The 72089-nt window shown below is 41.0% G+C and overlaps 3 protein-coding genes across 6 annotated transcripts; all 3 read left to right on the top strand.

Moving 5' to 3' along the window:
- The first annotated feature begins 34110 nt into the window (after nt 1–34110).
- Nucleotides 34111–55058, top strand: LOC147862183 (mediator of RNA polymerase II transcription subunit). 2 transcript variants are annotated; one of them, XM_087322107.1, is made up of 22 exons: nt 34111–34184; nt 34856–34995; nt 35782–35825; nt 36975–37062; nt 38076–39002; nt 39494–39764; nt 41519–41766; nt 43268–43493; nt 44025–44281; nt 44525–44608; nt 44690–44784; nt 46110–46272; nt 50221–50469; nt 50549–50722; nt 50811–50921; nt 51000–51125; nt 51369–51520; nt 51602–51842; nt 52009–52750; nt 53109–53290; nt 53379–53482; nt 54171–55058. In XM_087322107.1, the coding sequence occupies exons 2-22, from the start codon at nt 34915–34917 to the stop codon at nt 54376–54378; spliced, it is 4773 nt and encodes a 1590-aa protein (XP_087178233.1). In that variant the 5' UTR covers nt 34111–34184; nt 34856–34914; the 3' UTR covers nt 54379–55058. The 2 variants fall into 2 exon arrangements, with proteins under 2 accessions (XP_087178233.1, XP_087178232.1); XM_087322106.1 differs by having other exon boundaries at nt 36963–37062.
- Nucleotides 55059–62794: 7736 nt separating this feature from the next.
- Nucleotides 62795–66767, top strand: LOC147862182 (uncharacterized). Of its 2 annotated transcripts, none has more exons than XM_087322242.1 (6): nt 62795–62859; nt 63697–64681; nt 65057–65177; nt 65364–65483; nt 65667–65897; nt 65981–66767. In XM_087322242.1, exons 2-6 carry the CDS (start codon nt 63804–63806, stop codon nt 66290–66292), a joined length of 1662 nt encoding a protein of 553 aa, XP_087178368.1. In that variant the 5' UTR covers nt 62795–62859; nt 63697–63803; the 3' UTR covers nt 66293–66767. The 2 variants fall into 2 exon arrangements, with proteins under 2 accessions (XP_087178368.1, XP_087178367.1); XM_087322241.1 differs by lacking the exon at nt 62795–62859 and adding an exon at nt 62920–62992.
- A 1106-nt stretch (nt 66768–67873) lies between these two features.
- SDG40 (SET domain group 40) lies at nt 67874–70970 on the top strand. Of its 2 annotated transcripts, none has more exons than XM_087322245.1 (6): nt 67874–68042; nt 68149–68296; nt 68953–69084; nt 69157–69297; nt 69602–69910; nt 70583–70970. In XM_087322245.1, exons 1-6 carry the CDS (start codon nt 67921–67923, stop codon nt 70841–70843), a joined length of 1113 nt encoding a protein of 370 aa, XP_087178371.1. In that variant the 5' UTR covers nt 67874–67920; the 3' UTR covers nt 70844–70970. The 2 variants fall into 2 exon arrangements, with proteins under 2 accessions (XP_087178371.1, XP_087178369.1); XM_087322243.1 differs by having other exon boundaries at nt 67875–68042; nt 70097–70970.
- Nucleotides 70971–72089: the final 1119 nt, after the last annotated feature.

Below are 72089 nucleotides of genomic sequence, written 5' to 3'. Positions count from 1 at the left end.
GCTCTAAAGGGCCATTGTTGGCTACTTTTTGCTACTCCACGCAACAGTCGCACTACCAAGGGAAAACATATAGCCGGAGGTGGATTGGCGATCCGATGCATCGCCGGCCCAGTCGACATCGGTGTAGCCAACAAGCTCTTCGGTTATACTACGCCGGTATAACAATCCCCGGTCCTTCGTGCCGCTCAAATATCGCAAAATTCGATGCGCGCACAGAAGGTGCTCCACGGTCGGCTTCTGCATATATTGGTTGATCATGCCGACCAGATAACTGATGTCGGGTTAGGTGATTGTCAAATATATAAGGCTTCCGACAATTTGTTGGAACCGCTTCTCATCGCAGGCCGGTCCGGAGTTGGGACGGAGCTTCTGGTTCCGGTCCAAGGGTATGGAGATCAGTCGGCATTCCGTCATGCCGAACTTGTACAACATATTCAACACATAGTGTCTTTGTGAGAGCAATATGCCGTCGGGGGTTCGAATCACCTCGATCCCAAGGAAATAGTGAAGGTCCCCCAGGTCCTTCATCTCAAATGCATCCAATAGTTGGGACTTGACCCGGCTGATTTCATCGAGTCTGGGTCCGGTGATGACTAGATCATCAACATACATCAAGATGCAAACCGGACCATCCGGACCTTGTTGGATGAACAACGAAGAGTCAGACTTGGAGGCCACAAACCCCATCTTACGCAATTGGTGCGTGATCTTCGCATTCCAAGCTTGGGGGGCTTGCTTCAGGCCATAAAGTGACTTCTTCAGCCAACATACCGCCGACTTGTTCATCTCCGACTGGAATCCGGGGGGTTGGGTCATAAAGAACTCTTCTTGAAGAAATGCATTCTTCACGTCCATTTGGTGAAGATGCCACCCCCTTGCTGCAACAACCGCCAGCACCACACGAACTGTCGTCCTCTTCGCTACCGGAGCAAAGGTCTCGTTGTAGTCGATTCTATGGGTTTGCGTGTATCCCTTCGCCACTAACTAGGCCTTATAATGGTTAACCGAACCGTCGGCATTGTATTTTACCTTGTACGCCCACTTACATCCGATCGGTTTATAGTGTCGAGGAGGGTCAACTAGGTCCCATGTGTCGTTGGCATCAAGTGGCCGCATTTCTTCCTCCATGGCGGCATGCCAATTTGCGTCCTTTGCTGCTTCTGCGTAGCTCTCTGGCTCACGCACTGCCGCCACCTTTGTCATGTACGCATAGTAATGCACCATGTACTCATTGTACCCGTACCGCTTCACGGGGTTCTTTTGGCGGGAAGACCGACGTAACTTATCGTTACTCAGTTTGAGACCCTTCTTGGCCACATCGGACTTTGTTCCCGAAGATTTGCCTTCATCCTTTCCGGGGTCGGATTCGCTCCAATTCCGACTCAACGTTGCCAGTGTCGTATTCCGGCATCTTCTTCTTCTTCCCCTTCTCTTTGCACGTGAACCGTCTCCTCGGTTCCTTGCGTAGGGGGAACACGGCAGAGTCTCCACTACTCACCGGTTCATCTTTCGACTGGTCTATCTGACCCAATCGCTCGTTCGGCCCGCTCAACCGAAACGATTCCGGACTAACATCTAGAGTCTCGAACCCTTCATCTTCTAATTGGACCGGTTCAGGCTCACTAGCCTCATCCTTCGGTATCAGGTTGGGGTCGGAAGTGGGAGCCGGTGAGGCATACCATGATGCCGTCTCATCAAACTCAACATCCCAGCTAACTCGGACCTGCTTCGTCCGGGCGTTATAACACTTATACCCCTTTGGCTCATGGGAGTAACCGACCAGGATGCATTTCTTCGATTTTGCATCCAACTTCCTCCGTTTCTCATCTGGCACATGCACATATGCAATGCTACCGAATATCCGAAGGTGTCTCAAATTCAGCTTGCGCCCAAAATATAGCTCATGCGCGGACACCTTGTCATTGATCCGGTTTTGGATATAGACGGTTGTCCAGACCGCCTCAACCCAATAGAAATGGGGCATGCTCTTCTCCTCCAGCATTGGCCTTGCCGTGTCGATAATCGGCCAGTTCTTCCTCTCGGCCACACCGTTTTGCTCCGGTGTGTATCTGCAGCTAAACTCTCTCCGAATTCCTTTTTGCTGCAGATAACTGTTAAATTGGCCGGAAAAATATTCTTTTCCACCATCCGACCGCAGGCACTTGATCTTCCTCTCTGTTTCCCGTTAAACCAGGCTTTGCAGGTTCCAGAAACACTCGAAGACTTCGCTCTTCCGCTCAATGAGGTAGATCCATGTGTGCCGGCTGTAGTCGTCAATGAAGGAGACGAAATACTGACTCCCGCCAAGACTAACGTTTTGTGCCGGTCCCCATACATCCGAATGGATTAAATCGAGCTTGTTATGGCTCCAGTTTCAATCGGTGGGGAGTGGAAGCCGGTGTTGCTTCCCGAGTTGGCAAGCTTCACATATTTGGACCTTCTGGCCACTGAACTTCGGCAAACCGAAAACAACTTGTTTCGTTTGCAAGTCTTGAAGCCTCCGGTAATTGATGTGGCTGATCCGCTTGTGCCAAAGATCAATATCCGATTCAATCTTCTGTCCTTTGGCAAACAAAGCGGTGCCGATGTCATTGGTGTCGAGGATGAACATCCTCCCATCTCTGCGCCCTTGCGCAATAATCTGGCCCTCTTCCTCGATGAAGCACCCAAGGTGCGTAAATCGTACCTGCATCCCCTGGTCAACAATCTGACCGACTAACACCAGGTTCTTCGTGATGGTCGGAACATGTAATACATTCATTAGCTTCCCACTCTGTCTGACATGGCTCAAAGGGAGTTCTCCGACATGCATGATTGGGTGAGGAGTGTCATCTCCGGTTTCAACGAATCCCGATTGTTCTGGCTTCTCCAAGAAAGAGAACCACTCTCTGTGGCTCGTCATGTGATTCGACGCACCGAAATCAACGTACCACACTTCCTTTGATTTGGAAGTGGTCTTCTTCATCGAGTTAGGCTCGTGTTTCATCACCAAGGCTAACCCTTTACCGGTTTTTCCAGTTTTGGATCCTCTCAATCCTTCTGCGTAGTGCGAGTATTGTCAGTTCTCTCTGTCGGCCTTGCCGGATCCGGATTTGTCCGAGTCGGCACGCTTCTTCCATCACTCGCTTTCTCTGTGACCCTTTTTACCACAGTACCAACATTCCATGTCGGCCTTTGCTTGCCGGCCTCTGGCGCTGCCTTGACTCCCCCTGCTTGTGGAGGGTCCTGAACTGCTGTCGGTACGTTCTTTGTGCCTTTGGTCCTGCTCTTGCCAGCCGCTACCATTGCGAGCCGACCCGCCTCGTCCGCCACGCACACGGGGCCGATCCGCCTCCATGTACAGCATCCAGCTATCGGTGGGTGCACTTGTTGACGCACCGACGTGGTTCTCCTCTACAAGGAGCATCGACTGTAAGTCGAAAAATGACGGTGTATTCTCCCTTGTACATACCGCTGTTCGGATCACTCTGAACTTAAACGTTAGGCCCCCAAGACAGATCTGCACCATCTCATCTTCCTCTACAGTGACATTGATAGAGTCAAGTGAGTCACAGATCTCTTTGATTCGGGCCGTGTAATCGGCTACCGACATGTCCTTCTATCGGACATTGCTCAACTCTTGTCGAAGTTGCAGCTTCCGGGCCGTAGTGCTTGTCAGAGTCGGCACTTCGTTTCACAGGTGGCGATGGTAGCGCCCTGATACTCGGCCTTAGTGCTTGAAAGAGCCACTGTTGGCTACTTTTTGCTGCTCCACACAATAGTCGCACTCCCGAGAGAGAACATATAACCGAAAGTGGACCGACAATCTGACGCGTCACCGGCCCAATCACCATCTGTATAACTGACTAGCGTTTCAGTTATACCGTGTCGGTATAATAGTCCTCGATCCTTAGTGCCACTCACATACTTCAATAGTCGATGTGCACACTGAAGGTGCTCAGGGATCAACCTCTGCATAAATTGGTTGATCGCTCCGACGGGATAGCTGATGTCGGGTCAGGTGATTGTTAAGTAAATGAGGCTTCCGACAAATTGTCGGTACCGTCTCTCGTTGCAGGCCGGTCCAGAGTCGAGACGAAGCTTCAAGTTCCTGTCCAAGGGTGTGGAGATTGGTCAGCAATACATCATGTTGAACTTGTACAACATATTCAACACATAATGTTGTTGTGAGAGCAATATGTCATCGGGGGTGTGGATCACTTCGATCCCAAGGAAATAATGAAGGTCCCCCAGGTCCTTCATTTCGAATGAGGCCGACAGTTGGGACTTTAATTGGTCGATTTCAGCGAGGGCAGGTCCGATGATGACCAAGTCGTCAACGTATAGCAGAATGCATACCGGATCGTTCGAGTTTTGTGGTTGTCTGGATGCTTCAAGCATTGCAAGTTAAGCGTGCTTGAGCCAGAACAGTACTGGGATGGGTGACCCCCCGGGAAGTCCTGGTTACATCTACGATAGTAATGGGTTCGGGGGGGGCCCATTGCTATCAAGAGTGAACACGCTCCGTATTCGAGCGGTATACCGGCCCGCACTCCTTGCAAAGCCGTAAGGCAAACCCCTAATGAACAATGAAGAGTCGGACTTAGAGGCCGCAAACCCCATCTTACGCAACAGGTGCATGATTTTCAAATTCCAAGCACGAGGAGCCTTCTTCTGGCCATAACACGACTTCTTGAGTCAGCAGACTGCTGACTTGTTTATCTCCGACTGAAAACCAGGGGGTTGGATCATGTAGACCTGTTCTTCAAGGTCACCTTGGAGAAACGCATTCTTCACGTCCATTTGGTGAAGTTCCCACCCCCTTGTTGTAACCACTGCCAGCACCCCACATGAACCGTTGTCATCTTTGCTACCGGAGCGAAGGTCTCGTCCTAATGGATTATGTGGGTCTGCGCGTATCCTTTGGCTATTAATCGAGCATTGTATCGGCTGACCAAACCGTCAACATTATACTTTACCTTGTACACCCACTTGCAACCGATCGGTTTGCAATGTCGAGGAGGGTCAACCAGATCCCATGCGCCGTTGGCATCGAGTGCCCGCATTTCTTCCTCCATGGCGGCATGCCAATTCACGTCCGTTGTCGCTTCTGCATAGCCGTCCGGCTCACGCACTTCCACCACTTTTGTCATGTACGCATAGTGATGCGCCATGTACTCATTATTGCTGTACCGTTTTACGGGGTTCTTCTGGTGGGTCGATCGGCGTAATTTCTCAATAGCCGATTTCAAGGCCCTCTTGGCCGACTCGGACTTCGTTCCCGAAGGTTCTTCTAATTCGCTCTGATCCAACTTGTCTTTGTCGATGTCATATTCCGGCATCTTCTTCTTCCCCTTCTCTTTGCGTGTGAAACGTCTCCTCAATTCCTTGCGTGGGGAAAGCACGGTTGAGTCTCCGCTACTCGTTGGCTCTTGATCTGATTGGTCATTCCGACTTAGTCGCTTGTTCGGCCCGCTCAGCCGAAATGAAATCGGACTCTCATCTAGAGTACCTAACTCTTCTTCCTCTTCTACCCAGATTGTTTCAGGCTCACTGGCCTCATCTTTCGGAATCGGGTTGTCAGAGTGGTTGGGGATCGGAGTCGGAGTCGGAGTCGGAGTCGGTAAAGAGTACCATGATGCTAACTCGTCAAATTTGACATCTCGGCTTACTCGAATTGTCTTTGTCCGGGGGTTATAACACTTATACCCCTTTTGCTCATGTGAGTAGATGACTAGTATGCACTTCTCCGACTTCGGATCTAGCTTTCTCCACTTCTCATCCTGTACATGCACAAAGGTTATGCTATTGAATACCCTAAGGTGTCTTAAATTCGACTTCCGTCCGAAATACAACTCACGTGCTAACACCTCCGCGATCCGATTTTGGATGTAGACGACCGTCTGAACAACTTTGGTTCAGTAGAACTTGGGCATGCTCTTCTCTTCCAACATTGCTTGTGTTGCCTCGACGATCGATCGATTCTTCCTCTCGGTAACGCCATTTTGTTACGTCGTGTATCGGCAACGGAATTCCCTACAAATTCCTTTTTGTTACAAGTAACTGTTGAATTGGCCAAAAAAGTATTCTTTTCCTCCATCCGACCATAGGCATTTGATCTTCCTCTCCGTTTCTCGTTCGACTAAATTCTGTAAGTTTCAGAAATAGTCGAAAACTTCGCTTTTCTTTTCGATTAGGTAGATCCATGTGTGTTGGTTGTAGTCATCAATGAATGAGACAAAATATCGACTCCCGCCAAGACTAATGTTCTGTGCCGGTCCCCATACGTCCAAATGTATTAAGTCAAGCTTGTTATGGCTCCGATTTCTTTCGGTGGGAAATGGAAGCCGGTGTTCCTTCCCGAGTTGGCAAGCTTCACAAATTTGGGCCTTCCGGCCACTGAATTTCAACAATCCAAACACGACATGTTTTGATTGCAGGTCCTGAAGCCTTCGATAATTGATGTGGTTGATCCGCATGTATCACAAGTTGATATCCAACTCGACTTTCTGTCCTTTTGCGAACAAAGTGGTGCCTATGTCGTCGGTGTCGAGGATGAACATCCTCCCTTCTCGATGCGCTTGCGTGATGATTTGGCTATCTTCCTCAATGAAGCACCCGAGGTGTGTAAACCACACTTGCATCCCCTAGTCAACGATATGTCCGACTGACACCAGGTTGTTTGTGATTGTCAAAACATGTAAAACATTCATCAAGTTTCCCTTTTGTCCAACATGACTCAAAGGGACTTCTCTGACATGCTCAATCGGGTGAGCAGTGTCGTTTCCGGTTTCGACAACTCACGGTTGCTCCAACTTTTCCATCTATACGAGAACCACTCTTTGTGGCTCGTCATGTGGTTCGATGCACCGTAGTCAATGTACCACACTTCCTCCGATTTGGAAGTGATCTTCTTCATCGAGTTCGCCTTGTGCTTCATCACGAAGGCTATTAAGATGGTAAACCAATAGCATTTGAGAGTAAGAAACTTGATTTTGCTCAATGTTGGTATACCATGCAAGAAAAGGAATTATTTGCAGTTATCCATGCGCTAAACTCATGGCACCATTATCTTTATGGAAATCGCTTTGTGGTAACGACGAACCACGAGTCCTTGAAATATTTTTGTGACCAACAAGACTTTAAGGGTCGTAAGGCACGATGGGCAGATCTCATCTAGGACATTGATTTTTCCATATAATATCTTAAAAGTTTCGTGAACACGGTCTCACATCCGTGAAGTTAACATGCCTAGCTTCACTGAAATAACATCGGATCATTATGATCACCTTCGAGGAAATTATCCGGATGACAGTTATTTTAGAAAATATTGGGCAAGAGTTGAGTCAGGAACAAACATCACCACAACCTTGAAGGAATCCTTCCACATTGCTAATGGTCTGCTCTATCGTAATGGGAAGGTTTGTGTTCCAGATTTTCCTGAGATAAAAAACAGAATTCTTTTTTAATGCCATGATGCGCCCTGGGTAGGGCACCCTGGAATACATCACACACTCATTCTCATTCTCATCATGAATTTTATTGTTAGCCTTCCTCACACCCAAAAAGGCCATGATGTCATCTAGTTTGTGGTTGATAAACCATAGTAACAACTCTAGAATTGGCTTACCAATTCGTTGATGAGTTATTTCGTTTTTTATGGGTTATCGATGGATATCATGAGTGATTGAGATCTAAAGTTTACTAACGACTTTTGGATGCAAGTCTTTAAGAAGTTAGAAACTACGAGGAAACTACATTCAACATGAGTTCCATGAATCACCCTCAATCCGATGGATAGACAAAACAAGTAAATCAAATTTTGAGGACATGCTTCGAGCATACGTTGGTGCAAAGCCAACAAAATGGGAACGTTATCTCCCAATTTTGGAGTTTGCTTATAACAACTCCAAGAATACATCGCCGGGATATAGTCTTTTTATGTTGATTTATGGTTTTCAGCCACGAGCCCGATTGATGTTAGTATACATCATGATGAGTTACGAAGTACACAAAACTTTCTTCGGGATATGCAAGATATGTTGCATATTGCACGAGATAATATAAAAACAACTCAAGATAGAGTGCGTTTTTATGTCGTTCATAATAGGCAACCTCGCTTATTCAACCCTAGATAGAGGGTATTTTTACGTGTACCACACAATTATTCTAAGACATTGTCGACGAGTAAGTGTGCTAAGTTAGCCCCACAATTTTGTGGACCTTTTACAATCCTCAAATGCATTGGTTCATCAGCCTATCGTCTCGCTCTTCTTGATGGCGTCGAAATACATCCCCTTTTTCATGTAAGTCATCTAAAAGAACTTCTTGGTTCTTGCAGCAATATAGTTACAACTGAAACTCTGGTTACTTTTGAAGAATTATCTTCTAAACCACATGTACCAAAGAGAATTCTCGATGTTAATATGAAACATTTGATTTCTAAAATAATCCGAGAATTTAAATTTAAATGGATGGATAAGTCTATAAGAGATGCCACATGGGAATGAGAAAATACTCTTAGAACTAACTTCCCAAACTTTTCATTGCAAGAGTGCAATGTTTTAAAGAGGGGGGCATGTGAGGGCTAATCAAGAGTGTAAAGAAGGGAGAATTACTTTTAATCCTAGGGATTGAGACAACCCATGTGAACTGGCCTGGGGGCCTTAGGTCTAGCTATAAGTATGAGGCCTAGCTACCCTCATTTGAGATTTGTGGACTATGATGAGACTCTGACCTCGTGGCGATGAACGCTTGTAGCAAGCTCGCGAGCACCAAGTACAACTCGATGTCACGACGGTGGTATGGGACGCCAATCGAGGCTTGAGTCTGTCTCGATCCCTTCACTCGGGTGGATCGGCACCCTTGTTTCTCTCTCTTCTCTATTTATATTTACTTATGTTTCCTTATCTCATGCTTACATTAGGATTTAGCTCTAACACATTGATTCAACAAAAATCACTGACTACGACCATGGAAGATCAAGGAAGGGGATTGGGTGATAGTCTACGACAACAATTTGGATCATCAACACAACGAAATATAGAAATTTGCTCAAAGATGGTTCAAACCACACAAGGTTCAAAAAGTATTCAACAACGGAACTTACCAACTATGCGAGCTGGATGGAATAGTACTGTGGGTGCCTATAACAGGGAAACGGGTGAAGATTTTCAAGAAGCGAAGTGGCGTGAAGCTCTATGTAACTTTAGACAACACCGACACACAAGAACAAGCGGACATGGGTCACGGAGATGTGAGAAGTGAAGAAAGCGGGCTGGAATTAACTATCAACATAGTGGGAGAAATGGAGGGTACTACGGATGAAGGAGAATAACAAGCACCAACAACTTTGGCACATACCGAAGGATGTGCAGATTCGGAGGGGGCAATTGTCGTATCTTACTTCATACACATCATCAAAAACGTACGGAGTACTCAAATAAATATGTATGAATTAATAGAAGTGTTGAGAGTCGAACTCAACTTCCCATAGTAATAGGTTTCACACTAGCTCATGGTCATATCAGGCTAGTTTTGTAAATAGTTGAAAGGGCACTTGCCCTAGTTTAGTTGGTATTTAAACCAACCCCTTGTAAATTAGTTACTGTTGGAAGTATTTTGGTTAATGTAATATACTGTCTTTTATCTTTGGCTTAAGCTCTCTCTCTCAATTTGTCTTACGTGCACACACACACACACAGTCCTTCCGCTGCATCTCAACCACTTTTGCTCCTCATTTTATTTACATGGTATCAGAGCGTGTGGTTGCTTAATCGAATCTATTCAATTGTGTTGTAGTACACACCAATGATCAACAGAGAAGAAATTGACATAATCAACACTCAGATGGGAAGCGCTCTTTCTACCGAGAAGCTTGACAGAACGAATTTCGCATCTTGGGAATACAAGATGCACCAATACCTTGTCGGACAAGGTTACTGGAGCTACATTGAAGGAGCTCACGAAACTCAACCCAACCCAACACATGCCGACTATCCCGCTTGGGAGCAGGCCACAAGCCGTGTGTTGTATTGCCTGCATCACGCGTTCATGATCATATGCTTGACTATATTTGAGATTCGAAAACATTGAAAGAAGATTTTTGCGGCTAACATGGCTGCACGAAACCTCCAACTTCAACAGGAACTAAACAACATGCAACAAAAGGACATGTCGATCATAGGTTATACCTTAAAGATCAAGGAGTTGTGTGATGTCCTCGGTTCGATTAATGTTGTAATCGACGATGACAAGATGGTGCAAATATGCCTCGGCAGCTTAGCACCTCAATTTGGCTCGATTAGATCGGTCATCCTTGCAAGGGAGAACCCTCCTTCATTTTTCGATCTCCAATCAATATTGTTGGTTGAGGAAAATCACGCCCGACAAAGGAGCAACGCACCAGAGGGTCATATGCTCTACTCCCAGTCGAATGATAGAAGAAATTTCGGCCGTGGAAGTAGAGGTCGATTTGAACAAGGCCGCAATGGTCGACAGACTCAAGAGCATAACCCCCACCAATGGCAAGCGGACAGGAACGGTCCCAGAGAGTCATCACGTTGGACCGAGCAATCGTAACAACCCGATTGAATGCGGGTACTGTGGAAAACACGTCCACTATGAAGAGGAGTGCCGGAAAAAGGTACAAGACTCGGCTTCAACTAGCCGGCAGCTCATGAACTACGCATCGAATTCCGACTACCACGATCATAGCGGAATGTTTACAGATTACGTCGCGAATTCCGACTATGACGACCATGGCAAAATGTTCGTAATGAGACACGAAGCACACTCGATGTCAGCACAGGATTCAACTAGTGCCTCCAACTCAAATAACGTATGGTTTGTCAATTCAGGAGCATCCAATCACATGACGTCTCATGAAGATTGGTTTCGGGAACTACGGAAGCCCGAACATCCCCGATATGTCGAAACAGGAGATGATGAGAGTCATCCAATACAACATATTGGGAACGTCCCATTCGGAAACGACGGAAAACAAACCTACCTCAAGAATGTATTGCATGTCCCCACCATCATGAAAAACCTAGTCTCAGTCGACCAAATTGGCGAACAAGGAATGCAAGTACAATTCAACAACGACGGGTGCTTCATCAAAAGGGGCGGTCAAGTCGTACCTCACGGTCGACGAGAAGGCCGTATGTTTATCCTCGAATCGAACGAGGTATGGTCAGCCGAAATCATACTGGGCAGAAGCGGCGAACATGGTCATATACCTCATGAATAGGTGCACAACCTCGGGAGTACACGACGTAACTCTTCATGAGAAGTTCTTTGGAAAGAAGCCGAACTTATCACATGTCCGCATTTTCGGCTCTATCGCCTACGTACATATTCCCGACAATACATGACAAAAGCTCGACCCAAAGTCAGAGAAATGTATCTGTCGGGAACTCCTAGCTCCTTATGCGCAACGCTCGGCCACAACCGAGATTCTTTTCATACACAGAAAAAACGGGAAATAGAACACGACACAAAGGAGAGGAAGATACACAGGAGGTTTACGTGGAAAACCCAAAGAGGGAAAAACCACGGCAACCCAAAGGCTGCAAACTGTCACTATGTGAGAATGTACAACAGTGAGTTCACTGAGGCAACGACCTCGTGCTCACAGATCTTCGCCACACGCGGCGGTTACAACAGAGGCAACGACCTCTTTCTCTCTCTCTCTCTATACACTATTACGTGCTCTCTCTCTTCTTCTTGCACCAACAAGAAAAGTAACAACAACCTGATATTAGTTTGCCCTAAGTCATATTTATACTAATATGACTTTTTGGCTATTTACAACTATAGCCACAATGGGCTCTCAGAAACATATTTACGAATATGTCTCTTCCTCCGGTTCATACCGGGTCTGCACCATCCGGCTCTCCGTAGCCGGGTACTCCTCATCCGGTTCATACCGGGCCTGCACCATCCGGCTCTCCGTAGCCGGGTACTCCTCATCCGGTTCATATCGGGCCTGCACCATCCGGCTCTCCGTAGCCGGGTACTCCTCATCCGATTCATACCGGGCCTGCACCATCCGACTCTCCGTAGCCGGGTACTCCTCATCCGGTTCATACCGGGCCTGCACCATCCGGCTCTCCGTAGCCGGGGTCCTCCTCATACGGTTTCGGCCGAGGATCCAGAGGGACCTATCTCCCAACAGTATCCTCGTAGGATACTCACTCGAACAGAAGGGGTACAAATGCTACAACCCATCTACCTGAAAAGCTCGAACAAGTCAGACGTAGACTTCGACGAGTCTGTATCCTAGTACTCACCAGAAACAACTTCGACTCTGACTCCACTTGACCCGGAATCCGCCGAAATGGAGATAGAAGATGAATATCGGCTCACACGCATGTTTGAAGAAAGCCCGATTACGACACGGCTTAGTGGACCACAGGAGACCCCAAGTGACCAAAGCACATTTCGACCAAGTCTGAAACTCGACAAATGGAAGGCCAAGATGTCTGAATACGAAGATCCAATCGACAACGCGTTGACTCACTCCCTCGACAGTGAATTCGAAGGCTTGGACATCCCATCATCCGAACAGATGGAGCGAAGAAAGCCCTAGTATCCGCAAACGAGAAACTTTGTCGATCGACCTGTGAAAAGAACCTTGTAAGCCGTTTCAGCTACAACGATTATATGGCGTACCATTATGCCTTCATGATGAAGGTAGCGTCAGTACGGGAGCCGGAGACGCTTTCTGTTGTTGGGGTGGGGGGTGAAGCCTAGAATGCCTTCACTGTTGAAGACAAGGCCGTCAATGCGGAAGATCAAGTAGCATTCGATTGGGGTTGAGTACCTGCGTATGACAGTTTCCAAGATCGTGCACAGAGATTGAGAGAGAGAGAGAGAGGAGGCACACAAGAATCTTTCTATTCAATAGAAACAATAATACAACCAACCTTACAAAAAGGTTACTAGGTCACTTTATATAGTGACCGACTTAGGGCAACTACCATTTATGCTAATTACACAAATGGCCCAAACTTGAGCTATACAAAGGGATAGTGTGAATACGTCCATTATACACTTGTATTCGACACTCCCCCGTAATGGGCGTATACATGGGTTATCTAAGATTACAGGTATAAACCTAGGTTCTCGGACATATCAGTTTTTGTTCGAGTCGGCAGGGTCCGAAGGCAGAAGACCGAACTGGTCGGGTCGGAAGAGTTGAAGCCGATCATTAAGGAATTGATGTCGGTTGTCCGAAACCATCCTGCGCTGTGTCCGGCTCTAACCGGACTGGTTTGTCGTTACGCCCATCTGATGCTGAAGGGACCGAAAGCGGTCTGCCGAAAGACACTTGGTCATTCCATCTGCAACATTGTCGGTTGTAGATATTTTCTCTAGACCGATTTTCCCTGAAATGACGCAGTCCCAAACGAAGTGATATCGAACGTCGATATGTTTGGAGGCGTTGTGGTGAACCGGATTTTTCGACAAGGCAACAGCACCTTGACTGTCGCTATAGACAACTGGGGCCGAGTCATGGTCGACTTGTCGAAACGTGTGCGCCAGCCGGCCGAGCCACAAAGCTTCTTTTGCAACGTCGGACGCAGCTACATATTCTGCTTCGGTCGTTGAGGTCGCTGTGCACTCCTGAAGTTTCGACTTCCACGAAATTGCTCCATTGCCGAATTTGAAGCAGTATCCAGTTGTTGATTTCCGACTGTCTATACAGCCGGCGAAGTCCGAGTTGGTGTAACCGACTACGCCTGAGGTTGAGTTCGGACCGAAAAGAATGCCATGGTCTTTTGTGCCAGCCAGATATTTGAACACATGCTTGACTGCGTTCCAATGCGATCGGCCAGGATTGTGCATAAATCTGCTAACGACTCCTACGGCATGAGAAATATCAGGCCGTGTCGCGACCATCAGGTACATGAGGGAGCCGACTGCCGGTGCATACGGTACCGACTTCATATCTTCCCCCTCCGGACCGGATGTCGGGCAGTCCCGCTGAGAGAGCCGAAGATTCATGGGGAGCGGGGTTGAAGCAGATTTGGCTGATTGCATGTTGAAGCGTTCCAAGACACGTCCGATATAGTCGGTCTGAGACAAAAAAAGATGTCGTTTATCGCGATGCCGACTAATCTTCATGCCAAGTATGTGTCGTGCCGGACTGAGGTCCTTCATGGCAAACTTCAACCGCAATTGCCGAATCAGATCGGCAAGTTCGCCCGCGTGGCGTCCAGAAATTAGCATGTCGTCCACGTAAATGATGAGGAAGATGGGTGATCCATCTTGAGCTGTGTTGGTAAAAAGACAATGGTCCTCATCGCTTTTTGAGAAGCCGATCGATTGGATGAAGTCGTCGAACTTCTTGTACCATTGTCGCGGTGCCTGTTTGAGGCCGTATAGACTCTTCCTGAGTCGGCAGACTAGATGTTCTTGGCCAGTTGCCACGAAGCCTTTTGGCTGCTCCATATAAATTTCCTCTTCAAGATCACCATGGAGGAAGGCTGTTTTGACATCTAGCTGAATCAGCTCCAAGTTGTCGGCTGCCACTACGCCGAGTAGAAAACGAAGGGTTGTCATTTTCACCACTGGTGAAAAAATCTCGTCGAAGTCGACGCCATATTCTTGTCGGAAGCCCTTCGCAACTAATCTGGCCTTGTACTTTGGGGTGGTCGAATCAGACGTCTCTTTTAGTCGATAGACCCACTTGCAAGGAAGAGCACGTCGATTCTTAGGTAATTCGACCAGATCCCAAGTCTTGTTTGCCCGAATGGAGTGCATTTCCGACTCCATCGCCAGATGCCAGGTGGCTGAATCGACAGATGTCGATGCTTCTTCGTAAGACGTCGGTTCGCCGGCGTCGGTGAAGAAAATGCCAGGAGAATACCTCGCCGGAGGTTGCGACAGTCTTTCGGATCGTCGAGGTATGATTGGACTGGTCGTATCGGGTATCGAGGTCGGATGGTCCGAAAGCGAGTTATTCTGCTGTGCCGAGTCAGAGTTGTCCGAGTCGGTAGTGTAAGGTTCAGCTACCCGGGAAGTTGACCGTGTGTTGAGAGCGGGGCTTTCTTGAAGGGTCGGCACATCGGAAAATGTTACCCTTCGGACTTCGATCGGTGTTTCGACTGATGGATTCATAGCCGACTCGTTGAACACAACGTCCGAACTTCGAACGATTTGTCTGCGTTCGGGGTCCCAGAGTCGGTATCCCATTTCGCCGTCTGATCCATATCCAAGGAAGATGCATTTCCTGGACCGAGGTGCAAGTTTTCGGCGATCATCTTTCGGAATAAGGGCGAACGCCTCGCATCCGAAGATCCTCAGCTTGTCGTAATTCGGCTTACTGCCGATCCATAGTTCCTGAGGAATTTGAAGTCTTAGAGGTCTGCTTGGCGACATATTGATTATGTGTACTGCCGTGAGTAGAGCCTCTGCCCAGAAGCCATCCGACAGTCCGGAATGTTGGAGCATGGAAACTAACCGTTCTTGGATTGTCCGATTCATGCGTTCTGCAATCCCGTTTTGCTCCGGACTGTGTGGTGCCGTAAATTCACGTCGGATGCCGCGTTGTCGGCAGAATTTGACGAATTCTTCTGATTTGAACTCTCCCCCATTGTCGGTCCGAAAGCATTTCAGTTTTCGGTTAGTTTGATTTTCTACCATAGCGAGCCAATCGGAGAAGATCGAGAAGACACGATCTTTGGTGCGAATTGGATAAGCCCACACCTTTCGAGTCGAATCGTCAATAAAACTGACAAAGTAAGAGGCACCACCGAGAGACTGATGCGGCATTGGGCCACAGACGTCCGAGTGGACTAAATCGAGAGGTCTCGTTTCTCTTGGTGCTGATGTCGGGTGTGATGCGGCTGCTTGTTTGCCATACTGGCAATGTTCGCAGAATTGATGGTCCGAGAAGGAGAGTTTAGGGATGTATCCGGCTCTAGATAGGTGCGTAATGCCGGCCTTGCTGAGGTGTCCTAATCTTCTGTGCCATAGTGATGACACAGGAATATCCACCAAAAACAGGTTACCCTCTCTGAGCGTAACATGTAACGGATACAGTGAGTGTATCTTGGGTCCTCTAGCAAGCAGGAGGTTCCCCCTGTGGAGTGTCCACCCTCCCGAAGAAAAACCGGCACGAATGCCGTCTTCATCTAGTTGTCCGACTAAGATCAATGGCCTTGAGAGCTCGGGTACATGTCGGACATTGTGAAGTACAAGTGTAGAGCCACCTGCAAGGTTGAGCTCTACTGTGCCGATTCCAATGATGTCACAGTGTTGCGAGTTGCCGACTCGAACTGAGTCGGAGTGACGGATCGTATATTGCCGAAATTGGGATCGATGAGGAGTCACGTGAAATGACGCGCCCGAATCTAAGAGCCATGTGCTCGATTCTTCAGTCGTGAGCAGAGCTTCTGATCCGACTGGATTTTCGATTGATAGTATATTCGGGTCGTTTGGTAGCACATCAGCTGAGAAGCTGACGTAATTGATCTCCTCATGCCGGCCACTCTTCTTGTTTGATTTCTGAGACTTGTCGTTCTTGTTCTTGAGTGCGCGGCAGTCGGCTTTGATGTGTCCGGGTTTCTTGCAATAGTTGCAGATTCGATTATCCCGTGACTGGCTCCGTCTTCGCTGATTGTTCGGCTGCCGTGAGGAATCTCTTCCTCGTATGTTCGATCGGTCTGTCGAACCTTGTACTACATAAGCGTCGTCTGTTGAGTCTTTGGCGAAAGACTTTCTCCGAGCTGCTTCGGTCAGAATTGCGCTCGTGACTTCGGAGTATTTAACAGCCGTGGTTGACGCGTTGCACACGGTTGTGACGAAAGTTTCCCATGATGAGGGAAGGCTGCTCATGAGTATCATTGCTCTGAGTTCATCCTCGATTGCCGTCCCCTGAGATGAGATTTGGGAGCTTATGCTTTCGTACTCATTGAGATGTGCTTGAACCGAATCTGATTCTTTCATCCTCAAGTTGTAGAGGCGCCGGATCAGGAACATCTTCGTTGCAACGACCTTCTTTTCGTAGGTGTCCGACAGTGTTTTCCACAGTTCGAATGCTATCGTACACGATTGCACCGTAAAGTATACCGATTCCGATAGGTGCATCCGAATCGTGGCGCGGACGATTCTGTCCAGCTTCTGCCACTCAATTGGTTTGTATTCTTCTGGAGGTGCTTCACTTTCTATGGGATCGATTTGCCCCTTGACTATGAGATAGTCCTGCATTTGCTCCTTCCAGAAGTTGAAGTTCGATCCATCGAACTTTCGTAGACTCATTTCTGACGAGCCGGATGTTGATGTCATGACTCTGCCCTAAGTCGGCTACGAACTTTGGTGAAGTGCAGCGGTTTGGCCCACTCAGTGTCGTTCTAGCCGAAGTTGGACACAAGTGATGTTGATTACGGAGAATTGGGGATTTGGTTCGGATTGACTACCGACAACTGTCTTAGTCGAGTTGAACCTAGATTTAGCGATCCGACAGTACTTCAAGCCGATTCGGTTTCGGTTGACTGCAACGGTGAGAGCAATGGAACCGACTGGTCCTTCCGATTATTGTCCAATCGAATGAAACGCGAACTGGGGTTGTCCTTGAAGTCGTCGTTGTGCAGGAAGCCCACCTCAAGCAGTTACGATCAAGGAAGTAGAGTACAGCCGACTGGCTTACTCCGAGTGATGATCTAACGCAGCGAGATTCAAGCTTGTGTTTGCCTACTTTCTTCTCTGTTTCTTCGAATGACGCGAGAAGCCGAATGCTTTGCAGACCAGGATGAAGCGAAAGGTCGAATACTGTGCAGGCTGTGATGACGGCCGACAGCGGGTTGAGGGACCAGGCTCTGATACCAGATGTTGAAGACAAGGCCGTCAATGCGGAAGATCAAGTAGCATTCGATTGGGGTTGAGTACCTGCGTATGACAGTTTCCAAGATCGTGCACAGAGATTGAGAGAGAGAGAGAGAGGAGGCACACAAGAATCTTTCTATTCAATAGAAACAATAATACAACCAACCTTACAAAAAGGTTACTAGGTCACTTTATATAGTGACCGACTTAGGGCAACTACCATTTATGCTAATTACACAAATGGCCCAAACTTGAGCTATACAAAGGGATAGTGTGAATACGTCCATTATACACTTGTATTCGACATTCACCCCCCCTCCCAAGGGGATTACAATAGAGAGAGCTAAGGAGAGAGAGAATACAAGATGACACCAAAAATGAGGGGAAAAAACTATCTTCATTACATGCCCCATAAGGGGTTTATTTAATACAAAATGTAACGGTAAATAATAACCATTACAAAAGAGACAACCGTTACACTCTTGTGCATGTGCTCACACATACTCATCCTCACACACTCATATACATATTACACATACCGAACAACCCCTTCAACGTGTTTTACCCTTATGCCGCCCCGTACAACTCCTACGGGTAACACTTTCTGAAGCCGTAAAGGATCCACAATGGGTCGATGCGATGAATGAGGAAATGGAAGCGTTATGCAAAAACGAGACATGGAATCTCGTCCCTCACACACCGTAGAAGAAAGTGATTGGTTGTCGATGGATTTATAAAGTGAAACACAATGTCTGTCATGATAACAATCACATCATGCATCGAAAGGATCATGACACTCACATTATGACTCAAAAGGATTTGAACCCACAACCTTGTTGTACACATGTCAAATCTTTAACCATTGTATTAATATTCTTATATATATAACCTTCAGAATATGAAATCTAATATCATAGAAATATTCTATATTACTCTACATTCTAGAATGACCTAGAATATTCTAGAGTGTTCTATACCACTAGAACCTTCTAGAATACTCTAGAGATCTTCTAGATTACTCTACATTCTAGGATAACCTAGAATATTCTAGAGTGTTCTCTATTACTTATAAATAGGGATCTACCACCCATCCCAAACCTAAATTGGTTCAACGCCATTTTGTAGCCTACTCTTTGTAATCCATTTTACGCTTCAATATAATAATTCTCTTTCAATTATCTCTCTATCTCTTTTTCTCTCTCTTTCTCTCTCTCAGTCTTGACAGTTCGAACCAATTTTTTTCCTTTCATCTCTTCGTCTTCCATAAACCCTAACAAGTTCTCTTCTTCCTTCTCCTCTCCCCTCATAAGCTATGGAGTCCATGAGCAAACAAGAATACATGTGTGTTCTTTCTGAGCTCGACATGCTCACGAATAAATTTGTGGCATTAGAGCATGAGAATCAAAGGCTACTTGGAGATCTACAACACGTGAGGGCCGAAAAAGCTCAACAATATGAAGAGTTATCACAGCGGGTTCATCAACTTGAGGCGACTATATTGTCATTACGAGAGCAAGCGTCAGGGTCTCAGAACTCCCCTAGAGAGCCAAAGATCAACCTCCCTGCCAAGTTTGATGGTACGAGGTCTTTATTTCGAGGCTTTTTGAATCAAGTTCATCTAGTTATTCAGCTACATCCCAATCGGTATCCAACTGATGCTGCTCGTGTGGGATTAGTGGGAACTTTGCTATGCGGTACGACATTAGCATGGTTCGCACCACTTCTTGAGTAGAAATCGCTATTGTTGGAGGATTTCGAGGCATTTGTTAAAGAGTTTCAAGCTAGTTTCGGAGACACCGACAGCACTAAGACAGCGATAAACAAGATTTGAAGGCTCCGACAAGGAGATCGTCTCGCGTCGTCTTATGCAGCCGAGTTCCGTCTCTTGGCATGTGATATCCCTTGGGATGAGGCAGCTTTAATGGATCAATTCCGTCAAGGTTTGAGAAATGATGTCAAAGATCTTCTTCTTACTTTCCCTGAAGATCCGAAGTCACTTACAGAAGCCATTAGTCGAGCTGTGCGATGTGATAATCGTCTATTTGAGCGACGTTTTGAGCGCCAATAAATGTTACGCCGCCAACCTGAGCAGACTTACGCTTTCGTAGTCGCAACGCCTCCACAAGTTTCTAGACCCATTACAAGGGATGGCCCAACTCCGATGGAAATAGAGTCAACACAACGTCGTGGGCCGTTATTAGATGCTGAGAAGCAACGACGTCGAGCGCATCGCCTCTGCCTGTATTGTGGCGGTCCAGGACATATAGTTGTAAATTGTCCACATAAACCTAGGCGTCAAGTATACCAAGTAAGTGCCCATGAAAACCCTACATCGAGTTCTATTGTTACTTCTAATAACATAAATAAGCCTCATAGTCCATGTCATGAGAATAGATTCGATGTCTTAAGTCAATTAGAGGATGTGTTAAACGAGTAAGTCCGGCCAAAATAGGAACCATTTGGCTGGACCATCCTAGCTATGTAGAGTTAGTTCCTAGTCGTGGTTCCATTTCATCAAATCAAGTGAGTCGAGTTTTTTCAGCACAAGTCGAGCTTACCACATCTACATGTCATCGAGTCCTAGCCTCTGCCCTTCTAGATTCTGGAGCCAACTCTTGTTTCATGGATTGTGAATTTGCCTTGTCACAAAACATCCTCTTGAATAAGCTTCCCAGCCCAGTAGCCGTAGGAGTCATTGATGGACGTCCCATAGCATCAGGAGATATAGTCGAGGAGTCCGAGCCAATTAGGATAGTTCTTGGCAATTTGGCAAGCATAATCTCTTTTAATATTATTCGTAGTCCGGACCACCCAATAGTTCTAGGTCTCCCTTGGTTTGAACTCCATAACCCGAAGATTGATTGGATGAAAAGAACAATTGAGGAGACCCGGGAAAAAAGCACAAATCCCGCATCCCTCTCTCCTACATGTGCTAATAGATCCCCAGAGTTATCGCCCATCTCTTTACAACAGTTGCGGGAGGAAGGGGGGAACGAGGCCATGTTCATCTTCGCAATAATAGCAACTCCATCATCCACTTCACGTGAAGCGGATATTAAACTACCAGAGAAATACAAGGAGTTTTCAGATGTCTTTGATAAGGTGAAGGCCAATACATTGCCGGAGCATCGGCCATACGACTGCCCTATTGACTTACAACCAGGGAAAGAACCTCCATGGGGCCCAATTTATAATCTCTCCCCTGTAGAGCTAGAGACTTTGCGGGAATATATTGATGAGAATCTGGCAAACGGATTCATTCGGCATTCTAGACCCCCTGCTGGTGCACCTATCTTCTTCGTTAAGAAGAAGAATGGGACTCTTCGGTTGGTCGTGGATTATCGAGGGCTAAACAAAGTGACTATCCGAAATAGATATGCTCTACCATTAATCGCGAATCTTTTGGAACGTCTCAGTGGTGCAAAATATTTCACGAAGTTGGACCTTCGCGGAGCATATAATCTAGTTCGGATTCGCCTGGGGGATGAATGGAAGACAGCTTTCCGCACTCGCTATGGACATTTTGAGTATATAGTGATGCCATTTGGTCTCACGAATGCACCTGTTGTTTTCCAACATATGGCGAATGATATTTTTCGAGATTTTCTTGATATCTTCACTATAGTTTACCTAGATGATATTTTAATCTACTCAAAGACCCAAGAGGAGCACGATGAACATGTTCGTCAAGTACTGTGCCGACTCCGAGAATATGGTCTCTACGCAAAATTAGAAAAGTGTAGTTTCGGCCAGAATCAAGTGGAATTTTTGGGGTATGTTGTATCGTCAAATGGTATTGCTATGGACCCCACGAAGGTACAAGCAATTTTAGAGTGGCAAACGCCCCTTTCAGTGCGTGATGTGCAATGTTTTCTCGAGTTTGCAAATTTTTATCGAAAATTTATTAAAGATTATTCCAAGGTTGTGCTTCCGCTTACTCAGCTCACACATAAAGATCAACCATTTATATGGAGTTCAGATGCAGTCGAGGCATTCGAAAGCTTAAAACGAGCATTTACAACGGCACCTATCTTAGCACATGTCGACCCAACAAAACGCTTCATCCTCGAAGCCGATGCATCCGATTTTGCACTAGGGAGTGTCCTCTCGCAGACTGGAGATGATGGACAACTACACCCTGTCGCCTTTCATTCACGAAAGTTTGAAGCTGCAGAGATCAACTACGAGATCCATGACAAAGAGCTTCTTGCAATCGTGGATTCGTTTCAACAATGGCGACATTTCCTAGAAGGTTCTTCTCAGCAGATCATTGTCTACAATGATCATAAGAACCTGACTTATTTCCAAAATGCGCGAGTCTTGAGTCGGCGACAAGCCCGGTGGGCACAATTTTTGACTCACTTCGACTTTATCATCATATATCGCCCTGGGATGCAACAAGGCAAAGCAGATGCTCTTTCTCGGCGCTCTTATATGGAACTTCGTCCAGGGGAACCTGCATTTGAGCATCAAAAATAAATCATTTTGGGTCCTAATCGATTACGATTAATGGTAGTTAATGCCATAACAACTCTTGAAAATTCCACTCTTCTTGATTCCATTCGAGATCATATGGCCACTGATGATTTCGCCAAGGATGTTTTGGATCATATCGTCCCGGATCGTGCTTCTTGCTCACAGTCGAAAAATCCTCGTAATGACTATTGTCAGTTCTATTGGCATGATGGTTTTCTATTTCAACAAAATTTATTGTATGTTCCTGATGGTCCCCCACGGCTACAAGTTTTGCAACATTGCCATGACTCACCAATGGTTGGTCATTTTGGAGTTCACAAGACTCTAGAATTAATTTCTCGACGCTATTGGTGGCCTCGCCTTCGTCATTTTGTTGAGGAGTATGTTCGGAGTTGTGATATATGTTGTCGATCAAAGAATCCTCGTCACCGACCCTATGGCTTACTACAACCACTTCCCATTCCGGAAACACCTTGGAAGTCTATATCCTTGGACTTCATTACTGATCTCCCAGTTTCAAAAGGTTTTGATGCAATTCTCACAATGGTTGATCGATTTACGAAAATGGCACATTTCTTGCCATGTACAAAGTCGATTACTAGTCAAGAGACGGCTGATCTCGTTATGCGGGAGGTATTTAAGCATCATGGTCTGCCGGATGATATTATTAGTGATCGTGGTCCACAATTCATCTCAAAGTTTTGGAAGCACCTGTTCAAACTTCTCCACATTTCAGTTAAGCTTTCTTCGGGCTATCATCCTGAAACAAATGGCCAAACAGAGCGTACCAACCAGACATTGGAACAATATCTTCGTTGTTTCATCAACTATCAACAAGATGATTGGGTTGCTTTTTTGCACTTGGCGGAATTCGCTTACAACAACTCAGCCCATTCTTCTACAGGATATTCCCCATTTTTCGCAAATACGGTGTCGTGAAGATTTTCGTCCGTAGGCGGAAACCCGAGCGAAGCAAGCAAACCCGCGATGTGCAACGTTGCACATCAACATGTTGTATTTCTATTTATCGATAGTGATAAGTATGGTGCTAGAAATGCACCTTAGGATTTGTAAAGTGTAAAGGTGATGTGCTTTTGCGCGCACATCCACGTGAGAGAGAGAGATAGGTACATAGTAGTTCGTGTAGAGGTGGGAGTTAAGACCCATCCTTCCCACCTCCCCTAAAATCAAGGGAAATATCCCCATTGATTGAAAGGGGATATTTTGTAGCACCCTTTTTGTAAACGGTCTTCTCTCCTTGTGCTATAAAGGGAGAGGAAGAGCACCATTGTGGGGGTTGCCTATTTTGAGTGCGAAAGGTATACCACATAGGACGAGCGTTAGGTTTAGGGTTTCTTTTCTTCTTCGTCGGATTAGGGTTTCGGGTTTATCATAGTCGTTCGGTGCGGCCTACGCAGCCGCCATTTTGTAATCGGTTTTCGGTTCTAATATATCTTGTTGAGCATTTGGCCTCCATCTTCCTCTTGTTCATTCTTTCTCTTCTTGTGCTAAGCTCCATTCCGAAGTCCTATTCCTTCTCCCCTTCTCCTTAGTCCAAGACCCCCGTGGTTCCGCCCTTCTCCACGCACGCGCGTAACAACGCGACAACGGGTTGTCATCCTCGGTGGACAATGAATGCGCATCCAGAAGTTCCTATCAACCCTGCTGCCGAGGATCGTCTTAGTCGCCTCCAAGAAATTCAAGCTAACATTCTCCACAATTTGCACGATGCTCAATTTACACACAAGAGGCTTGCCGATCGTCATCGTCTAGACTCCTCAAAAAATTTCCGCATTGGGGATCATGTATGGCTTCTCCAACACAACATCAAGACCACTCGACCTTGCAGTAAATTGGATTACCAACGTTTTGGCCCTTACATGATCACTAGTAAGATAAGTGATGTTGCATTTCGTCTTGACCTCCCTCCGCAAATGCATCTTCATCCGGTGTTTCATGTATCCCTTTTGGAACCTTATACTACAAGTTCAATTCCGGGCCGTCTTACGACACCCCCACCACCTGTCGAGTTCTTGGACGGGCCTGAATTTGAAGTTGCTGCCGTTCTCGATTCTAAAATCGTGTCGTTCTCGATTCTAAAATCGTGCGCAACAAGCTGTATTACTTAGTCGATTGGCTAGGCTATACCCCCAATGATCGAACTTGGGATCCTGCCACAAATCTTTCCAATGCTGCAGAACTCGTCAATGCATTTCATCGCCAATATCCTTGTAAACCAGGTCCTAATACAAACCCTACGACCCGTGAGACGTGTCGTCGAAGAAGGGGGATAGTGTCATGATAACAGTCACATCATGCATCGAAAAGATTTGAACCCACGACCTTGTTGTACACACGTCAAATCCTTAACCATTGTATTAACATTCTTATATGTATAATCTCTAGAATATGAAATCTAATATCATAGGAATATTCTATATTACTCTACATTCTAGAATGACTCTACAGCCTCAAACAAGCACCCCGTGCGTGGCACTCAAAGATCATGTAGTATCTTCATAAGATCAGATTTCGAATGTCAAAATCTCCTTGTACATCTGACATGAGTCAGATAGCCCGCTTGTCATCATCCTTTACGTGGATGATTTGGTCATTGGAGGAAAGGATCTCGCCGAGATTAACAAAGTCAAATCACTTCTCTTCAGCAGATTCGAAATGAAAGACCTGCACGAGCTCCATTACTTCCTAGGCATTGAAGTACAGTAACCATTCGGTTAAGTGTGTGCCCACTTAAGTGCACCATTCTATTAAGTGCGTTTTTTTTATAGAGGTCAAAATCCTGATCAAAAAAATTACATTGTTCATGATGAAATTACATCAAACGAAATTAAAATTATGTTCCAAACATTCAAAAAACAATAAAAGAAAGGAGTTTCTAACAAAAAAAAAAAATTAAAAGAATTTGTTACGTGATTGTGGGTGGGGTCTCCTGGAAATGCACAAAGAGAAATGCAAGGAAAAAAGAACAAAATCTCAGAATTGGTCTCTCCCGTTGTAGTGTTTGTGTGCGTGTTATGTGTTGTATGTGTGTGTGTAGAACTGTGAGTAGGTAATTTTGATTCTCGTTAAAGAAAATAAACTTTCCTACTTAACCCAATTATCTATTTCCTTTTCCGTATTCATTCATTCTTAATTATGTTTCTTTCTCTCCCTCCCTCCCTCCCTCCCTCACTTTCTTAATTTTGTTTCTTTCTCTCCATCTCTCCTCCCGCCACCACCACCGCCACCTCCTCCCGTCACCGCCTTCGTTCATTCTTAATTTTCTCCTTCTTTCTTTCACTCCCTCCTCCCTCTCTTTCTCTTTCTGTACATCTCGTTTATTTTCTTTCTGTTCTAGCCTATGCTTTCTCCATTGCTCCTCCTCTCTCTTTTTCGCTCTCCTCCATCTCCATCTCTACTACGATTCCTCAAACCTCCCACCACTAGGAAGAGAATGCAAAGAAAAATCTCATCATATCCAAGGAAATTCATTAGGTAGGCCTAGCAAAAAGGCAAAAACTCAAGGTAATATGGAATCGGGAAAAAGTGATATCCAACAAGAGTATGCTGAAACCATAAACATTTTAGGTCAATTATATCACATAAATCAATCACTTTTCTAATGAAGAAACATATGATATGAACAGAGAAGGGAAAAATTTCAAGAAACCCTAAAAAATTTCAAAAAGCCCCAAATTTTTTCAGAAAACCCCTAAATGCGCAGCTCGGTTAAGTGCGCACTTCACCCATGCGTTCAAAGTGCGAACTTAACCGAATGGTTACTGTAATTCGAACACCAGTCGGAATAATGATCTCTCAATGGCACTACGTTCTCAACTTGCTCTACAAGTTCGGAATGGCCGCATGCAAACCTATCTCCACCCCACTTGATCGTAATCTCAAGATGGATGTCGATTCTAGCACAGCCGTGTGTGAGTCAACTCAGTATCGTCAACTGATCAACAGCTTAATCTATCTCACCATTACGCGACCCGATCTCAGTTATTCAGTCGGCCTACTTAGCCAATTCATGCAGAATCCGCGAAACCTTCATCTCGATTGCACTAAGAGGATACACAGACGCAGACTAGGCAAGATACAAAGCGGACAAACGATCCACGTCTGGATTCATCTTCTCCCTTGACAGCAGAGAGATCTCCTGGAGTAGTAAGACACAGTCGACAGTCGCACAATCGAGCATAGAAGCCGAATACAGGGGTGCAACAATCATCGCATGCGAAGCCGTATGGCTCAAGCACATACTTAAGGATCTGGGCGTTCCCATTACGGATCCAATTCGCCTCTTCTGCGACAACATGAGCAGCGTCTACCTCGTTCGGAACCCCATCTTCCACACACAGACTAAACACATCGAAGTGCACTACCACTTCATCTGCGAGCGCGTACAAGCCGAAGATATCGATATGCAACATATCAATATGCACCTCCAAATTGTTGATATTTTTACGAAGGCCTTAGGAGTCGACAAGCTCGGGCAATTTGCATTGGATCTTGGTCTCGCGACATCCACATTGCCGAGCTTGAGGAGGAGTATTGCAAGTGACACGTGCACTGTACGCAATTGATTGAGTACGCAACATGCAACGATACGTGAGTACGCAACACGAGCACGAAGCCAAAAAGCTGAACAATCCAGTTCGAGGATTATGAATGCCGGAAGCCGAATTCCGAAGACAGAACCGAAACAACTTTTCGACAAATAGAACTTGTGTTCGAAGGGGCGTGTTGAGAGTCGAACTCAACTTCCCACAGTAATAGGTTTCACACTAGCTCACGGTCATATCAGGCTAGTTTTGTAAATAGTAGAAAGGGCACTTGCCCTAGTTTAGTTGGTATTTAAACCAACCCCTTGTAACTTAGTTACCGTTGGAAGTATTTTGGTTAATGTAATATACATTCTTTTATCTTTGGCTTAAGCTCTCTCTCTCTCTCTCTCTCTCTCTCTCTCTCTCTCTCTCTCTCTCTCTCTCTCTCTCTCTGTTTGCCTTACGTGCACACACACACACAATCCTTCTGTTGCATCTTAGCCACTCTTGCTCCTCATTTTATTTACAAAGAAAATATGTTACATGCACAGGGCAGGGTTCAAACCCTGTACCTTTATGAAAACCCCAAAACTTACCGTTGTACTAACTCATCATGAGTGATATAATTATAGATTTTAATATATACAATAGCTTATTCTCACATATATATTCTAGGAAACTTACTCATGCGTAATTAGTGTGCACTATAGTTAGAGAAAGCACGATGCTTGCCACGTGGGGAGATATACTTAGCCTCTACTATCACTATATAAGGGTGGGAGCAAAATGTAAAAGGGGTTGAATTCCTGGGGAATTATTAAGTTTCTAAATATTGATTAATCTAATACACTATACTCGTGAATTCACGAGTTTTCTTTCTCTCTCTCTCTCTCTCTTTCAATCTATTCATAATTTTATCCATCGTAAACTCCTCCTCCTCCTCCTAGTCCAAAACCTCGGTGGTTCCACTCGATCATGCAACAATCTGGCACCATATGACACGACACCATTTGGCCACACTATTCTGTATCACGGGGTGTGGGGAGTTGTCTGTTGGTGCCAGATCCCTTTTTCGGGCAGGTACTTCGCGAAGGCTATAGAGATGTATTCTCCTCCGTTGTCTTAATAGAAATTTTTCACCTTGTGGCCAGATCTGTTTTCGACTTCGATTATCCACTAAGCGAATGTTTCAAGCCCTTCGTCTTTGGATTGATAAATCCAAACCGTGCGTGTATAATCATCTATGAATGTGAAGAAGTACCACACACCGCCTAGAGATCTTTGGGGCATTAGCTTGTAGATATCACTATGAAATAGCTCTAAGGGTATTCATATCGTCTCGTGGTGAGTAGAGTGAGAACTTCGGGTCTTCTTCCCATATTGGCAGTGCTCGCAAAAGTCGAATTCCAAATGTTGAAGATTCGGCATGTAGCCAAGTGTCGTAAGCCTTTCAAGCCCTGTTATGACATGTGGCCGAGTCACTTAAGCCACAATGACGATGTCGGCATCTCCGCTACGTTGAGTGATCCCTCCCAACTATACATTGTGGGTGGGTACAAATTGTTGTACTTCACACCATGGTCTATGTGTAGATTTTCTTTCAAGATTTTCCATGAAGACTCTCTCAATGTCGTCTTGTACCTATCTTCGGCCAACATGTCGATGAAGATTAAACTCCTTTGAAGATTGGACACGTGCCAGACTTGGTGTACGATGATTATGCTTCATTCGACATCCAAATGGGTATTTCACATGTTCCAATGATCTTGTACTCTTGCGCATTTTCAAGTCAAATCGAGCCGACATTAGTCTCAAAGTTCGAAAACCATTCTCTATGGGGGGTCACGTGAAAGGTGGCGCCCGAATCAAGCAACCACGTTTGTGTATCTTGATATGCACTATACATGACCTCATTGGTCAAGGAGCCTTCTAATGAAAGGACTTCTCCCGATAGTGATTCGACGACATGGATTTGGTTGCTAAATGATGGCTGATTCGAGTCAAAAGAGCATGTATTCCGCTCAAATCTTTAGCCTTCGCCCTTTTTGTTCAATGTCCAACAGTCGGCAATTTGGTGGTCGGCCTTCATGTAGTGTGTGTAATAGGCATTCAAAGGTGCATCTCTCGACTTCGACCGTTGTCAATCGTTTCTCTTTCTTGGCATGCTTTGGTCGTAGTCGATTCTCTAAGCCATTCCCCAAAGAAGTGTGCTTCGACATTGTCATTGGTGAGTCCCATCGACTTTCTTCAAAGTTCTTCGAACAACACCACCTTGATCACTTCATCAAGTGTCAGGTTCATCGAGTTATTGGTGATGGTGGTACAAAACACTTCCCATCTCATGTGGAAGCTCGAAAGGAGTGCAAATGCCTTGATTTCTTCTTCAAAATTCAAGCCTTGCAAGGAGAGTTCGGTCAACACTTGACTAAAGGTGTTGGTATGGGAGGTTGTCGACTCTAACTCCCTCATCTTCATGTTGAACAACTGCCAAATCAAGATGAGTTTGGAGGAGCGTTGTCGTAGTGTACTTTGTACACTACGTAAAATATGCGTGGAGTACCCGATTGACTTAAGTATAAAGAAATAAGAGAAAATATGTTACATGCATAGGGCAAGATTTGAACCCTGTACCTCCATGTTAGCGATTTTAAGCCTTACCATTGTACTAGCACATTATGAGTTTTAAAGTTGTACTAAACTTTATCCTATGTAAATATTCTAGATAAGCATGATAGAAAAAGTTATTCATGCATACACACTCGAGTTAAATGAAAAGGTGTGATAGAAACCCAATCGTGCACATGTAGTGTGCATGAACACTAGAGTTAGAAAAGGCATGATGCTTGCATGTGGTAAACTTAAACTCTCCCATCACTATATAAGGATGGGGGGAGCAAATTGTAAAGGGTTGTTGTCGATTTTGGGTTTTCTAAATATTGATTGAATTGATTATACTCGTGTGATTCACGATTTCCTATCTCTCTCTTCCAATCTATTGAAAGTTTGGGTTGATTTATTGATATTCTTAATACTAATTATACTAATTCACTATACTCATGAAATTCACGAGGTTCCTACTTTTCTCTTTCATATTCTTATTAGCCTTAAACTTCTCCTCCTCCTAGTCCAAAACCTCGGCGATTTCCACCAGACTCACGTAACGATTCGGCACCGAAAGGCACAACAACGTAACTTCTTTTCATATACTGATTGAAGCTTCTCCCATAGGGCGAATGCAGTCGACTCTTTCACCATGTTGAAGTAGACATTTTTGTCCATATGCATTCGGATTGTCGATCTCGCGATCTCGCGATCTCGTCATGAAACCACCATTCTTCAGCTATCATTGTTGATGGTCGACTGTTGTGCCTGATCGCTTCGATCTTACGTCTAATGATCAACACATCCTGCATCATCTCCTTCCATAAGGCAAAGTATTTGTCGAAATTTCTGATCTCACAACCCTAAACCTCTTCTTATATCAACATTGCCTAGTTCCAAGATCGCTCTGATACCACTTGATGACACTTAATAGTGTCTAGTCGATAATTGTGTGTAGTCTATCGGTAGACTGTTGTCAACTACTGTGGAAGTAGGAATCGACAACGGCTCGGCTCAAGCCTAAATTGTTTAGCTAAAGCGGTTTATCAACTTAATAGTTCGACTTCGCTCAGTTTAGGCTTGAGCCTACCTAAACGGGTTGAGCTCGGCTTGAGTTGGCTCGAGCCTCGCCAAACCAGACCGTTAAAGCCATTTAAGAATTAGGGTTTAGAAAGTTAGAAATTAGATCGTTAGAAATTAAAAGTTAAAACTTGAAAGTTGACAGAGAGACTGACAGGAAGCTATAGCCAACATATTGTTGAGTGACGAGAGAGGGAGAGAGAGCTTGCATAGTGGACGATTAAGGGACCTCCTTGTTGTTGAGTGCTATATACATTCTTTGGAGAAAGATTGGATCACCAAGAGTAATAGATCGTCATAGCCTCGGGCCTCACGGTTCGGGTGGTGGGAGGTAGGGGGATTCATGGATGTCAACCGACCAATCATAATAGTCTACAAAGAGGGAGTCGCAGAGGTGGGACTTGGAGTTGAGTTTGACTCATTAGTGGTAAGGCCACGGGGGTGGGAGTTATGAGGAGGAGAAGAAGAGTAGGAGGAAGTGGTAGTGGTGTGTTTTGGGTATCTTCAGCTTTTTTCTCCCAAACCGGTTCCCAAACCATTTCACAATTCGGGTCCACAGTTCAGTTTTGGCTTAACCAGTTTAGGGATCGATTCAGTTCAAGTTTGAGAACCCCAAAATGGTTTAGGATTAGCTGGTTTGGCATGGATAAGGCCAAACAGGTTAAGCCTAAACCGAACAGTTGCCGATTCCTATGCAGAAGCGTGAGTGTGGATCTTGTTGATGTGAAGAAAGCACGTGTAGAGTAAGTGTGAGGTGTTGTGATCATTGTTTTGTTTCAAGATATACACAGAGAAAGAATGTACAGAGAGACAAAGACAGAGAGAGAGAGATACACAAGTAGCAAAAGAGAAGATATGTATTAACATTTGTTAGTTTGTACAAGGAGAAATTCCTCCTAGTTATACAAGAGGGAACTGAGCCCTAACTATAGGGAATGTTCACACTAAGGTACAACAATTAGAGTAGGACTTTTAGTTCAACATTAATGGAAGGAAGTGTGAGTGAAAGCATTCCGTTCTTGCTCGTTTGCCACCAATGGGGTCTATGATGGTTTGAACTCCTTGCCTCATGACGACAATGTGGAGGACGAAATTTGTCAAGTGAAATCCATGATCATCTATTTGACATGTGCTAATCAAACTCTTCTTTAGTTGAGGTATGTGCCGTACATGTTGAAGTGTGAAGAAAATACCATATTGGAACTACAAATGCACAGTGCCAATACTTGCATTGTTGTGTGCATAGTTGTCCCTGAGATGGACAAACCATGTCAACCTTGTATCATCAGAAAAACACTAATGTCAAAAGAAGCATATGAATCGAGAATCCAAGCGTGCATGTCACCATTTTTATCTACAAGTAACCTGTGTGGATTATAGTATGAAGAGACAAAGAATGTCATTCTCGTGTCACTGTCATGAGTGCCCACATTTAGCTCTTCAATTTTACATTGCTCTTCTTAGGTTTTCATTCCTTCATATCATCTTCATTATCATGTGTCTTTATACCATTTCCTTTCTCGTTCTTCCGTTTGTAGTAGTCACATAAAAAGTGACTCTTCTTGCCACAATTATGCCATTCTACATCTTTACTACGAGCTTTGCTATCAAGTTTGCCTCTCTATTGTAACATAGCCTTGGTATGCAAAGCATTAGAGGTCCTATTGGATGCATTGTTTTGCCGATTCATCTCTTCCATGAGTAGAGAACTCTAGACATTAGTTGACAAAAGCATCGCAAGCTTTTGTTAGTGCATAAGTGGATTGCTTGTAGAGAACCTATACATGGGCGAATTGTGATGAAATTCAACCCACTACTTGTCTCCTTCTTGTGTTGCCATGTCGTGAGTTGTGCTAATTGTCACCTACTTTGAAATGTGACCTATCGCGTTGACTGTCAGGCATGTTGAAAACATGACCCGTTGAATAAACTAACATCATTGGACCACACACACATACACAAACATATAGAGAGAGACCATTGTAGAGGCAATGATATAGAGATGCATAATCCATTTTTTTAGGTGTCTTCCCTTTAGGTTTTTAGGTATATATATATATATATACATATATGAAGGTTAAAGTGTGAGGACATGTTCATGCCCACCCACTAATAATATGCATAAATGGTCCTTTATTCCCAACATCAAATGCAAGCCTAGTTCAATGGATATCCTAAAAAGTCAAGGACCAATTGTTATTGATAGGTTGGCAACTTCAACGAGTTTTCTATTATGTCAAAGGAATAAAAACACAAGCCTTCCTAGGGTGACATGGAAGCATGTTTATATACTCCAACAAGCCTTGATGGGACATGAATATTAAATATATATGAACACATGTTGGCACAATGAGTCTCATTCTAATTTCGATGTTTGTTTGAGGAATGCTAACCATGGATAAAGTTCATGACTTATTTATTGAAATGGATGGGATCCTATTTGGAGAAACAAATACAATAGTCTCGTGGTGGAATGTAGTGAATAATGATAAATATACGACATGTTTTGGGTTAATGATAGCTAGTCATTTACTAGCTTTTGGGTAGAGGGTGTTGGATGGTCCTATGAAATCCTCCATTAGACAGAGAATCTACAAATTCATTGCAAAAGGAGGTCTTGTAGACATTGGATCTAAATTCAAGTTCATTGAATGGCAAGGGATGGTTTGAATTTAGTGCAAGATGCCATGGTGGATGGCCAAAGAAGATTAATGATGTTCAAACAGGCAGAACTAGATTTGGGATTGATAACAATTACATTACTCATTTGGTCGAATATTCAAGGATTGTATGCATTGCAAAGTCAGATCACTCATTTTTGTTGGCTCTTCAATCGAGATTGATTGCTCATGTGAGGGACATGAGAGCCTTGCCAAAGTGAAAACAAGTGATGCCTATCCCAAATTAATCCAACGACATGAGTGGATGCCAAGGAGGGTTGTGAGAGAATGGGAAGTTTCAAAGTTCATCACATCATGCGATGGAAAATCATGTTGGAGATTGTTGGCATTCTCCTATTTTATTCAAAGGTAAGGTTTTCATTTGGAGGGTTATGGCCATCAAGGGTATTACCCGTTCTAGTTATCTTAAGAAGCAGAACGATGCTTTTGGATAAACTTCAATACACATAATTAGAGAGACCAAATGTATTGTTTCACTTATGATCACGTATCAATGCAAATCATTTACACAATTCAATGACATATAATGTGCTAACTTCATGATGATTAAAATTGATGTTAATTGTCATGTTTTGTAGTGTTAATCGTGTTATTCAATGGAGTAAATCTTGACCCCCTAAATCGCGCCAGTTTTCACCCTTTCAAGCAAGACCTTCGATATATCCGAAAAGCAAAAAAGAAACATTTGCTTTTTGTAATCCGGTTTAGGGTTTCCGGCAGTTTTCAAGAAGATTAGTAAAAATCTCCTCCGTTGTCGTTCCTAGCTAAAAGCAAAAAGCAAAGCAGAAAAAGCAAAAAGCAAAAAACAGACAGCAAACAGCAAAAGAAGCACAGTTCTTAAATGGTTCAATTTCTGTTTTTTTCAAACAGAGAAAATGAGCAGAGAAGCGCAGAGTCACTACTGAGGTCTTTAGCCCCCATCTTTTACTCTCCATCATTCTATCGACCTGACGCTCTGAAGTAGACGAGCTTCAACTTTCTACTGACCGTAAGTTTCTTCTTTTTTTTTTTGATTTTTTTTTGTGTTTTTCTCTTGTCCAAGTCTGAAAAAATTGGGGATTTCTTCCAAAGACCTAGTTCTCCTCTTTTTTATTTCGTTAATGTTGATTTTATCGCGGGGTAATCATTTATATATATTGTAGTAAATGTCTATTCCATGATGAAATAAAGTCTGGGAGCTATTTTTTTCCCTCCCGCTCCGAAAATTAGGGTTTCTGCAAAAGATGAAGCTCATCTTTTATAGCATGTATATACAGTTATGTTTTTATATATATAAATGGTTGTTTAAGGTTAGTACATTACTGGTTTTCTATGGTTTCAGAGAAAAGAAAATCTTTTAAACGCTTTGTATTTTCGCATTTTTTGTTTTTTAACGGTTCACAGTGTGTTTTCGCCTCATTATTTTGTTTGCTTAGGGTTTCATATAAAATGATGTAGGATAAGAACCATGTCTTTCCCCCCAATTCTTTTTTTTTTCAGACTTAAGAGAAAACATAGTAGGATATAAACCATGTGTTTATTTCCCTTATTATTTTATGGTTTTAGAGAAAACCTAGCAGTATATAAATGATATGTTTTTTCCTTTACTCTTTTGTTTTTTAGGGATCTAAATAGAACCTATGAGGATATGAACCATGTAAGTTTGGTTATTTATTATAGGTTGGATTGATAGAGGAAATTCTGCTCCATTCATGCATTCTGGATCACCAAATTGAGCTATGGAGACCAACAATGCAAGAACAATACAATTACAAGCCCTGAAAACAAATGTGCAAGACATATTTAATCTCTACCTAGGGGTATGTATGTAAGATTTATGTTCATTTCTATATAGATATATATGCAAAAGATGACTTTATGCTGAAACTTTTAAATACATTAAAACTCTTTACTCTATAACCATGGGTTATGTAAGAATAATGTTCGTTCATACATATATATGTCCCTACTAAATTTTTAATAGTTCTAGGCTAAAATTCTTAAAATGATCAAAATTATTCAATATTTATCTAGTGGTATGGATGTAAGCTTGATGCCCATTTCTTCATATTTATATAAGTTCTTCTTTCAACTACATTTGAATAGTTTAATGTAAAAAATATGTGTATGTGCTTGTAGGAGTCATGTCCACTACATTTTAATAGCTTTATGTTAAAAAACTCAAATCTGTTAAAAGACATCATTGTCGAGCCCTGTGCTCACATTCTAATAACGTTTTCTGTTTTGTTTGGTATAAAAGCTACTAAATTTCATGAGTATTAAAAGATTTCAAGAGCATCTAACCAATCAAAATGATGTCTTATTTACGAATTTTAATGTTTTATATCTAGTGAGGCATGCTATTTTAATGTATTTATCTCTTTTATATCCTAATATTATTATATGCGTGACTAGAATTTAAAACATTCAGTATTTTTCTTTGGTAATACTACTAACTTCAACTGAGATGTGGCTCCAAACCCAGTGTGCATTTTGATAAAAATTAAAATTTGCTTTTCATTTTCTTCATATAATAGATTTCCTAGAAAAATGGTTGTCAAAATATTAAATAAAAGCATTGTGCTAAAATGATCATGGCATTGCAGGGCCCAAAGAACACTAAGAATGAGGACACACGGAAAGATATTGGGTCAGTATTGGTAGAATATTATTTACCCTTTGTTTTTTGAGTGCTTCAACAATGATTGAAAATGTTCACTTATGGAAATAGATCTTCAAAATAATGTTGTTGATCTGCCTTACATAAGAGCGATTAAGTGTCTTTATCCTTAGAGGCTCTTTGATGCCTACGTACTGATTGAAAAAATTTCAGATAGAATATAATGCAACATGATGTTATTATCTATGTGCTGTATATATAGGACTCGCAATTAATCATGCACTTTTATAATCTTTGGGTAATAACACCATAAGGGATTTGTCATTGAACTCTAAAGCAAAAGAAGAAAATCCAAAACCGTACTCGCTTATTATGATCAATACTGATGATATTAAACCATTAAAGAAAGAATGGATTAAGGGTGCTTAACCACACCTCCCACTCTGAGCAAAGGATAAGCTAGGAATACAAAATTTTATCAGCATCCCATACCACTGAATATGCCGTATACCCTGGAAGTCCAGTAGATAACATACCTGCAACAAGAGACCTTTGCCTTACCAACAAAGTTTTTATTTCTCTAAGACGCTGTGTGGAAAGAGCCAGCATGTGTCCTAGATCCTTCTAAGCTGTCTCAAGTCCTACAATAGCTGGTTGCCGCTCATCTTACCCTTAAATCCATTAAGATTAGCTGTTAGAATTGGTGTCTCAAGCTATGCCTATAACATAGCCACATAGTATGATAAGAGAATTATAAATATTCCTGTCTGATGTCTAGCTTGATCAAGAAGCAATGGGACTCCACACCCTTCTGTCACGTTTGGATCAGTTTCTGTGTATCAAGTGGAAGAAAATTGTGTTTCTACTTATCTCTTAGGTATATGTGTGATTGCAAATAAGAACAATAAATAATACAAATAAACTATTGATATTTGCATAGTATCCATATCTGGACGTGTCATGTGAATTTTGATGCCAATAAAATTAAATAAATGAAAAAACACAATAATAGGTAAACGAGTCTTTTCAAGAAAAAATTTACAAGGCATATTAGACTTCAAATATTTAATTTATGTATGTTCACCATAATATTTATTCTTGAATGTTGGATAACAGAATTATTGTAAGTAGTGTTTTCCAAACTTCTGAATTAGTTGACTTGGTCAGAATTATTTTCAGGAAACGTATCAGGGACATAGACAAGCAAGGAGTTCCAAAAGATGAAGAATTTGCAAACGATCTTATTCACTTGCAAAACCAATTTCCAGTAAGACCATTTAAGAGAGAGAGGGAGGGAGGGAGGGAGAGAAAGAAGAAAGAAAGAAATATTAACGTCTTTGAAGAGGCCAAAATGGCCTATAAGACCAAACAAGAGATTACATCTTAAGTGTTGTCTCGTCTTTGAGAACAACAAATGAAAATAGAATAAGTAGTACTCAGTAAATATAAAAGTAAATAAGATAAAAACAGACGAGGGAATCTGATTTTTGGCACATGTGAGATTCTCAAGTTAGACATATTGTATCTTTTGTCCTCGAAAGATCTCTAGCATAGGTCGACCCAGAATGGAGAGGTCTCCGAAGCGAGGGAAGCACCTGCGATGGCGGGAGATAATGACCTTTATCTGTAAATGGCAAGGGTGCTGCGGTTGTGGTCCTTGGGGCAGGGCTCTATGTGCATGACAAATTGCTATTGCCCGATCTATTGTAACCCCTTTGTTCTGTCCTGGTCAGGAGCCTATTTGTGTATCCCTTGATTGACTCGTAGCATTAGTAGGAGTGATGGGGCTAAAGAAAGTTGTGATTGGCCTTTGTGGATGAGCTTGTGTGGCTGTATTATTGTGATGATGAATCCATCCTCTGATGTGTGTAAGAAGTGTCTTTTAGAGAGAGAGAGAGAGAGAGAGAGATTTGCTTATCATTTTCAAAGCTCAAATATGACCTATGGGACCAAAACTGAATCATTTGTACATAATAAGTGTCGAATTTAGTGACTTGACTGTCAATGTTTGAGAATTTTATGGATAAATGTTGCTTTCAATAGTGCACATTGTGATTGTGAGAGGAACGCGTGTAGGGAGAGGACAATGTTCAGAACAATGTGAGAGGAATGAAATAGATTTGAACCCATGTGCATGGGTTAGTAAAACATTGGCATACCACTAGGGTACATCACTAAAAAAAAGGACTGGGAGGAAATACCATATTAATATCTCTGACAATGCAAAAGCAAGTTATGAGTTCAAAAAATTACAATGATAGGTTTGATTGTTTTCTGCAGGACCATGAACAGTTGAGACTAGTAGCTGAATCCATTTTGGCCGCATTGCTCATAAGTAGCAGTGGTCACACAATCCAAACAGAATTCCTATTATTTGCACTTCATACTTTGTTGAGACTAAGCTTACTGAACTGGGATTCTTTCCTACCTATGCTCCTAAGATCTGCAACTGCAACAGAGTCATCTTCCCCACCTAGACATTTGATGCAGTCTAGCTCTAATGTGGTAGGAAATAATACAGCAGTTCCTGGTTCCCATACATCACCTATGGTTTTGCAACAAGTGTCAACACCAGCACCCCCTGCCTCCCCTGCTTCTGCAATCATTGGATCACCTCCGTACTCAGCCAATGACAATTCCACTATTCAATCTCCGGCAAAGACAACCGATACATCTTCACTTGCATTGCCTACCAAGGGGATGCCTTTTGCCAATGGAACGAAACCTGCTTCTTGGCTTCGTCAAGTTGTTTGCAAAGTACTTTCAATAGCCCTTGACACATCAGATTTCTTACACCCTGTCACATGTTTTGAAGCATTAAGTCACATGGTTCAGTGGGTGCACACATGGGATGCAATGGGGTCAGATATCAGTGAAGAAAGGAAGCTTTATGTATTCATGGCAAGGCAACGTGATGCGATGGAGTGGCTTTATGATTGCTTGGATATTATCAAAGCCTTGGTGGATGAAACAAAGAGCCGATTACCATTTTATGCTTTGTTGCATGATCATACACAAATACATTTGGATAACTGGCCTGATGATGCAGTGCTTTTCCCATTCTTCCTAGAAGTCCATCGTAGGAGGGATAAAATCTCCTCCTACATGCAGATGCTGGACCAACATCTGCATTGCCCCACCTTTGCAACCCTCCGCATGGTTGCTCTAACATATCAAGGTGCAATGGGTGAGCCTTTGCATGGTGAGGTAAGTTCCATTATCTCCTAGTTCTGGAAATACTCTTCTATAACCTGCATGTTTCATATTGCATGACCTATCAATAATTATAGCAATACCCACATAAGCTTATTAGTATTCTTTGATATTACTTGTGGCCAAGATTGCAGGCTGTAAAACTTTCCCTTTCAACAGTAGAGATAATAACTGTGTTAGGCCTTGCTGTGTCTAAAAGCCCTTGATAAATGTACTTATCTCATGTAAATACTTCTAGGCTTTGTAGAAGACAATGATGAATACCATAGTGAACCAAATGTCTCACATCATAAACCCAAACAATTGTATTAGCATATTTAGAAGAACATAAGGTGTTGTACAAAACTCATGTATAACCATTTTCCCTTCATGTGGGTATTAATGCCAGATGCAGATGCACGTTGTCAGCAGTTAAATGCATTTCTTCTCAACTTGATTTGTAATGTATGCAATGAGTTTGTTGTGCTGTGGGTTTTGAGTTGTAGGATATTTCTGCCACTGTTCCTAAAGGTAGTATTGAGTGGGAAAGGGCTCTGCGGTGCCTCAGGCATGGATTACGTGTTATACCTTCTTCAGATTGGTGGAGAAGAGTTTTAATAGCAGCTCCAAGATATGTGCAGCCATCAACTGCATCACCAACAACATCACGGCCAGCATACTTCATCTCAAGTGTGCCAAATTTTGTATTTACATCAGAAATGACCTGTGAAGCTGTTGTTGATCGGATTATGGAGCTTATGCAATCTGCACCCACAGGCATTCTATTCTACCCACAATTTACATTTTGTTTAAGTCTTATTTGATTAATACTTTTCCAAAAATATGGGTTCTGTAAGGGTTGTAAATTCAAAGAGGAATTGAAAAGAATTTAAATGCTTGTAGTAGCAGATTTTAGAGATAGATATCTTCTTTAATCTTGGTAAGTGGAGGGCATGTTTTAAAACAGATTTGCAAGCTCGTGCGTATTTATATAGAGCTATTTAAGAGCCATAATAATGTTGTCCATACAATAGTGAGGCAGCACCATTTTCAGGGTCTTTCAGCAAATGGTCATCTATCAGAAAATGTTAGTTATCTAGAGCTCAAACATTTTGGGGCCTAATTGTTGTGAAGTATGCAAAGTTTTTGTTAACATGGAGATATGTAAATTTCACCTTGACAGAATGGAAGCCACTTAGAACTGTCAAACACTGTTGTGTACAAAAGGGGGCATGAGGAAAAGAAAGAAAGAAAGAAATATTAACGTCTTTTAAGAGGCCAAAATGGCCTATAAGACCAAATAAGAGATTACATCTTAAGTGTTGTCTCGTCTTTGAGAACAAATCAAAATAAAATAAATATTACACAGTAAATATAAAAGTAAATAACATGAAAAGAAAAGAAATGAGGGAATCTGGTTTTTGGCACATGTGAGATCCTCAAGTTAGGTATATTGTAGCTTTTGTCTTCGAAAGATCTCTTGCATAGGTCGATCCAGAATGGAAATGTCTCCGAAGTGAGGGAAGCACCTATGATGGCGGGAGATAATGGCTTTTATCTGTCGATGACAAGGGTGTTGAGGTCGTGGTCCATGGGGCTGAGGCCTATGTGCACAGAAAATTGCCATTTCCCGATCAATTGTAACCCCTTTGTTATGTCTTGGTTTGAAGCCCATTTGTTGACTTCTAGCATTAGGAGTGATGGGGCTAAAGAAAGGTGTGATTGTTCTTTGTGGATGAACTTGTGTGGCTGTATTCTTCAACAACTTTTCCCGATGTCTCTCGAGCTCTAGCAAGAAAAGTCCTAGGCATCGTTGGTCCTCATATTCCATTACCTTGCGTAGTGGGCCAAAGCCTTGTTTAAAGAGGCAATGGTATCTCCCTCTGATTTCATAAAAAACACTACAATGACAAACGTAGTGTTCTTCAGATTCCACTCCTTGATGACACAATTGGCAAATTCTCTCTTCTAGAGGTAGTCGTGTATATCTGCCTACCTCAATCTGTAGCTGATGTTTAAAGAGGCAATGGTATCTCCCTCTGATTTCATAAAAAACACTACAATGACAAACGTAGTGTTCTTCAAATTCCACTCCTTGATGACACAATTGGCAAATTCTCTCTTCTAGAGGTAGTCGTGTATATCTGCCTACCTCAATCTGTAGCTGATGTGATGAAGTTCGCAGCTGCCCTATCACACTACGCAAATATGTTTCAAAAACTCATGTCCTTAGATAAAAGGAAGACAAACTTCTTGTTGATCTTATTGTCCTACTCTAAATATGTTTTGAGTAAGAAAGCTATATGTAATCAACTAAAAGTTTTAATGCATCAGAAAGCTCACATCCGTCAAGATGAATGTATCGATAATAGGTATGGGTATGAATGTATTGATAATGTATGGGTAGCTGAAGGATGTTGTTGTAATCAGCATAATAAAACATGATGAAATTTCATAGAGGTTTGTTTGGGACACAGGATTACTTTTAATATTGTATCTTCTATTCTGAGTAGTGCTATGATTATTTGCAGCTGCCACATCAACTCAAATGCGGGATGTAGAAGGGGATCGATGGCTAGAATGGATTTCATTTGCTGATCTTTTCTTTTTTCTTGTGAGACATGGATTTCTTGACATACTAGAATTCATTGATGTGCTAGCTACACGTTTCTCTCAACCAGATCAACGATCAATTCAAAGCAATCATGTGACATGGCTGCTTGTTCAAGTATTCCGACTTGAGACAGTAATCCTGGCAATGAATACTGATCCAAAGAAGGTATTCATTTGCCCAATATATAATTATTATATAAAGTTTTAAATATTTTTCCAAGTGAGAAGATTTTGCATGATTGTTTTTAATCATATTTGTCTCTCGAATTAGAATCTAATACTTCATTCTCAGTTGACCTTACCCTTGCAAGAGTATTATATTTTAAGAGAGAACTAGCTATATGTAGAACCTCAAAACCAATCTTGCAAGAGTAAGAAAACCTAAACGCCTAGGTAAATGCAATCCTCCCTGAATCAATTACTTTTGTATTGCATGAACTTTCTCTCTCTTTTTCTTTTCTCACTTCCAATGGTAGCTTGATTGTTATGATAGCCTTCTTTCATATAGAATTATGAAATTCCTAACATGTTAATGGAAGCCATGTTTATAGCTGGGGTGTTTCCTAGAGTTCTCATTCCTTTGTAGCTCCCTTAAGGAAAATTGTATCGAAGATAAAAACAGATTACTATTGAAGGAATGTCCATCGTCGTGGCAATTACTGCTGCTATGTGGCTTCTTCTTGAGCTTCTCTTTGTATTTCCTTCTTCTTACCCATCCCCCTATTAAGCATTTGGCGACCCCTTTTAAATACTAGGCTTGGGGCTGTTATTGGGACAATCTCATGTCTGCGGCATGCATGTTATAGGCATAATCTTAAGGACCACTTCTAAAGCGAATTTGAATAGGTCCTTAAGGAAAATTATATGGGAAGATAAAAACAAATTACTATTGAAGAGAATGCCCATCCTCTTGGCAGTTGCCGCTGCTACGCGGCTTCTTCTTGAGCTTCTCTTTGTATTTCCTTCTTCTTACCCATCCCCCTATTAAGCATTTGGCTAGCCCTCTTAAATGCTAGTCTTAGGGCTGTTATTGGGATGATCTCACATCTGCGGCATGCATGTTATAGGCATAACCTTAAGTATCACTTCTAAAGCTAATTTGAATAGGTCCTTAAGGTCCTTATTGATTTGTCCCAAGTCATATGGTGGAATTATCCTACCCTTAAACCATTGGATTTACCTTTAATTCAGCCTTCACAGTTTACACTCACATTTTCGCTTGAAATAAATGGTAATGCACGCTGCCCTCCCATCAGTGGGCTATGGACATGATAAGAGCATATCATACACAAACCAAATGGAGTTATTTACTTTCAGGGGGCATTATTTTGCTGACTCAAGGGTCCAACTTATTCATTGTTAATAGTACAGTTTTTTTTATGTGAAAATTATCACGTTCATGAAGGGATGAGTAGAGATGGCCTATTCCTCAGACAATCTCTTTTTGATTGTCTACAACTCAGGGAGATCCCATTTCAAACTTAAATTCTTTACTTCGAGTGCTTCTAAGAACTTTAGTGTCTACGTGAGACTTTGTACATCTCTCTTTGTTATTTTGCAGGTTTTCACCTCACATTGAGACACATAGACATATTCCTAGGATGTTTATTGTCTTATCAATGGACGTGTATACAACATTTGTAACTTGTTTTTGCAACTCAATTCAGGTTGAAACAATCCAGAAAATATTGTCCTTCCTGAAAGAGGAATCCGCTTCAGAACAAAATGGTACCATTTCTCCAGAGAGTATCTTGCTAGATTTTGTTAGAAGCCCTCACCTTGTACAGTTATGGTTATCCAACCGTTCTGGTGTGATGGAGCAATTTTCTGGGAAGCATGACATTCAGCAGAAAGGAAAGCAGATTGAAGACTGGTGGAAGCAGGTTTTAAAAGGTGTAATCAGTGTTTTTTACCATGAAGTTTTAACATTTCGTATATATAATTGTCTCATCCATAGCTATCAGAGTTACAGTTCAGGAAATTAAATGAATAGATGAACTTTCAGAGAGTGTTTACCATCCAATGCTATACTTTCAGAGTGTTATATATTTTTGACACTGAAAAGCGAATCCATCAATTAAGAGAGAGAATAGATCTCAGATATTCGGTGCTTTCTACATGATATTTGTCCTCCAGATAGCAGGATGATGAGATGATTAAATATATTTAAGTATCTGTTATGGAGGTTTTAGAAAACCATATTCTATGATGAACCAATATTCATACATATCACCCTATTCTTCTACACAAACATAGCACTTACCTTAGATGAGCTATTTAAGGGAAATAACAGTGCCATAGAGTGAATGATTTGCTGCTTAGAATGTTTTTTCTAGATGCAAATATTTTTGTTGTCATAATGTTTGAAATACCTTAATGTTTCTAGTTAGTAATGGTTGACAATTCTGAATCTCTTTTTTTCAGGTGAACGATTGCTTGACTATTCTAATCTTGACGAGAAATCTATGGGAATGATATGGGTTGTGTCACATACAATGAGCCAATCTGTTTGTGATGCTATGATGAACTGGATGATGTCCAGTGGCTATCGGGATATCGGAGGCCCATTGAGAGTCATGCAAGAAACACAACCTTTGCCCATGCCTTTATTGTCAGGTCTCTCTTTGCACTTCTGTACTCGACTTATAGGGCAGATTGAGGATCAAATATTTGGTGGTCAGGTGAATTATTAGCCTATTTCTTCGTTTAGTAATGCTATTGGCAGTGAGGCCATTTATGCTGGTTTCTGTTGTGGAAATTTATTTCTATCAAAATATAGAAATCCAACTATTTATGCTAGGTACAGAATCAATGTCTATCATTGTGTCAGTGTCAGTTTATAGTTAGTAATAGCTTAGCTGAAACAGGACTGCAATTCTATGTTTGTTGAGTTGCTTATTCTGTCAACTGGAATGATAACACAGATGCTGCCAAGTATTGCCATGATGGAAACTTATGCCCGTCTTCTTCTGATTGCTCCACATACACTCTTCCGGTGTCATCTAACTGTAAGAACTCTATTATATTTGACTTGTTAAAATTGTGGACTGTTTGCCATGGTGAAATTGTTGCAATATTCTCAAAATCAGGGCATGATGCACAAATATCAACAATCAATAGGGAAATCAGGGACATCCATATCAATTCTTGAATTGCTGAACTATCGCCTTTTACCTCTTTACAGGTAGGTAGTCTTCGTCTAATTTTTTGGTTTTAAAATATGGATGAATTTGAGATTTCGATTCAAGAGTTTTCTGGTGCTATCTTTTGCTTGGTGGAACTTATAAGTACCTGAAAATGGGAAAACATTGGAAATGCTCATGTGGAAAGTTCTAACTGTCTAGAATGACATTAAATAATAATATAAGGTGTGTGTTGTGAGAAAAGCTGTTAATAGCAGCAGTGGAACAGTTGTTAGAACAAAATAGACACAGCCAAACTGTGAGAAGGCTGTTAGACAGCAGTAAAAAAAATGGTTGCAAAGAGTAGAGCTTGTTTTGTAAGTAGCAACAAAAGTAAAGTCTTTTCTAAAAAGGTTGGTATAGCCTATTTATACAAAATTGGGGAAAGTGGATGAAATGGTTGTTTGGTAGTTAAGTAACTCTTGTACTACCAAACAGGTACAATAAACTAGGAATAAGAGGGAATATCTTGGAAAAAGTGGAAGAGAGAAAAGGCATTTAAAGCGTTGCAGATTTAAGAGAGAGAAGGCATTTAAAGAGTCCTAGATTCTAGACAGAGAAGAATCTAGGAAGAGAGAGAATGTAGAATAGAGATAATAAAGATGAAAGAGAGTGCAGATCTGGAGCTGCCACCCTCCAACATGTGTATGCGGGTGGGGGGGTGATTTATTGGTAATCTTGGAAGACCCTTCGCCTATCTATAAATATTGAGCTTTTAATTCTGCTGGTCGTGTTTTGAACAAGTCACAGCCAGTAACTTGTTTTTATTATTAGAAATTATGGCAGAAACAAAAAGCAAACACTATACATAAAAGAGAATGATCTTTGCAAATTTAAACTGAGAGAAAAGACTGCAAGCATTGATACCTGTGTGGGTAGTGGGAGACACATAAGAGCTACAGGAAACAAACTCAAATGAGCATACAAAAGAGAGGCTGGCTAAAACTAGATGGGTGAAAGCTGGACAGGTAAACGAACAGGGAAAAAGCCTTTAAATAGGCTCCAACTAGTGATATTGCCTGGCTATAGGCCTCCATAAATGGATGGGTATAGGTCCACAGCTAACTCCCCAAAATGAAGGCAAGTATGCTACCAGCTAATATGGCAATAAATACCCCTGATTCATTGGTTGTTGTAGTACCTCAACTCCTTGCTATAAATGCCTCTTAACAATTTTTACTTTGTTTTTGTGCTTTTTCCACTAAAAGGCTGTGGCATATTGTTTTTATTTAGCTGGCTCTTCAAAAAAGAATATGTAATTATCTGTATTGGTGCATTTACTTTTTGCCAACTGCCCCACATAAAGCATCATATTTTGACATTGCAGGTACCATGGCAAAGTGAAGCAATTGTTTTATGATATTGCTAAAATCATAATTACTATGAAAGGGAAACGAGGAGAGCATCGATTTTTCCGACTCGCAGAAAATTTGTGTCTCAATATCATATTATCACTACCAGAAGTTATTCTTGTAAAGAAGGATATAAAGGTACTTTTCGATGGTACATTGTGTTGCTTGTACTTTGATGAACAAAAGAAACAGAAATGAGCAACCTGTCTCACACAAGTCTTCTTGAAGGAGTGCTCTTTTCAAAGAGCTCCCGTTCGAGATAATGGGCTCTTAAGAGTAGCTTTGTCTGAATGTCTACGAGGCCCTATTAGGAATATGTCCAGCTTGTATTTACTCTAATAAGCTCTATGAAGTTGGGTTGTTTATGGATGTGGATATATTGGTAGGCTAATCTATCTACATATACATTTCACATTCCATTGCTTATTGTTCTTATATTGAGCTGTGCTAACCCTTTTCTGAGGTAATGGGCCATGTCAAGAGTAACTTTGTCCAAATGTCTGTGGGTCCCTAATATGAATACTACCAGCTTGTCTTTGATCTAATAGTGTCTATGACGTTAAAGAGGCTGTTGTATCTTTTTCTTAGTAGGCAAATCATCTACATGTATATCTCACATTCCATCGCCTGGCTAATACAATGATACTGAAAGATTTACCAAAGAAGGGGTAAACAATACTGTTAGGAGAGTAAAGTACACATACTAAGGACTTCACTACACATGTTTGGAGGATGTAACAATGTTGTTGGACACAAACAAGGTCATGTATAGAGAAATTTTGCAAAAGAAGTTAGCCTAAAGCGAAAAACTCAAAATATGAAGAAAGTAACAGAGTGTGGCAAACACTTTCTTGCTGTGGGTAGTGCTCATGGATTAGTGATATACAATGGCTTGTGATAATCGTCAACACCAAGTGCTTTGATGTGTTTGAACCCCAAAGGGAGGAGGTGCAAGCACAACCAATTCCTTAATGGGATCTTCAATCCTCTTGTTTGTGATAAAAGAGTTCACTTTCACTATCTCTAGTTGACGTATTGGCTTAGCAGCAGATCATGCATATCTAACCTGAAGGTGGAGGATGGATGCAGAAAGGATACATATGCTAAGAACAGGACTTGGCATGCTATAGATCAAATTTAGCAGGAGCCAATTGATTAGTATGGTTTTGAAGCATACAGTGGCTGGCCTGATTTGTATCTTTTTGCCTCCCAAAGGAAGTCACACAAGGGTTGTAAAAGTCATTGCACCCATCCACATGGCTTTTCCCTCATTTTTCCACTTTTTCATTCCACGAAAGTTGAGAAATGCCATCAATTGATTACAATTTGAAAAGGCCCATGTTGATGATGGACTGTAGGTAGTATTTTATCTACGCCTGTGAAACCTAGGTCCCACTTCTTGGACACATGTATAATAGAGGTATGTGTGAATGTTTTCCTGCTAACTGGACAGAACATACTATTGAACCAATCTCAAAAACCAGAGATCCCATGATAGTATTAGGAAAATCATGATTGGTCATTACTTGATTCCAAATTATATGGCTGAATTCTAATTGAGTATATGAGTAGAGAGAAATTGCCACAGTTCAGCTAGACAGGCAGCTGTCCAAAAGGTTTTGACCAGTTTGAATCACATATTAACCCTTAAAGCTCTTTTTCAGGAAGGAAGAACCCATAAAGGAGAATCTATTGTGGCTTTTTGGATTTCCAGACACCCTTCAACATTCTACTGCACACTTGTCTCATGCATTTTCCAGAAACCCTTGGATCCCTAGTAGATTTGCAATAGAGAATCCATGCATTACAAATCAATGTTAGGAAAAGTTTATGCAATGGGGTGTTGGAGGTCATGACTAGCTTGATTAGAGTGAAACAACAATGCCCACTATCACCGACTCTCTTCAATCTTTATCTAGATGAGGTATGTAATCACATAAGGAGAATGAGCGGTTCAAGAACATCCTCAGCAGATATACATATTTAGGTTTCCGGCACTGTAGACAGACCAGACCACAAGGACATTTAGATGCTTTAAAGTCATTTTCTACTGACAAAGATTTCTCAATAAACCTTGAGAACACTAAAGTGATGCCTTTAACTCACTCTCAAGCATGGGTAATAAGATCATAACCCAAATTCTTATTGGGAGAGGATAATGTGGCATATATATTATCCTCTACTTACCTAGGAGTAACATTCGTTGAACCTTGGTACAACCCAATACAAAGGTACTTGTGGCCAACTTTCTCAAGGATATGCAGCTCTCAATATCCCTGAAAGACAGGTGCACATATATAGTCCCAAGAACCATGAACTCTTCTCTACAGAGTGGAGACTAAGAGACTGAGCCGTCATAGGGCATATAATTGGATAGATTTGGAGAAACCTTTAGTCTTGATGATTGCTCACATCACATGACAAAGAGCAAAGCATCAGTGCCCCAATACAAAGGTACTTGTGGTCAACTTTCTCAAGGATATGCATCTCTCAATATCCCTGAAAGACAGGTGCACATATATAGTTCCAAGAACCATGAACTCTTCTCTACAGAGTGGAGACTAGGAGACTGAGCCTTCATAGGGCATATAATTGGATAGATTTGGAGAAACCTTTAGTCTTGATGATTGCTCAGATCACATGACAAAGAGCAAAGCATCAGTGCCCCATGATATAATTTGGGCCAATATGGGATTAGCCCCAGTAGTGAATAAGGTACAACTCTAATCAATGACTGGTATCCAATGGATTTGGGAACTCCCAAAGAAAGGGTACTCAAGATTAGCACTTAGATAATCAGAAGAGTTTGGAGAACATGGAGATAATAATTGGTCTGTTACAATGCAAGAATGGTCACGATCACATGGTATAATTATTATTATTAGTGCATTATCCTTGTTCCAATATATTTTGGATTACCCACAATTGAACATAGTGATCTTGCTGATCATTAAATTGCATAGTGAAAGAATGTGGGTTAGCCCCACAAACAGTTCTTTTAAACATTTTGGATGGATTTACTATTAGGCTATACATCTATCACATGCACTCCATAGTGTGATAAGAAAACTCGTGACCTCCTCATGTCAGTTACAGGTTTAGATAGAATGGATCTACCAATTGTGTCATCAGGATGTGAAATTGGAGGAACACTATGCTTGTCAATGTATGGTTGTTTATGAAATAAGAGGAAGATACCACGACCTTGTTAAACAAGGCTTTGGCCCATTGCGAAAGGTAATGGAGTAGAAAGATGAACAATGTTTGGGGCTGTTCTGGCTGGAAATCAAGAGACATAGAAAGAAAGAAAAAGATATATTAACGTCTTTTAAGAGGCCAAAATGATGTGTGAAACCAATCAAGAGATTGCATCTTAAAATGTTGTCTCATCTTTGAAATCAAATTAAAATAAACATAGTAAGCAAAAAAATAACTATAGAAAGAAAAAAAGAAAGCTATATCAACTTCTTTGAAGAGGTCAAAATGTTCTACAAGACCAAATAGAGAGATTGCATCTTACAATGTTTTCTCGTCTTTGTTAGAGGTGTTAGAGGTGTTAGAGGACAACAATTCATCAACAAAGAACTATCACCACTTTCTTTAGTTCCATCACTCCTCATACTACAAGCTAGTCAAGGGCTACCTAATTAGGGTCTTGACCACAACATTGAAGAGGGGTCACAATAGATTTGAGTTGTAGCAATTTGTTCTACATAAGCCACGTCACAATGCACATCTAAACTATGATTATGTGTTGGAGATCTTTTGAGGCAGAGGTTTCAGTCCATCTAGTCTCAGAATGCTAAGTGCTTAGCTAACAAGATTTTCTTGTACCCTATGCGGTTCTACTAATTTAGTTATATTTTTTTTGGTTTGCTATTCTCAAAGATGAGACAAAATTAGTTGCATAGGGCACCTCTTATAAGACAATACTAAATGTTTTTTCTTCATCTTTTTTCAAGGCATAAGAGATATAGTGTCTATTCAATGGCAAGGCATAGTGAAAAAAACTCAATATCATGTTTAGGTGTAATTATCTGCTTTCTTTAAATTTAGCATAATTATTTGTTTTGGGTTTAATCTCAGGGGGCTACGACAGAGTTTACTGAGACATTGAACAGGGCGATGATTATGAGCCTTGCTTTTACCATCAAGACTCGTGGCATAGCAGAATTCGAGCAGCAAAAGTCTTTGACCTCAGCTGTTGATCAAATTCTGGCAAGCAGTTCACACAGTTGGTCAGAAAAAACAGTGCGCCATTTCCCACCTCTTCTACGTGAGATCCTTGCAACCCGTCCAGACAAGAAGTCACAGACAATCCAAGGTTGGCAACAGGTACACCTCATCATCTATAAATATGAACGGTTTTACTGGATTCGTTCATTCCTTAAATACATGAAGCAATATATTGCAGTTTGAAGCTACAATGCTACATCAGTGCAGACAACTGCTCGCGCCCACAGCGGATGCAACACTTCTTCTTAATTTCGCAAGCCATGTGCTATCTCCTCAACACAGACAATATCTGTGTGCAGCTGCCTGGATTTTGCTGGATAAGCATCCTGAGAGCACCAATATTGGAAATTTGGTACTGCTTTTTTTATGAGGAAGACATTAATTCAGTCCTGTGTTTTTATTCTATTACTATTAAGTTGAATGAGCTATTCTCCTGCTAGAGCCGAGTCCTAAAGGAACTTTCAGCAGAAGAGGTTACCTCAAATGTTTATGCGCTGATCGATGTCCTACTATTCAATGCACAATTGTATATACATGTCCATTCTCCGCAGGTCCTGAATGCACGAGTATTATATATTTTCTACAACTCTCTATTATATCACACCAATCTGACATAAAGTTACCTGCAGGATGTTCTGTACAGAGTGAATACAGCTCTTGCTGGGTTGGTGTGGAACCAGGAACTCTTTCCATTCGACATATTACTTCTTGCTCTTGCTGATCGCGATGATGATCCACTAGCATTACGTATTGTGGTAGTTATTCCCCGATATTCTTTCTTAATTGTCATTTGGGGCTGATTGAAGCCTTAGAATACTAGATTGGCAAGTACTTGAAAAACTGGTAGAGGCAGTTTACATTGTGATTAGAGACATAGAAGGGAATGGTGAAGTACATGGAAGGGTTGTTTCCAAGAAAGGATATGTTGTGTTTTGTTTGGCTTTGACATATGATTTACTCTTGAAGCAAACTAAGTTATTGTAGTGCTGTGCATGCAGTTATCCCTTCTTTTTGAATCTCAAGAATTTGAACAGAGAGTGCAGAACCACAACCGTAGTCATGGCTCTCATGAGCATTGGTTGAATCATGGACCTTTTGAGCGCTCAGACCCACAACAAGTTCTCGGTGGACATGTAGTCGGTAAAGATAGGTGAGCTTTCCATATGGGCAATGTCATCCATGATGCATATGTGCTTTTGAACTTTGCTTTGATAGTTCTTTACTGATCCAGGTTTCCAGTCTATTTTGATGATATTTGTGTTCGGGCATTGCCAGCCTTAACGCTAATCATGTACAGATTTATAGAAAATGAGCTTTTTGAAGCAGCTGAGAGCTTGCTAGATAAATACTCTATGCTATTCATCCATCATCCTACTCGTTTCACATTTGTTCGTGATACACTCGCATACTTCTATGGGTGTCTGCCAAACAAATTTATTATCCGACTACTTTCCAATCTTGACCTTACAAAGGTATATCTATGGCATAATGTCGGGACATTTCAGTACTTTGTATTTATTTTAGAGCAACATGGTATCATCGGTTTCTGGTTCTGTTGGTACTGTGTAATTTTCTGTAGATATTTATTTTGGTACCCTTCTGCCGTAGATATTGATCATTTATGCATGTGACATGCAGATACCTTTCTCAGATGCATTTCTGCAGGAGCCTAACCCTGCAAACTTTTCTGACTATCTCTCAAACCTGTTAGTGAATATTGTGAATGTTGTCATTCCACCTTTAATATCAAAGCTCTCAACGGACAGCTCAGGTGGATTGGGACGCCTTGGAGGGCATCCTGCAATAGCTCCCTCTATTACTTCTAGTGTTCCTGAAATCCCAAAAGTCTTTTATCAGCACCAGGATCCAGGAACATATCCACAATTAGTACTTGAGACTGCAGTCATTGAACTGTTATCTTTGCAGTTTAAACCAAGTCAGGTTGTTTCTACTCTGGTTCACATTGCAGTCAAAGTACAAGCATCTGGCAAGTCACTCACTGAACAGGGACTTGTGCAGCAACATTCACAAAACACATCAACTGGCTTACAGGGCCCTAACCCTAGAAGTCCATTAAACGCCTCATCTCCCCCAGGTCAAGGTGTAGATTCTTACATCAATTCATCAGGTTCTACAACTGCAACTGCTACTCAAAATCCTGGTGCTGCTTCTCCACTTATGATCCAGGCATGTGGTCTACTATTGGCTCAGCTTCCAACTCCTTTCCATGGTGCATTGTATGTTGAGACTGCCCGGATTCTCAAAGAATGCTGGTGGATGACTGATGCCAAACAAGTTAAGCCTGAGATAGATGCAGCTTATGCTTACTCTGTATGGGATCCAACATGGGCAATTGAAGATGACACCTCAACTGTAATTGGTTAGTGGAGCAAAATATAAATGGATACTGTATTTTGAGTTTTGGCTGCTTGATGTGTTGACTTGTTCTAAGATTTGGGTCACCTTAGATGCATATACTCATTTCTACACTTATTTGATTAGCTCTTTTTTGTGACATTCCAAAACCACTACCAATAGCTTTGAAATGTGCAACACCTGTTGTGATAGCTGTATTCTAAGGACATCAGTCCTAAAAAATAGGGGGGCCCATGTCAAGGACAATGGAATGTGGCTACTTTACTTTATGATCATGTCAGTATTTGTAGGAAGATAAGTTTTGTTATGATTATTGGACATATGTTTTCATGTTTTATCTTCTTGCCACAATTCTATTGCAGGGAACACGGTGGCATTGCTGCACGCATTTGCTAGTAATCTATCTTTTGAATGGCTTGAAGGAATTCACACAGTAGTAAATAATCAAAGACCAATCACATCTGTTGCACAATTACGCGTTGCATTCCGTATTATTGGTCCTCTACTACCTCGTCTAATAGTCTCAAAACCATTGTTTTCCAAGGTATAACAAATTTCTACTATTTTCATCTTGGACTAGAACGTTTTTGTGATAACTGGTGACTCTGTATTTTGAACCTTTTTGTATGCAGACATTGGCATTATTATTCACCATATTAGCAGAAGTATTTGGTCCAAAATCTCAACCAGCCTGTCATGTTGATCTGAAGGAAATTTCAGATCTGATTGATTTTCTGTAAGTTTTTTGTTGTCCCACTTGTCTTCTCTCTAGTTTTTCTTTAATGTTTGCCTAACGTAGGATTTAAAACCAAAATGTTTCAGTAATATATTCACATGTGAACCCGTTGATGTAGATTGTACTGATCTGGTAGTGTATCATTAATTAAAGACATAGTTATGTAGTGGAATGGAATGATTTTTCATTCCAGTTCCAATGACTTCAACCGTAACAATACATTCCTGAGGTTCTGACTTTTCTTTCCTCTGAGTCTTTATTTTGCATCCTGGCGTAATACATTCTCAGATATAATATTTAATCTTTTCAAGTTCCCAGACATCATTCATCTCTATCTTTAAGAGGCTTTTATATTGTGATTACTCTCCCTGTGCTCTATAAAATATCACCATCACCACTAGGGCCTTTTCTATCTGCTCATTAATTATGTGTAATTTCAATGCTTTCAGCATACATGACTTGGTTACCCAGTTTCTACTGAAGCAGACTTCAGAAATGCTAAAAGCCCTCAGAAGACCTAGTATCATGCATTTGCAGCACATTTATAGATGCAAGATATTAGATCATCTCCCTCTGCGCAGCCTAATGAATGTGAAACTGTAGCCAAGCCAAGAATACAAAAGAAATATCTTTTTTTTAAGTCTTTAATGGATTTCAGTAATGCTGAAAATATTTTCATGTGTTGCAGGCATCATGCAGTAATGCTGGATGGACAAGGAAGTGGGAAGCCTAGAACAGAGACCTTGACATTATGTAGCAAAGCTGTGGATCGCTTACATCCTGATCTTCAGCCATTCTTCCGTCACTTGCGAATGGACACGAATACATCTGTCTATGCAGCAACACACTCAAAGCTGGTTCAGAGACCACAATCTCCTCTTATGGGTAGTGTATGAACATGTCGTCAAAATCATTATCAAAAACCTATTCGCCCAGGTTTTATGTTTCTTACATTTCTTAGCTAGGAAAGTAGGCCCTTCATGATATATAGCATAGCTCATTGTTTTTCTGTTTTTTTTCACAAGCCAATAAATAAATAGCTGCTGAAAAAACTCAAATATATACTAGTGAAGATATCTCTTGCATCAAAGATATCCCATTGCTACCCCTGAAGTTCTGTCAACTGCTCAGTTGTATGTCATAACATCATCTGCTTCTCCTGTGATGCAAGAAGAGGGGTGATAGAAGTTTCTTGTAGATATATAAGCTCGAGATTGAGCATTTATAATGCAACTAAAGATATTTCATATCGAGGAATGATTAAATTGTACTCACCCAAATCAATGCCTTCACAGAAATATCAAAAGCTGATCATGTTATTGTGGCTGTAGAATGAGGGAGTTGATTCATATGGTTGATGGGTCTCATGGCTGTGAACCCAGTTAATGATATGGACTATAAAAGCATAGCTTCTTCTAGTCTGAATCAACAAATGAACAGTCTGTCATATACTATTTGAACATTTCTACACGACAAATGTATCAAGTTCTGATGTTGGGAAATGGGAAGTAGGTGTTGTATGTTCTCTGTATGTAAATTATTGAAGTATATAATGATCAACATGACCTTCGATATCCTTTTCTGTGTTCTAATGAAGTTGGCCGTCATAAAAAAGGCCTACTTCAATCTGATTGACAAAAGGAGCATTAAATAGCATTTGCTTCATTTTGGGTTTCTATTTTTCCATATCACAAAAACAAGTGTTATTCTTCACAAGGTTTGCAACAGCATAATTTTGAGCATAAATATTATTTTAACATGCCACAAATTGAGTGCTGGGCTGTCATTGTTGAGTTAACCATTCTTCTCTCATCAGTCTCAGAGCCTTAGAGAGTGTTTTTATTACTGGTAGGCCAATACATTGCACAAGCCAGTTAGTGGAAGATTTAAGATTTGTGATATTATATTTCAATGTCTAGTATCATGTACAATTAGGTTCGAAACTGAAATGCAAGCATCCTAGCTGCCTCAATTTGCTTGGCACTAGGAAATGCTTATTGTGGAGCTCTCAATGCAATACTATCTTGGGTTTCAAATTAAAGTATGCCTGTTTCTCTATGAACATTTTGCAATGATTTTGTTCGATACTAGAGGAGACTTGATTACAACTTTTGACGAGGAGTTTATTAGAGCCATACCAAAATACTTAGGGACTGGTGGATTGTTATTCATTTAGGGGTCCTTGACTAGGATTGAATGGAAAACGTTTCTGTTTAGTAGCTTAGTTATATGCTCTGCAGCCTTCAAATATATCAATTAAAATATTTATTAAAGCAGTGATTAATTTGCTAGTTTATCCTTAATGGTTCTATATTTGAATGCTAGATTATTGCATGCAAAATACTTACTAACTAGAGATTAGTAATCAATTAATTGTGTGATAGAGTTTATTGCAACATTTGTTAGCATAGCTAGTGGGAGCCTGAGTAAAATATTTATTAATTAATGCTGCTTAAGTAAGTAGTAGTAGGTTAATTCATATCATGGAGAGCTTGTCCAATTACGACATTTGATCACCAAATCAAACAGTGGTTAGTAAGTTAATTTTATGCTCAGTTGGGCGTTTTGATTATCACTTTCTTATGCGGTCATGCTATTGTTTTCTCAAAATTGGAGGATGGTAGGGGTGATGCCATCAAAAGTAAAGATTGCCCGATTTCAAAATTCACCTCATTGTGAATGACACCAACCATTTGAAACTTGACTTGACTATGAGATTGGACCCATGACTCTTGAGGCATATGTGAGTTCATGTGTGGGTAAGGGAAGATCTTTCATCCATCATTAGGTAAGCTAACTAACTACTTTGGCACCTTTCCCAAGAAAAGAAAAATAATAAGCTGTATGTAACCTTGACCCAACTCAAGTAAGAAACATCATAGTTTCTCTTTCTAGGTGAAAATATTCCATCGATTTACTTTAGGTTACTTATCAAAGTGATATAAGTACACCCATGAGCACATTATGGCTGGCTAACCATTCAAGTCCCTTGTAATAATGAGAACAATATTACACATAGATGTGTGTTGTCTTATATCTTGAAATGTTTTTCTATATTCTAATTTCAAAAATTATATCACCCCTTTCGTAATAACATTAAGGTTTTTATGATTGTTTAGGGTTTTACATTAGTGTTCCTCTAATGTGCAAAAATCTTCATATTACGTTCTAATCTTAGGTCGCTCCAACCTAGTTATTTGCTTATTCACGCCAATCTCATACGCCAAAGTCTTATCCTTACGACATCGACCATTGGTCTACATTCTTCTAACTAATTCTTTCATTTGAAGACTTAACCTTCAACTACCTAGTTTCCTGAATGTCATTGGTATGCATTTAGATGTGACTCAACTTAATCAATCATCAACTTATTTCCATTTCTACATACTAGGCATATTTATACAAGCATAAACCCATATTCGTATATGCATACTTGTATACTTCCCAAAAACCTTCATTCTCACATCTAACACTTAATTTATCGATAATTGTAAAAAAATAGTAAACTTTCACATTAAATATACAAATTCAAATAACAGTTCACAATCCATCATAATGTTGGTATTGACAAAATGTGCAACTTACAAATGGTCAATTAGGACCATCAACAATTTATCACTTTACAGGGTTTAGTTAAGAAGGGATCGTTATGAGTTTGCACCATCATAATGTTTGTATTGACAAAATGTCCAACCTACAAATGGTCAATTAGGACATCATCAATTTATTACTTTACAGGGTTTAGTTAAGAAGGGATTGTTATGAGTTTGCATGTGTGTGATGTATCATCATTGTGAGGTGATAAAGAGGCAATACTTCGTTAGCACCCACCATGGATTTGGAGTGATCAACTCTTCTCCTAAAACATACAAAATGAAGTGCAACTTGTCACCTTGACATGGATTTTGTATAAAATAACGTAAAACAAAAGTGTGCATATACAATCGTGTGGGTGCCACCATGAGAATATTTATACAAAGAATATGCAAATTCATCCCCCACAATAGTGCAAAGCATGCAACCAATATAAGTACATCCAATACCGAAAAAATACAAATTCATAAAACGATATGCATATCTATATGGTTAAATACACGTAACAAGTTCTTTATATGTGAACTTTGTAGTTGATAGCTCAAGTAACAATCTTGAAAACGTTTTAGGATTTTTGAGAAGGTACAAATAGCGTTGATGCATGGTTATGTTATTATATATGGCAACTGTATATGTGAAATGTTGCAGTTGAGAGGCCGAGTAACAATCGTGAACACGTTTTAGGATTTTTGAGAAGGTGAAAATAGCGTTGACACATGGTTATGTTAGTATATATGGCAATTGTAATTTGATGGGTTCTTTTTATATTGGCATCTATAAATTGTTTGAACAATGGCTATAAATTGGACGTATCATCATACCTTTGGTAATATTAACACAAAATTATACCCAAGATTGCTAGTATTGCAAGAGCATGTTTTGTCAAAATGAACATACAACTAGAGCGGCAATATATCATGAACCTTACTCAAGCACAATCTCAATGACAATCAGTACCTTTAGCATCAACGTGATGTGGAATACTAGAACTCTTAAACATAGAATAGCCGTTGCATCTAGATTCAACGCCCACGTATGTTTTACTGATTGCCTTGAACTCCCTCTAATCGTTATGGTAACTCGTACCGATGGTTGACTTGGAACATCATAATTTAATACATTTGTACTTTCACGATATTTAGATTCCATATATGATTAAGTTGTATCTTTTTGTCATTCTATTTATATTCTTGTTATTCTATTTACATTCCTTCATTATGATTGTGCAAATAAAAATGTTGTTTATTTTGTTATTGTTAAAAATTAATTGTTGATGTGTTCGCCCTATAGACATGCATCTTGCCACATCTCTCTTGGGAAAGTTTCTAAGTAACTATGGTAATATTTACGTTTTTACATGTTGGTCATTCACATGGTGTGTGGCCGTAAAAGGAGTAAATGAAGTATCTAAAACTACAGATATTTGGTTAGCAAAAACCGCATGGTGAATGACTATATACTTAAATGATTAATGTCAATAACGATGATGAACATCATTGTCAATTTGGTATCCATTCTTGCCACTAAGTGTTGAAGGATGATCCACCAAACTAAGCAGATTGAAGGTATTTGGTTCTGCTCTTATGCCAAACAAAAATGAAATACTACTACCGACTCGAGGATTTTCTTGCCTTCTTTTTATGTAAAGAACTAAATAATATTCTTGGAAACGATAATCTCGTTCTTCAATTCGAGGTTTAGAATTCTTGGGATTTTTTATTGCCCATTAACTATCCCCCTTAAGACAAAGGAAAATAAAGCTTCCATCTCATGTATATCTATGACACGTGTAGGTATGAATATATAGTTTGATTAATTTCATTCAATGAGCTTGAAGAAGGAGAATCATCCATATTCATGCCGCACAATCTTCTTGCACAAAGACTAGGATTGAAAAGAAGTTCATGGGAGGGTCATCACCTAGTTGTCTTACCCGCATCATCCTTGACATTCATAAACATTTAACAATCTCACACACAATGGAAGGAATTCAAATAATTGGACTTGATGAACCACAAATCAAGCACAATATCACAATATCACCTCCTTAACAAAGATGTCCCCTACCCATATGAATGAACCAACCAATCGAAATATGGGTGCTCTCAAATATGAAAGGCTTTCATTCTCTCTCCTTCTCTAACTTTATTCCCAACAAAGACAATCAATGTTTTTCTCGGATAAAAGTTTTTGCAGTGCTGCTATATATATGCAACATAGGGCTATCATCAAACCCTTTAAATCTTGTCACGCCCACAATCACATTTTGCATAATCCATCTTTGATCGAGCTTGCATGATGCATGTACACATACCATAAGTTTATTCCTCGAGATTTGATAGAATTTGTCCATGAGTGCTTATTTCTAGAGAACATTGAAATGTCATGGAGTGTATCAAGTCAATTGTTCTCACTTACAAATGAATTTTTACTAGAGATTAGATTGTTTTCAATAGAATTTTCAATATTTTGTGTTGCACGTGATCTTTGGCTAACAAATTTATGATGCATGTGTACATGTAGGATGAGTTGCCACATTATCTACATAAGAACAATTGGTAAAGGTTCCATGATGCTATTGTTCTTTGTCAAACTTGGTTCTCATGACATGTATTGTAGTATGAATAAAACCCTAAATCCTTGAAATCTCCTCAATGAGATATACGCAATTCGAGTATACAAACTAACTGAACCTTAAACCCTTGCGCTCTCATGTCCATAATCCATTTGAATAAACCAATAACCCTAGAAAATTCTTGATGTCAACGATCCCTCTGAATACAACCCTGTAATCCTTAAAAGATGTGCCCTTGAAATTCACTTTTCAGTGGAAAGCTCCGTTCCTCACAAAGTTTGAATTTTGAATTGTCCGTTCTTGCACTTTCTTGTCCCTCTTTTTATTCGTATCCCTCTGTCTCGCTCTCTCTCTCTCTATGCGTTGGTTAAACTTATGTCTCGAAAGCTCAACTCGATACAAGGTTTCAATTTTGAAACACTCCTTTTGGTATGTCTTGCTCTAAAGCACGTGCTACTACATGATAATGTCTCACACTTGGTTCGTTGGTCATATTTGATCACCAAGGACAATAATAGAATCTACCCATCCATTCGTATATTGTCTCTCTTCTGGTTTATGCCCTCTTTCTTTCCACGTCCATCTTTCCTCTCTTTTTATGTGTGGTTTCACTATGTTTCAAGGATATGTTGTTATTGAAGCCTCTCCCTCCATTTCTCATGACCCATTATAGATGAAAACGAATCGTGAAATCCTTAAACCTAAACTAACCCCAATGCTTCAATTATCCATAGAAAAGACAAAGCTACTCCATCATGGCCAATACTATCCATATAAACAAATCCCTATAAATCTGAAATCCAAAATTAAACAAAAGGCGAGCTTATCCATTATCCTACGACATCCCAACCAATCTCTACCGAGAACTCAAAACATGTGTGTAAGTCATCAAAACACTTGAATTCTCAAAGGGGGTTTATCCTCTTATCCACCAGCCACAAAAGTACATATATTGTTGTGCACACACACACACACACACTCTCTCTCAACTACAAGATGCACGCTCAATTCCAACATTGGTTAGCAAAGTTCTCGAAGTCCAAGAGATCAACTTTACATATGCTTGCACGTGTGTTTGTGTGTGTGTGCAAACAGACAGACAGACAGACACACACACACAAACACACACACACAAACACAAACCATGAAAAGCTTTGTGTTGGACTTTGCTCACGTTGTGACATTATCTACACTCATTCAGACCTCCGCATCCTAAAACCAAACCATGTGTTCGTTCGTTTGCTCACTCTTACTCTAAACCATCCAAGGAATGCTCAGATATGCTTTCTTTTCCCCTCCCCCGCATCTAATCCATTTGTTGTTATTAGATAGGAAGGAGACACACACACACACACATCAACATAACTTTCTTTTGTACTTAGGTCCTATGGCTCACTCAATATTGGCCTCTCTATGGACACTACAAACATCTATCTATCTATCTATCTATCTAATGTTAAACATCTATCCTTCTCTCTCTCTCTCTCTCTCTCTCTCTCTATATCAAACACACACACACACACACACCCATCTATCTACATATCTATCCTTCTCTCTCTCTATCTCTCTCTCTCTCTATATATATATATATATCTGACACACACACACATCCATCTATCTGTCTATCTATCACACACACACAAACACACTAATCTGAAAGCCTCAATCAGAAGTGTCTCTTTCTGTTCATTAATTATCTTCCCTTCTCTCTCTCTCTCTCTCTCTGAAGCTCAAATGAGTTTGAAATTTGAATCTCTCTCTCTCTCTCTCTGGTTTATGTGTCACTCTCAATTCCCTCTCTTTTTAACTGTCTCTCTGTCTCCCCCTCCCCCCCAAAAAAAATAAACCCTTCTCTTTAATCAGTCTCAGTCTCTCTCTCCCTCTACATTCTCTCTCCTGCCCTGCCTCTGTCTCACACACACGCACACACACACACTCTCTCTCTCTCAGTCCCTCTCTACATTCTCTCTCCTGCCCTGTCTCTCGGTCACATTCCCTTTCCTCCCCTGTCTCTCAGTCACATTCTCTCTCCTCCCCTGCCTCTGTCATTCTCTCTCTACATTCTCTCTCCTCCCCTGTCTCTCAGTCACATTCCCTTTCCTCCCCTGTCTCTCAGTCACATTCTCTCTCCTCCCCTGCCACTGTCATACTCTCTCTCTACATTCTCTCTCCTCCCCTGCCTCTGTCATTCTCTCTCTCTCTCTCTACATTCTCTCTCCTGCCCTGCCTCTGTCTCACACACACACTCTCTCTCAGTCCCTCTCTACATTCTCTCTCCTCCCCTGCCTCTCTCTCTCTCTCTCTCTCTCTCTCTCTCTCCTCCCCTGCCTCTCTCTCTCTCTCTCTCTCTCTCTCTCTCTCTCTACATTCTCTCTCCTGCCCTGCCTCTGTCTCACACACACACTCTCTCTCAGTCCCTCTCTACATTCTCTCTCCTCCCCTGCCACTGTCATACTCTAGTCTCTCTCTCTCTCTCTCTCTCTCTCTCTCTCTCTCTCTCTCTCTACATTCTCTCTCCTCTGCATCCCTCTCTCTCTCTCTCTCGGATGCCTGTGTGTGTGTGTGTAGGGTACACTCTACTAATGGGAGGACGTCAGGGTTGGTTATTCATGGATTTTGAATCTTCCTTTCAGCGAATTTAGTTACTGCAGCCTGCACACCTCTCTCTCTCTCTCTCTCTCTCTTCTCTCTTCTCTCTCTTCCCCAGCGTGGCAGAGCAGAACAGAGCCCCCCCCCATCCATCATCATCATCGCTCTAATTCTCATTCTCTCTCATCTTCTGCTGTGTATTTTCCTTTGTGACTGTATATGTATGTATGTATGTATGTATAAATCTCTCTCTGCTTTTCTGGTTAATTAAACCCGCCAGTCAGTAGTCAGCCATTACTACACTCACACTTAAATTCTTGAGAAGAACGAGAAGTTAAAGAAAGAGAGAAGAGAGAGGGAAGAGAGAGAAGAGAGAGAGATGGTGATGGTGGTGCATTTAGAAACTAGCCAGACCCAACTATTTCTTCCTGATTACTCTCTTCTCTCTCTCTCTCTCTATCTTTCTCTCTCTTCTCTCTCTCTAGAGTCTATACCCCTCTGTGTCTGTGTCTCTGCTTTTCTCTGTCATTCAAACAGACTGAGAAAGAAAGAAAGAAGAGAAAGAGGTTGAGAGGCCTCCAAAGGTCCGCCGCCTCCAGCCCAGCAGGACCAGTAGCAGGTACACACACACAAATTCTCTCTCTCTCTCTCTCTCTCTCTCTCTCTCTCTCTGGTTTTCTTTCTTTGAAACTCCTCTCGGCTTCTTTGCCTCATGGATCTTCGCAAACACAAGCGATTTCCTGCACACAACGGTGAGTTTCCTGCATCCCTAATCCCTAATCCATCATCCCTAATCTCTATCCAAGGTTTCCAAACCCTAACTCTCGCCGCAAACCCTAACTCTAATGCAATTCTAACCCTCATCCTATCCTTAACCCTAATCTTTTTCCCTTCTATTTTTTGCGAGTGTTTCCGAACCGCAATCATAACCCTAAGACCTTTCTTCCCGAAGGTTTTCGTTAACCCTAACCCTAATGGGTTTCTTATTCTGTCTTGACAATCAAGATACTGAGGTTATCACGGTCCATTCTTAACCCCCGAACGTCTTTTTCCCCACTTCCACCAAGTTTTTTTTTATGTAGAGATTAGGGTTTTCTAAGACGTATAAGTTCCTAACCCTAATCTCTACTGTTGGCCTGAAGTTTAACCATAATCCTAGCCATCGCTTTCTTCTCATTGACACAACTAAAGTATTTTCTCAAGGAGCCGCTTTCTTTCCAATTTTGCTTTCTGTGCTAATTCTTACCGTTGCAATTCTTCCTCATTTTGGATTCCTTTGTTGAATTCTGCTTCTGTATGCAATGCATTTCTTCTCACGTTTCTTTCCCCTGTCTAAATACTGTTTCTTTGTTTTTTCTTTTCATGAGCAATTCGACCTTTCTTTTCTCCATAGCTATCATGCTAGAAAGTAAATTTTGAAACCTCTGTTTTTCTTTTTCTTTTCTGGCTTCTTCAGGTTCCAGAGAAATCCTGCTGGACATCACCAAGAATTTCATCAATCCTTCACATTTTTTTCTCGACGGAAAAGAAGCAGCAGCAGCAGCAGAAGAAGAATCAAAAGACATGACAGAGGTGTTTTCTTCTTCTCAGGTACTCTGTAGGAATGGAAATCACGACCCCGAATCGTCGTCCTCCCCACCATGCCGAAGAAGAACCTCTATAAAGGACTCAGATGACTTCCATAGAAAGCCCCCATTAGCAATTGCCATGGATTCTCCTGTATTTACATCTCGGCCTGAAACATTCAACATGAGCATCAAATGTGAGTTGATATCACCACAAAAAAGGGTGAACCAAAGAGTGGTTTCATCTGATCTTCAAATAGTAACTCCCAGAGGAGAATTGAAGCAAAGAGAATTATTCTCGGATCCTGAGGTTGTATTGCCATGGAGAGAAAGCAGGAAAATGGTTTGGGAGCAGAAGGTGGTATTGCCGCAACAAGGGAACCAAAGGCTGGTTTCGGATCCTGAGGTGGTATTGTTGCCACAATTGCAGGAAAACCAGAAAGTAGCTTTGGATGGGAATCTAACAGTATTACCACAGCCAGAAGAGAGCAACCGAGAAGTGCCGGGTGGTTTGGATTCCAAAGTGGTGTTATTATCACCACAACAGGGGGAAATGAAAGACTATGAAGCTTCAGATAACAAAGTCATGTCATTGCCGCAACAAGGAGAAATGAACCAAAAGGAAGCTCGGGCTCGCAACCTCAAACTCCGCCGGGATGAAGAAGATGTAGAGCTTTCTGTGGTGGCATTTGTATTCGATGCACTCCGAAGGTCCGGTCTCTCTTGTAAAGGCTCTCCCGATGACATCAAGATGGACATTGGGCGGCCGACTGATGTCCGGCATATTGCTCATGTCACGTTTGACCGGTTTAATGGCTTTCTTGGCTTGCCTGCTGAGTTCCAGATGCAGGTCCCAAGAATAGCTCCGAGTGCAAGGTACTTCTACTTTCTCTTCCAAGTAGCATGCATATGTGGCTTATGACTTTTATTTTATTGCCTCAAAATCATCTTCAGCAATCTAAATAGGCGAGAAACAGACCCAAAAATCAGCATTGCATTGTTAAAAAAATAAAAGATTGTTGCGTTATGAAATAGAAGATATACAAGCATCAGGCACCACCAAGAAATTTGGAATGATTCAGTACTAAAAATTTCAACAAATCTAGGATGCAGATATTTGTCAAATAAATAATTTCATCAATATTTGAAGACTTATGAAATAACAGCAAAGGTCTTGGATTTTTGGATACTAAGGCATACTACAGCTCAAAATAATCTGGTCTTGATGGTGGAACCTCTACTTTGTGGCAGTGTTAGTGCATTTGGAGTTTCGGCCCAGTCGATGCAGTGCTCTTATGATCGAAAAGGCAACAGTGTCCCTACGATATTGCTACTTCTACAAGAAAGATTGTATGACAAGAAAGGGCTTAGGGTATGTTGTTTCATCTAAGTATCAGTTCAAGAAAACCATTGTTTTTGCGGATAAGGTGCTAGCTAGTAATTTGCCTCATTCCAAGATTGTCTATGTTTTTTGGTTGATAAGGTGGTAGCTAGCCTGTGTTTATTTACTAGCTTTTCATCATGGCTCTAATCTGTCGTAGCTACTGCTAACTAACAGGCTGAAGGAATATTCCGAATAAACGCCGAGAACAGTCAAGAAGAGCATGTGAGAAGTCAATTAAACCATGGTGTTGTACCTCACAATGTTGATGTACACTGTTTGGCTGGGATGATCAAGGTTTGCCCCATTACACTGCAGAGAACATTCCAATGAAATATAGAGCTCTTAAATGATTTTTATATGCTTACGTAGGCACATATATATGTACACAAACCTATGTATACATAAGACATATCTACATCTACATCTATGTCTACATCTTGCAGACCTCTTAATGCTTCCTTTTGGATACGTTTATAGGCCTGGTTCAGGGAGCTGCCAAGGGGTGTGCTAGACAGTCTTTCTCCTGATCAAGTCATGCAATGTAATAGTGAAGAGCAAGCAATTACCCTTATGAAGACTCTACCACCCATGGAAAGAGGTTTATTGGATTGGGGAATCAACTTGATGGCGGATGTAGTCCATGAGGAGCATTTTAACAAGATGAATGCCCACAATATAGCCATGGTCTTTGCTCCCAATATGACCCAGGTTGGAATATCAATACAGCTTTCCTTGAAGACGCTTTCATATTTGGATGTTTTGTGTCCTCAAAATATCTTCATGTTGTGCAGGTATCAGATCCTTTGATTGCTCTAATGCACGCAGTTCAAGTCATGAATTTACTGAAGATGCTCATTCTTAGAACATTACGAGACCGGAATTGTGGAAACAGAGCTGCCAAAGTTTCAGACTCTGTTGGATCATTTCGTCGAAGAGATAGTATAGATGGGTGTGACTCTTCTCATGACTCAAGAGAGAGATTTACAAGGAGACTACCACCAAAATATGAATATGAATTTTTCGTTGAAAGGCACGGATCATCTTCAAATGCATCTAAGCCGATAGGTGATAATACAACACTGAGTAAACTCCACAACTCGTAATGGCATAGATACACCTTTCCTTGTTTTACAAGGCTATGTATGTCAATGCAATGAATGATTGTGTTGAACATTTCCTTGTATCCGAGTTCTTCGCCTTATCAAGCATGAAGAACCCGAGTCGGAAAAGGGATGTTGTATCTTTGCCTCGTAAAGATTAAAGTTAAAAGGAAACCTTGGCCAAACTGCCACAAGAAGAGATCATATGTTGGAATTTGTAAGAATGAATTCCGACTGATGGAGCTCTTTGTTGTATTCATGTACCTAACACTAGTTTTAGTTCAGTCTAACCAAAAGCATTATTTAGATTTTTCTCGAGAAGAAAGAGTTTACAACTGACCATGTAACACTATCATATAGGGTAGAACAAAGATCAGCTTTTCTTATGTGCCTTTCTAGCTTCTAAATGGGAAGTCTTATGGAGAAGGTATGTATGAAAACATAAGCGAAAACAAAAAGCGGTTGTCTATTTGATCAACGGTTTTTCCATGTTGTGCCAGAAGTGGTCTTTTATATATATAATTAACTAGATGTCATCTGAAATCATCTTCTCTGCATTCACCAATAGTTCTATTTTTTCTTTCCTTCATTGCATTTATCTGTCTGAAATCATCTGAATCGTGGCAGTCTTCACATAAGCATTTTTAATATACCTTCCGTTGGATGTGATAGGAAATCTTTTGCCTGCCTTCAAGGCTAGATTTTCTCTGATAAACAATAAATGTTTCAAAGCAGATCTCAAAAAGATTTTCTCTGATGTAAGATGGTCAGATACATAGCCACTCATAATAAATTAATGTCATACACCAAGTTGCCAAACGACCTAAACCCTAAATCTAGTGACATTTTTTAGTAAACAAATACGTGGTTTAAAATTTCTGGTTTGGAATTGCATATTGCTAAATTGACTAAGGATATCTGTGAAGCATGCCTTTCTTTAGGAAAAACAGCAATCTTTTTGGGACTTTTAAATTAGGTTCCAAACTTAGTGACAACATATCAAGCAACAACTGTGACAAATGGATTTGTGTTGAGAATGGCATTTAGAACCTGATTTAAGAGCATGGGCCAAAGTTGATGAATTGGGATTGAAACTTTCCATCCTCGTAGATCAAAAACATGTTTCAATCAATTAAAAAAGTCGTCAGTTTTGGTGTGCCCTTAACAAGATAAAAACAATGAAAGGTTTTGAATTCCTTCCATGTAGGTGCTTAATCCGAAGTCTAAAAGCATCCTTATAAGAAACCCATTGTAGAATAAATAAAATTGTAGTTCATGAAAGCCACATCTGTATCAATGCTGAATCTAGCCCCATATGAATGCATCCTTCTAAAAGTCCAACTCTAATGAGGGAAAGAAGAACAAAATATGTGTCTTTCTTTATTTTGCCAAATGCCCTCGGTTAATCCAAGAAGAATTACATGGTCTTTTTTTTCTCACTTTCAATGGTTGATCAGGAACATTTGAGATAAACAAAATTCAGGGGTATTCTGGGGGAATAATGAAATTCAGGGCCTCTTTTTATGGAAATGAAGACATTGCGGTAAGCTTGAGGAATATAGGTGTGGATGCAAAGGAGATTTTGTTTTCCTAAAATTTAAGGTGTAGATGATGAAAAAATCTGTGCTCCCATGGCAGCCGAAGCAGAGCTCTTGGATTGGGCCTTTACGAATCACATCACAGACTCTCTAACTAAACAGTCATCATGTATTGGCCATTCTATTACCATTGCTTCATTTCCACATGCTGGAGGGTAAGGATTATCGTCTTCTTTCTTCTGTCCTCTTATGTAAGATATACATCACGTTTGGGTATTCAAATCCTTAATTTCCTCCTCCTTTTCTATTGTGTTGTGACAGGAGAGGATTAGCCGCTTCGCGTGATCTTAAAGAAGGAGAGATGATACTCTCTGTGCCTGAGTTTTGTCTATTAAATGTGGAAAGTGCCAAAGAAGACGAGGTTTTCATGGAAGCTTTGCATCATTACCCTCAATTGTCTTCTGTTCAGGTATTTCTTTTGCACAGGTTTTGAGATCTTTTCGTTTTCTGATTGTCTTATTATTATGATTTTCTATTTTCTTCGGAACATAGAGGCATATTATGTGAAAATGCTCATAGAGAATGTACGGTCAGTTAAGGTTTCTCATTTCGATTTTTAAATTTTTTGAAGATGGAACTTTAAACTTCTTCATTCTTTGTAAAACAATTAGGCTTCATTTGAATCCCAGAATGGGCTAATCTAAGCTCTGACTAACTGTCAACTTTCAAGTTTAAATGGGCCGTAAGGGGGTAAATTTTATTTTCAGAGAGAAATCCCTAATACCCATATCCTTTAAAAAATAAATGGGCTAATCTAAGCTCCGAGTAAATGTCAGATTTCCAGTTAATGAGCTTTAAAGGGGCACAAGTTATTCTCTGGAGAGAAATTCTTAAAATGCAGCTGATTTTATCGACAATAGATAAAAAAGCAGTTTTGTAAGGAGCATTCACATAATCACGATTGTGAAGCCCAAGGAAATCTGGATAATTATGGGTTGTGAATGTCCGTCTCTTGTAGATGTATGTGTAAGGGCATCTGCGTGTGATAATACTGGAAGAGAATTAACATGAACCACTTCTAAAGGTTTCCTTTGCATGTGGTAACAATAATGTTTACTGTATCAGCTGCTGATAGCAGTTCTTTTAAAAGAGACTGGGAAATCCACATCATCAAGATGGTTCCATTATTTGAAGAGTATTCCTAGGTCCTATCAAACATTTATGCAGTTCACAAGATTTGAAATCAATGCCTTACAGGTGCGCTGCATTTTTATTGATTTGAGAGTTTTTTCTCAAGGAAAATGAAATATGTGTCATAATACTAGGTAGGTTGAAGATGCAGTTTGGGCTGCTGAACGAGCTGTGGAAAAGGCAAACAAGGATTGGGAGGAAGCAAAACCTTTCTTAAAAAGGTTGGGCTTAAAGGGACGACTTCTCTCATTCAAAACATGGCTGTGGGCATCATCAACGGTTGGTTTAAACGTTTGATGATTGACTATGCCTATCTTTCACATTTACTGTGGAAGAAGGTTGAAAACATGACTTCTCTCATTCAAAGCATGGCTGTGGGCATTGTCAACAGTTGGTTTAAACATTTGATGATTGACTATACCCTACTTTCATATTTACTGTGGTGTTCAAAACATGACATTTCAAGTCTTCGCCTTCAGTTCCTTATTTCTGTCTTCATTTTCTCTTTAAATTCAATCTGTTGATTATGTGTTATGAAGAATTGAGATACAACATTATTTGTTTGACGATCAGTTATGTTCAGGTCTCTTCACGGACTTTGCATGTGACATGGAGTACCGCTGGTACACTATGCCCTATAGGTGACTTGTTCAATTATGCTTCTGGTGCTCCTTGTGATGAGAGCGTGGTAGATTTGTGTACTCTTTCAGATGTGCATGCTCAAAAAAACTCGTTATCAGTTGAGATGAGACATGGAGTCCAATTTTATGATGGAAATTATGATAGTGGAAGAGTCGTACAGTTCACTGATAGGCTTACAGATGGGGGCTATGATTCAAATGCTAAAGCATATCGCTTCTATGCCCGAGAGAACTACAAAAAAGGAGATCAGGTATTAGGACCTTGCAATTCCTCTAAAATCTGAATAAAACCTCCTATTTTAGTTTTAATGAACACCCCCAGAGTGAGATACTGATTTGATATATCAATTTTCAGTCCCATATGATTTCTATGGATAAAAAATATTATCACAAACCAAACAAAATATATGTGCATCTAACAGTCTCATTGTAATCAGGTACTTTTATGTTATGGAACATATACCAATTTGGAGCTTCTGGAGCATTATGGTTTTATCCTGTCTCATAATCCCAATGACAAGGTGCCCATAAAGCTGGGTATGCTGAATGGCCATTCATCAGAATGGCTATCCATCACCAACAGCTTTCCTAATGGTAGCATGCATATTGAACCAGATGGCAGACCATCCTTTCTGCTTCTGGCAGCTTTACGTGTGTATTGTGCTTCAGCCGAAGTTCGGAAACACAAAGGGCACCTTGCTCTGTGTGGTCAGCAACTCTCAGTTGAAAACGACATAATGTCATGTGAAAAACTTAGACTGAAATGCTGTAATCTTATAATGCACTTGCCCACAACCATGGGTATGGATGCTGCATTACTGCATATACTCAGCCTCTGCAGCTCAGTTGAAGGACTTTCTGGATTAATCAATCTTCTTCACTATAAAGGTTTGCCACTTGAAAGTGGCACGAAATTATTACAGGATTCTGTTTGTGGATGGGCTGACCTTTCTTCTCATGATCAACGGAAGGTGCTAGATGAAGTAGAGGCATTCTTAGATTCTCAAAAGAGCCCAACGATGGCAGCATCAACAAAAGAGCTTAATTTACAGATGGAGAGATGGTGGCTTTCAATCAAATGGAGATTTTGCTACAAACGGATTTTAGATCGTTGCATCACTTTTTGTGATGATCAGCTTTATTCTCTACATCTGTCAAAGAAAATGCTGATAAAATCAGAATGATAGGTTATCATAAGAAGAGATTTGACATCATCACATCCAAAAGACAGAGTGTGTGCATAAAACTCAAAAGTTAATGTAGGTCCTGTTTTTTGCAATGCAGAAAACCCATGAGTATTGTTTTGGTCTACTTTCTTCGAAAATCCTTATTTGTCTACATGAGTACTATCTTTGAAAATCTAATCATGATGGTGTAGAACAAGTGATGGAAATATAGCAGTTTTCATTTTCGAAAGGCTTGTGTTTATACTTAGAAAATTAATGAGCCAGGCAACACTGCAAAGCATCATCTCTGCTTCACAATAGTCAAGCATTTACGAAAATGGTTATAAGAAACTTGTGTCATGTAATTGTTTAGGTTGATTTGATCTAAAGGTTGGAAAAAAGAGCAAGGGCATGAACTGAAAATTCATCTGATTATGTCCGTATATCTTTGAAAACTTTTGAGAGAAGTTTTCCTCAATATAACCTCAGTTCTGCATGTTATGGTCTTATTAGGAACTATACCTAGTGAAGGTCAATAGTTAAATGCACCTGCAATACTATACAACGATTGTTAAAAGCTATCAATATTGTAGTTCTTATAAGCCATCAACATGGGGCATCGCAGGGTGATATATCTTGAGACTAGTTTTCCACTGCCAGTTGAGAAAACATGATCTCCATGGTGACCTTCAATGTCCAAGACTCAGGCTGAATATACACTCCGTATAAAACATACCATTTATCGGAAGTAGGCAAAATCAACATTAGTAATTACAAATACAGCATTACAAAAAACAAGTCTTCCTTTTGGATCAGATGACCTCACAACGAACATCCCACACATGCTTAGCCAAAAAGGCAATTCTATACGTTATTTGCAATGTTGGCGTCATATAAAAAAGTGTTCCACCAGATGGCAATTCTCTTATATCAAAGCAAATACATTAATACTGATATAGCAATACTTTTTCCAACCAGGCATGCAAAGCTCCAAAAAAGTATTGGAAATGTTAGGGGTGATCACATTTGAAACTCATTACACAGATATAGATGTCCTTAATAGGGCACAAAGACCATGTCATCACAATGATTTCCTATTGCTTAGACACCATGTTATGCTTTTATCCAGATCTCTCTCAAAACTAGATATACATTTCCTACTGCTTAGAAACCATGTTATGCTTTTATCCAGATCTCTCTCAAAACTAGAAATACAGACAAAGATAACGGGTGCACAAATTCAAACACATTACCAAATACTGGA

This window comes from Azolla caroliniana, unplaced genomic scaffold, assembly GCF_043228905.1.
Source record: "Azolla caroliniana isolate FFs.n. ecotype wild unplaced genomic scaffold, voAzoCaro1.0.p SCAF_7, whole genome shotgun sequence".
Lineage (NCBI taxonomy): Eukaryota > Viridiplantae > Streptophyta > Polypodiopsida > Salviniales > Salviniaceae > Azolla > Azolla caroliniana.
This window is presented reverse-complemented; position numbering and strand designations above follow the sequence as displayed.

Coding starts and splice junctions, on each gene's coding strand:
- LOC147862183 (XM_087322106.1), top strand. CDS start 34,915: ATGGAGACCAACAATGCAAGAACAATACAATTACAAGCCCTGAAAACA. Junction 34,996..35,781: donor TATTTAATCTCTACCTAGGG/GTATGTATGTAA, acceptor ATGGCATTGCAG/GGCCCAAAGAACACTAAGAA. Junction 39,003..39,493: donor GTGAGCCTTTGCATGGTGAG/GTAAGTTCCATT, acceptor TTTGAGTTGTAG/GATATTTCTGCCACTGTTCC.
- SDG40 (XM_087322243.1), top strand. CDS start 67,921: ATGGCAGCCGAAGCAGAGCTCTTGGATTGGGCCTTTACGAATCACATC. Junction 68,043..68,148: donor TCATTTCCACATGCTGGAGG/GTAAGGATTATC, acceptor GTGTTGTGACAG/GAGAGGATTAGCCGCTTCGC. Junction 69,298..69,601: donor GGCTGTGGGCATCATCAACG/GTTGGTTTAAAC, acceptor AGTTATGTTCAG/GTCTCTTCACGGACTTTGCA.
- LOC147862182 (XM_087322241.1), top strand. CDS start 62,953: ATGGATCTTCGCAAACACAAGCGATTTCCTGCACACAACG. Junction 62,993..63,696: donor GCGATTTCCTGCACACAACG/GTGAGTTTCCTG, acceptor TGGCTTCTTCAG/GTTCCAGAGAAATCCTGCTG. Junction 65,898..65,980: donor TTGCTCCCAATATGACCCAG/GTTGGAATATCA, acceptor CATGTTGTGCAG/GTATCAGATCCTTTGATTGC.